The sequence below is a fragment of the Pocillopora damicornis genome, chromosome 6 (assembly GCF_964200805.1).
Source record: "Pocillopora damicornis chromosome 6, jaPocDami1.2, whole genome shotgun sequence".
In the NCBI taxonomy this organism is placed as follows: Eukaryota; Metazoa; Cnidaria; class Anthozoa; order Scleractinia; family Pocilloporidae; genus Pocillopora; species Pocillopora damicornis.
In genome coordinates this window covers 18,653,336-18,723,749 of record NC_142675.1, presented here as the reverse complement: position 1 = coordinate 18,723,749, position 70,414 = coordinate 18,653,336, and the positions used below count along the sequence as shown (strand labels likewise).

The 70,414-nt window shown below is 37.9% G+C and overlaps 6 protein-coding genes and 2 long non-coding RNA genes across 16 annotated transcripts in view; 5 read left to right on the top strand and 3 right to left on the bottom strand.

Moving 5' to 3' along the window:
• Positions 1 to 1,618, top strand: part of LOC149044306 (uncharacterized) — a 12,471-nt gene extending 10,853 nt beyond the window's left edge. Inside the window, exon 2 of the long non-coding RNA XR_016188073.1 lies at positions 915 to 1,618. This is a non-coding gene — a long non-coding RNA (uncharacterized LOC149044306). The remainder of the gene's footprint in view (positions 1 to 914) is intronic.
• On the bottom strand, positions 1,071 to 10,687 carry LOC149044305 (uncharacterized). Its single transcript, XR_016188074.1, has 4 exons — positions 10,622 to 10,687; positions 10,431 to 10,520; positions 7,140 to 7,205; positions 1,071 to 1,208 (listed from the first exon to the last, which is right to left on the bottom strand). It is a non-coding gene; the product is annotated as an uncharacterized LOC149044305 (long non-coding RNA).
• Positions 10,688 to 14,257: 3,570 nt separating this feature from the next.
• LOC113674314 (transcription factor Sox-14) lies at positions 14,258 to 17,992 on the top strand. The gene has a single exon (XM_027190803.2). The coding sequence runs from the start codon at positions 16,745 to 16,747 to the stop codon at positions 17,486 to 17,488; it is 744 nt and encodes a 247-aa protein (XP_027046604.2). The 5' UTR covers positions 14,258 to 16,744; the 3' UTR covers positions 17,489 to 17,992.
• Positions 17,993 to 21,345: 3,353 nt separating this feature from the next.
• LOC113674162 (vacuolar protein sorting-associated protein 37A) lies at positions 21,346 to 31,400 on the top strand. Its single transcript, XM_027190636.2, has 15 exons — positions 21,346 to 21,559; positions 22,972 to 23,046; positions 23,662 to 23,743; positions 24,157 to 24,189; positions 25,542 to 25,642; positions 26,612 to 26,810; positions 27,353 to 27,447; positions 27,528 to 27,597; positions 27,942 to 27,999; positions 28,170 to 28,228; positions 29,207 to 29,275; positions 29,887 to 29,955; positions 30,193 to 30,217; positions 30,336 to 30,385; positions 30,463 to 31,400. The coding sequence occupies exons 1-15, from the start codon at positions 21,393 to 21,395 to the stop codon at positions 30,520 to 30,522; spliced, it is 1,212 nt and encodes a 403-aa protein (XP_027046437.2). The 5' UTR covers positions 21,346 to 21,392; the 3' UTR covers positions 30,523 to 31,400.
• Positions 30,876 to 40,512, bottom strand: LOC113673975 (uncharacterized). 3 transcript variants are annotated; one of them, XM_089211004.1, is made up of 5 exons: positions 40,183 to 40,512; positions 35,711 to 35,931; positions 34,510 to 35,087; positions 32,481 to 33,507; positions 30,876 to 31,882 (listed from the first exon to the last, which is right to left on the bottom strand). In XM_089211004.1, exons 2-5 carry the CDS (start codon positions 35,880 to 35,882, stop codon positions 31,581 to 31,583), a joined length of 2,079 nt encoding a protein of 692 aa, XP_089067130.1. In that variant the 5' UTR covers positions 35,883 to 35,931; positions 40,183 to 40,512; the 3' UTR covers positions 30,876 to 31,580. The 3 variants fall into 3 exon arrangements, with proteins under 3 accessions (XP_089067130.1, XP_027046260.2, XP_089067132.1); XM_027190459.2 differs by lacking the exon at positions 40,183 to 40,512 and adding an exon at positions 36,743 to 38,193; XM_089211006.1 differs by lacking the exon at positions 40,183 to 40,512 and adding an exon at positions 37,918 to 38,084.
• On the top strand, positions 38,159 to 49,688 carry LOC113674024 (uncharacterized). 7 transcript variants are annotated; one of them, XM_027190514.2, is made up of 3 exons: positions 38,159 to 38,331; positions 38,546 to 38,633; positions 46,848 to 49,688. In XM_027190514.2, the coding sequence occupies exon 3, from the start codon at positions 46,883 to 46,885 to the stop codon at positions 49,118 to 49,120; it is 2,238 nt and encodes a 745-aa protein (XP_027046315.2). In that variant the 5' UTR covers positions 38,159 to 38,331; positions 38,546 to 38,633; positions 46,848 to 46,882; the 3' UTR covers positions 49,121 to 49,688. The 7 variants fall into 7 exon arrangements, with proteins under 7 accessions (XP_027046315.2, XP_089067126.1, XP_027046309.2 ...); XM_089211000.1 differs by lacking the exon at positions 38,159 to 38,331 and having other exon boundaries at positions 38,347 to 38,633; XM_027190508.2 differs by lacking the exons at positions 38,159 to 38,331; positions 38,546 to 38,633 and adding an exon at positions 44,111 to 44,520.
• A 2,251-nt stretch (positions 49,689 to 51,939) lies between these two features.
• LOC113674060 (uncharacterized) lies at positions 51,940 to 55,660 on the top strand. Its single transcript, XM_027190534.2, has 6 exons — positions 51,940 to 52,583; positions 53,002 to 53,031; positions 53,124 to 53,447; positions 53,937 to 54,027; positions 54,574 to 54,646; positions 55,148 to 55,660. The coding sequence occupies exons 1-6, from the start codon at positions 52,511 to 52,513 to the stop codon at positions 55,154 to 55,156; spliced, it is 600 nt and encodes a 199-aa protein (XP_027046335.2). The 5' UTR covers positions 51,940 to 52,510; the 3' UTR covers positions 55,157 to 55,660.
• A 7,641-nt stretch (positions 55,661 to 63,301) lies between these two features.
• LOC149044304 (uncharacterized) lies at positions 63,302 to 68,641 on the bottom strand. The gene is made up of 2 exons (XM_089210999.1): positions 68,543 to 68,641; positions 63,302 to 67,995 (listed from the first exon to the last, which is right to left on the bottom strand). The coding sequence occupies exon 2, from the start codon at positions 67,751 to 67,753 to the stop codon at positions 66,725 to 66,727; it is 1,029 nt and encodes a 342-aa protein (XP_089067125.1). The 5' UTR covers positions 67,754 to 67,995; positions 68,543 to 68,641; the 3' UTR covers positions 63,302 to 66,724.
• Positions 68,642 to 70,414: the final 1,773 nt, after the last annotated feature.

Here is a 70,414-nt window from a genome sequence, read left to right as displayed (position 1 = left end):
TACCGTCTGGTGTGCAGGCGGGTTGTAATGGCGGGCATTGTTTTTAGTGCTCCTTTTTTCAAACAATTCTTGAGCTTTTCGGATTGAAGAGATAATTCATATAATAAAAGAATGAAGAAAAGTTTAAAGTCATAAATCGGATATGATTTGATGCAGCTTTTCAGTCAGAACCACTGGGGGGTAAGATTGGAGACAATTGAGTTCTCGCTCGAGTTCCAACTGCGTCATCATACATGTTTTGATATTTGGAAGGGTACAAAAGGGGTAACATGGTCCACAGCCAATCAGAAAGCTGGATCTGGTTTACAGCTAAGGCATGGGTCCAACTTACGGCAGCTTTATGAATGTTCAGTGCATCATTTACATATCATAACCCGCTTCCTAATTGCCTGTTGATAATAGTGCCCCTTATATCTTTGACAATTAACTCTCAAGGTGCTTCCCTCCACCTAGGATAGCAATTCCACTCCCGGTAGAGTATTGGTCCATGGAGACTGCCACCCATCTCTGCCAACTTTGTGTTATCGTCGTCCATGGTTCTTCTCTGGCTGTTCCTGGGACGACCGACCTTAGCTCCTTTTCCCCTGTTGATTTTACCTCAGCGCATGCTTGTAGACCTAGTAATATACATGGATACCGGCAAATTGTCTAGGAAAATAGAATACATGTTTGCATTTGCATCCAATGGACCAGCATCCAATCCATGAGCAGTAGCTGATCCACGGGAAAGGATTCTATGGGTCAACATCAGAGCTGTGGATTTTCTTACTACTTCTCCGACACCATAATACTTACAACGATAGGTTTGCATACTATAACTTAGGACTTAAGTGCTTAAAATCTGTATGACTTACTAGTCTTGAATTTTTATTAACTTATGCAGGCTGTAGTCTAAAAAATATATATATTTCCAGGTTTTCTAAATCAAGGTGGGATCCCCTTGTGGAAAATTCCTGGATACACCCCTGATGAGGAACTTGGGTGGCAGAAAGATCATCCCGGCCACTGAATCTTACAGAAACCAGATGAAGTTCCAGCGGTGTCCTTGCGAGTTGGCCTGTTGCTTTGCATATGAGAGGTCATTACCAGTTATTGCTGTTTGTTCAAGGCCAGCTTGGTGATGGTGCCCCACGTGTGGTTACACACTTTTATCTCTCCATCCACTGTATGACGCCAGGTGATCTTGGGTCTGCTTCTCTTTCTCCTCCCTACAGGAATACAAGTCAGTGGAGCGTCATACCCGTGATGCTATCTGTTTCCCTTCTCAGGACATGTTCGATCCTTCTCCACCGCCCTCAGAGAAGGGTGGTACCCATGTGGTTAAATGATACCTCTGTTTCAAGCTCAACCGCCTTTCGTTACCTCTAATTATCATATAGTTAACAAAACATGTACTCGTCACAGATTGCACGATAGGAAACAAATGCATTGGTGAATTGTACCTTCACAATCTGCTCTCAGTGCCACAGTAACTTGATAATTTAAGAACGTTATTTAATTTGAAAAAGATAAAATTTGTCACAAGGGATTTTCTGGAAGTTTCAAAGCTTCAAACATCCCAGCACGGGCCTATAATTTGCAAAATACACTCCCGCGATGGGTATGATTTCCAGTTTCATTTTATAGTCAAGTAACTTAGCGTTTTCCTCATAATAACGTTGTTACTTCTTAATATTTTGGCCTCCTCCTCCTCCTTCTTGTCCTTAACAAGAGGACGTAAATTGCAGTTTATATTCCCTTGTCCTTTAACTGGTCAATATCAGGCAGCACATATAAGATCAAGATTCCCAGATGACTTAGAGATGTTTTATCATCTGTTTCACAGTGTAGAGTAAGGCTATCAATATGATAAAACATCTATCAAGTTATTCACCACGATGAATAGTAACATATTCTCTAACATTTCCAGATAAGTCTGCAAATTTAAACTGACGGTGTCGAGTCGAGAGGACGATTGTTGAGAATGGTGATAGAGGTTGGAACGTAAGGTTCACGATTTTAAAATGTATGGGGATTTTTAAGTAATATAATTATTCATTCTAATTGCATCATCTATTGCAATTTGTGAGTCCAAAAGAGCTAATACAATTCGCTGCCTTTTCTCACTCCTAGCCTTCATATCGAATTTCGCCGATTAGCTGATGCCTAAACTAATATAAAATATAGTACTTAATCCTTCCTTCCAAACCAGATGCGTTTTTCTTTTATCGTTTTCAACCAATTACAAGTCATGTTTCATCGTCATCACCATCTTCGCCGTCGTCATTTTTGACCTCATCGTTGTCTTCGTCATGTTCGTCGTTGTCGTCGTTGCTGTTATCGTTTTTATCATCGTTATAATTTTTGTTGAGGCTGTCATCACTTATGCTTGCGGTTATGATTGTCGTTATCGTTATCATCGTCATTGTCGTTATCGTTACCATCGTCATTGTCCTCATCGTTACATCGTCATTTTCCTCATCGTTACCATCATCATTGTCGTTGTCGTTACCATCGTCATTGTCCTCATCGTTACCATCATCATTGTCACTGTCGTTACCATCGTCATTGTCGTCATCGTTACCATCGTCATTGTCGTTGCCGTTATCATCGTCTTTGTCGTCATCGTTACCATCGTCATTGTCATCATCGTTACCATCGTCATTGTCGTCATCGTTACCATCGTCATTGTCGCTATTGTTACCATCATCATTGTCGTTGTCGTTACCATCGTCAGTGTTGTTATCGTTTCATCGTCATCGTCGTCATCGTTACCATTGTTATTGTCGTTATCGTTATCATCGTCATGGTCGTCATCGTTACCATCGTCATGGTCGTTATCGTTGCCATAGTCATTGTCGTCATCGTTACCATATTCATTTTCGTCATCGTTACCATGGTCATTGTCGCCCTCGTTACTATGGTCATTGTCGTCATCGTTACCATTGTCATTGTCGTTATCGTCACCATCGTCATTGTCGTCATCGTTATCATTGTCATTGTCGTCATCGTTACCATTGTCACAGTCGTCATCGTTACCATCGTCATTGTCCTCGTCTTTACCACGGTCATTGTCGTTATTGTCACCATCGTCATTGTCGTCATCTTTACCAACATCATTGTCGTTATCGTTACCATCATTGTCGTTATAGTTATCGGTGTTATCTTTGTCATTATTGTTGCTGTTATCATCGTCGTTATCTTTTTAGTTCCGAAAATATGGAACAAAATTCCCCAGTAGTATTGTTATGCTACAGGCAAATCCCTAAAAATCTTGAGTTGCAAATGGAAATATTATCGGCATATAGGCTTGGCCTTGCAAAGTTTCAAGCCATATTTTGGACTGAAAAAAAAATTCTCGCACGAATGAAACTTGTTTTATAAATTCATGGAAGTGTGATAAAAGTTAATTGGAAAGGGCTTCATGGAAGGAGCTTGGATTGGGACAAAACTTTATAACTGGCCCAAAGAATAATAGACTTTCATCTTCTAACATAAATATCATGAGAGCTCGGGGTAGAATCTAATAAATATCAGTGTCACCGACTCAAGGTTCTTGTCCAAATGGAGAAAATCACCACGCACACCCCATTGGATAATTTGTTTACCAGCTAATGTGTGTTGTTGATGTCGGTCGATCATTCGATGGATAAAGTTCTCCAACTAAACTGAAAATGGCCCTTTTTACTCATTTTTGAATCTAAAATTCAACCAGAACGATCTTCATTTTTATCGGATTCCCTTCTCCCATTATGTCTCTTTCATTGGCCAAACATAGGATCAAATTTTATCTTTTTTTTTTTTAATAATTTTGCAAAAATATCGAAGGATGAACAATAAACACTTCAGTGCCTTAACGTGGGGATATCAAACAAAATCGAAGCGAAAATTTACTCGTACAAAAGCTCCTATCTAGATAGATTGCGATAGAATGCTGCATGAAAGGCAAAATGGGTTCATGATTTCTTTCGCTGGGGGAACCTAGTGAAAAATCAGCACATGTGCTGTTGGCGGTTTTTTCATTTTAGTGTCATTAGCTGTAAACCAGAGATGCAAATAAAATGAATTAGAGAGAGAAAAGACGACAATGTTCTCTTTTATTAAATTTCAGGTGAGTGGATGGCGTGTATCAAAACAAAAAGATAAAAAAGGACGATGTCAAAGTGCTTTTATCCAGGAAACAAGTTAAGCTAACACACGATGAAGAGACTTCAAAATTAATTTTGAGTTTTTCGGGTTCGACCCGAAGGTGACGCTGTATTCGTTTGAACTGCACACTGAGAAAAAAAAAAGGTTCATAAGGAAACGAAGTGTTTGCGAAAATACCGCTCTATTAGTTCTAGAGTTATGTGTGTAAATTAGCACTCAGCACAAAGAGACCCGACCAGATCATTTTAAATATCGAAAGTTTTTAATTATGGCTCAATGGAGGGCCAATGTTTGCGAGTCCGTCAGGGAAAACGAATGCTTGCCGTTAGAAACAGTTTCAAATCAATCTGACTAAGAAACAAGTCAAAAAGAATTTTTTTACATTAGCCTTTCAACTGAAACAGATCTTTTTTAGTCTTGAGCTTCAACTAAGACAGCATCAATTAAAAGGAATTCCAATACCAGTTTTCCACCCGAACGTGAGTTGAAAACTAGGTTCAGCGTTGACATAATAAAAATCATGATGAGTCATGATGGCTTCTCCTCAAATCGTCGGCAATTTCCCAAATCTGACAGACGCAATATCGTGAAGAAACAAAGCTTTCTTCACGACACAACTAATATTTGTTGTACAATTTTTTATTTCCTCTTGGATAAATTCGGTCTATTTTATTCATGCTCGTTACGACCTTAGGTTCAATGCAAACAGACCACAGAACTAACAAGAATTATTTAATAAGGATAAATTTTGCCTCCCTTTGTGTTGCATCAGGCGGCATCCTCGGAAAAGTTCCTTACTAATAAGCGTCTTAAACTTTTTAAACATTTCCTTGGTCTTCGTCGCCAAAGCAACATTTGTGCGATATGAAAATTGTGTGATCCAGATCTCAAGTAAGCGATCCCTTTGATGTGCACAAAAAGTCTTATAAAAATTTGATCTTACCGGCTAATTTCAACATTTGTTCGGCCTACGATTATTTGTGCTAAGAATTTAGCAAAATTCATCAAATTCTCTTTATTACTTTCCGAAAGACTTTTTATCCTACACAGTTTAATAAAATATAGTTATTATAAACCTGGTGTGGTCAAAAATTAACTCAAGTTATCATTGATTTGTGCATACAAGATAGAGACCGATTTTCGTTTGACAATCTCGTAGAAAGCTATATTAAGTAGATTTGAATAAAAACTGACCAAGTGGATAAAATTAAACAAGTTATAATGTCTATATAATTCACTTGTTATGCGGTTGCAATGTGATCTCTATTCTCTTTGATATAACAGGGCTGTTAAAAACAAAAGAGTAACTAATGAAAAGAGAAAAAGCCGCTTTTTGTCTTATTTGTAGAGTTGAATTATTTTTTTCAAGAAAGTGGCTTCTTCTATTAAGCTCTTTGTAAATATTTTTTGTTTATATGAATATTTTTTGTTTAAGAGATCTGTGTATTAATCTCTCTTTAGAATGCCTATTTTAAGTTTTCCAAGTTCCTAATGAAAATAATTTTTCAGTCTCTTGGTGATTCTTGTGCAGTGAAGTCCTTCAATTTTCTACCGTTGTAGAAAGCTAAAGTTTCGAGCGTTAGCCCTTCGCCAGAAAAACAATACGAAAAGTACGAGCTAAAAGATCAGTGTAAACGAGAGTTTGTCAAGAAGGAACGAAGGCGAATATGCTTGAATAACATTCTTTCTCAGCACCGAGGAATAAAGCAAATGGAGCCAGAATCGGATTGCATGTTATGTTGTTAGTTTCTCATCACTACTCTCCTTTAAAAAAAAATTTAAAGCTTTCTCTTTCCTTGTTGTTTTTTCCCTGGAAAAGGACTCTGAAGTCAAACTTCTCACTTCTATTTTTCAGAGATCTAGACCTCAAAGTAACGAAATAGCAATCCTCAGAATTCACAGACATTCCTTTCGGCTTTCATCCTTTTAAACTCCAAACAATCATATAAGTCGCTAATTTACCCATGGTCTTCGTCCTTATTCCGTTTTTACGATGAAATTCATCGAATTAAGTGTGTTCTTCATATCAGCTTTACTTCATTTCAAAACTATTTTCTATTAATGTAGGAAAGCTAGACTTTTTTCTTCTTTCTTTCTGCGACTCATGATCAACACAAAGGGGTTCAGAATTCACTGCGGAACACAACTGAAGAGTAAGAGATTCGTTTGGCTTTCCATAGACGGTTAACGACGTGAACTCAAGGCTGCAGCATCTCTACTGCTCTTGAATACACTGTACGACTGTGCAGTAACAAATGTTCATGGTAAGCGTGTTTCAAGTTAAGATGCGACGCGACATGCACCATATTTCATCGCCGAATAATTACTTCAGGGACGTTCCGAAGGTAATAATATTTTGATTCTTCACAAATTGTTTGTTACATCGTTCGCCAAACTGCCAAGCATGCAATTCTCAAAAAATATCGCCTCGTGAATTCAAGTTTAAAACAAAGTCTTCGAGAGAAATCTTCAAATCCCTGAGGTGTTCATGTGACGAATCTTCAGAATAAAAACCGTTTATTCGAGTACAAAGTAAGAAACAGATGCGTCTTAGTCTAAAAGGAGTTGTCTTTGAAAATGTTTGAAATTAAACCAGCGGCCTAATAAAGTGTAGCTTAATTCAATTTTGTTCAATTCTCTTTTCCCTTTTGATTAGAACATTGGAGCGAAAAAACAATAATATTACGACTACACAATTCAATCTTTTGATATTGAAAATCATTCGTTAATTGTCGGTTTTGTTTACGGCAAACGAGATAAGAAATACCGATTTACAATTACTTGCGAGTAAAGGCTTTTTTCTCACACCTATTCGCTGATTCCCTTCTAAGACAATAATTTTGCAAAACGCAATATACAATCTTAGTTGAGCACAAGTGGGTTGTTTTTATTATCGGCTTTTCTTCTTCAATTCTTACGGCTCAGAATCCGTCTGGAATGATTTAAGTGGTGATTAAGCAAAATAGGGATTTATAAGCTGGAAAACCACATCAAAGTTAGCAAAGGCTTACCTTCGGTCGAAGAACCTTCATGAAAACACGCTTGTATTTATCTTCAATTGATTGGGATGACCCACGCTGTGTTTACAAAATAGAAAAAAGCCGTGCTGTACCATGAATGCGAAATATTACCAAGCCATGGGAATTTTTATCACAAAGTGATAAAAAATCTACTGTAAAAAATAATTGATCAAATCACAAAAAGCGTACATAAAGAACGAAAACAAACAAAACAAAAACAAAAACACAGATCTATGGAGCTCCAAAATAAGTGATTCAACCAGGTTTTTCTGACGTTTTCGTGAATGCTATAGATCAGCGGATGCTTGAAATAAAAAAGAAAAAGAAAAAAAAAAAGAAACACAGTAGCTCGAGGCCTCAATCGAAGCATCCATTTTTCCTTTTTTGTGTGTTTAAGCATACGATCTCGTTATCCCAAAGGAGAAATTGAAATATTAGGTAATAATTTTAAAGATCTCTTGGCAATAGTTACTGCTTTAAGTTGAAATATGCTTCACCAAACAACTCTAGAATCAAATTGAAATCAAGAACAATTTGAACTCAACTGTTGCAAAATTTCGTATTGTGGGAAGTTTTCTCCAGATCATACAGACAACTTGAAGAATAGTCGTGAAATAAATACATAAATAACGAAAAGATAATGGGAATTCTGTCCCATACAAACGGATCTTAAAAAGAACTTCAATTCGACAAGAACAAAGAGTGAGTGAAGTTTTCAGATGTTCAAGGTTTCTACCGCCGCCGGAGGCTAAGAAACACTCCATTGCCTCCTAGGCCCCACTTACATCTCTGGACCTCAGCTGTTTTATCATTGTTGACTGAGTTTTGCGAGTGTCTCAAACTTCACTCCTATATTCACGAAAGCGAGAAGGCAGGCTAACACTAAGGGGGGAGGAAAAGGGAGGAATCGCACTTTCGTTGGCCTTACCGCGCATGCGTGATCCCAAAGGGGCTTAAAGAGAAAGTTTCAATAGAGGAACGAAATGCAATAGGCATTAGAATTCTCGTCGGATTTGTTTACTCTGAAGTCGCACTTTTTTCCAACAAGGATTAGGATGACGTGCATACTTCTTCAAGATCCTTCCCCTTCAACTTTAGGAGGAAGAAAATGACTATTTGCAGCTTTGATAATCGCTAAAACTAATTGACAAATAGAGCGCCTCGCCGAGATGAACTGGCTAATGGAACCGCTTTCTTCGCGATAGTGTCTTGCAAAATATATCTTCCTTTTGTACTAAACTCTCCAGGAAGACTCCAGATAGCAAAAATCCTGACTTTCCATGAATTTACAGGTAGAATAGGATTTTAATGGCTATTATTGGTAATATAAAATTTAAAAAGTCTACGAGAACTGATCAGACTCAAAGGCTGGGAAAAGTCACTTCGAATCCCCGTCACCCGCTAGAAACGAAATTCACTGAACTACCTTCTCTTCAGTCAAAAGATCTTTGCCATTTTTTTTCGCTCAGAGTCTCGGTCGGAGTTTCGTCGGATCTAGAATATTGAGTGGAATGTAGCAATGGCCTTTATCCATTTGTTTTTGACATTATTTCAACTTTCTGGGCTAGGCTAAATGTTTCAATTATATTAAGCCGTTCACAGTTCGGAGAAAACAAAAGAACCGCGATTGCTAAACAACGAAAAAGATACTAGCTTTGAAATATATTCAAGTGGAATTTCTGAATAGTAGAGTTCTACTCCACGTATGTCTAACTATGTTTCTGAATTGGGCTGTCAGTCCCATAACTGTTGCAATCGACAGTTCTGTACCTAGGATGACGAATGATGGAAATGTTTCCAAATTATAGATGTTTTCTGAATTTTGAGATATATATAAAAATCTAAACAACCAATTGATTATTTTTAGTGTTCTAAAATCTGCTGAAATCCATTTTATCGAGGGCCGACTTCACTGTACAAACTACTTCTTTTAAGCATCAATGACCGTGATAACAGTATTTGACTGATTTCTAATGGCAGAGGCGTATCTCGGGCTGACGGGAGAAGACCTGGGTGCTCGTTTTAATCAACAACATCCTAACCTTGTAATTCAGGTGGCGAAAAGAAGCGAACGCCATGAATCTGCACGACATACACCAGTTAGTGATCTTCCAACAAAACGCTTCATAATTTTAAACGCAGCGTGCACATCAACATTGCAGGCAGGTTAGTTCACTGTGTGTCACTCGATATGAAGCCCCCCCCCCCCCCCCCCTCCCCTTCCTTTGAACCTTTCTTGACAAAGCTCAGCTGCCTTCAATCGGTGAGATTCACGGAATAGAGAATCACTCAAAACCGTAACATCGACTCATATACAGCTTTATTTCAAATTGTGTTGCTTTACTAATTCTCGGGAGAAAATCTTCTCAGTAAAAACGATTATGAAAACGAAATTAACGACCCACTAAAATATGTTGTTTTTTGGCCTGCAAGCGCGCAATTCGAGTTCCCGTTGTTGATAATCTTTTAGAGCGTGGGATGTTGCACTTAGATGTACCGCGGGGAAAGCCGATAAAACACTGCAAGGGATCGTAAAATTGCGAGCGACAAATTTGACTCACAGATGCGCAAACCATTCCCAAAATGGTTAATAATCCAATGGACAAACGAGGTATACAAGTCTGCGGTGTGCTAAGTGGAAAGAATTACTACTGTGAAGATCTTTTTAACGCCGAGGATTTATCGTGATGAAAGACATTTGCATCTGCAGGGCAAGATAGATTTTGCTGTGTCTAGTGTCACACCACTTAAGGTCTTCTTCCTTAGCTCGCGGCAGGCGATTTTCAGCGTTTTTTCTTTTTCGTTTTTATCATCTTTTTTTAAACCAAACAATTAATTACAATGTTCTTTGTCGTTTCTCCTTCAAGAGCCATCAAACTGAAACATTCGAGATTGTGTCTTTTCCTCGAGGTAGAACAGATAAATAAATAAATCTTGTGCTGTTTCGAATAATCCTTTGTGTCCCCTTTTCCATCATACAGTAAATCCCTAATTTCTTATTTTCCTAGAACCATCTGTCCCGTTAACGACATGAAAAGAAACAAAAAGTTTCTCTTATCGAAATACTCAAGCCCCTGAGGTTATTTTCTAAAGCGGCATTTCTGTTTGATTTTCATGTCGTGTGGTAGAAACTCCGTACAAAGGAGCAGGTTCCCTTGAGATTTGAGTTACCGGGAGAAAACTTGATCGCTTCGATTTACTGACGTGTAACGCAGAACGCAAAACACTGCGCAAAATAACTTATTATACATAAATGAAACTACGTGGGATCCATTAACTCACCATTTCACTTTAATCTCGAAATTACCGTTCTTACGTGTGTATGTGCGTTGCCTGAATAGCTAGCTAATATCTTGAGCTTTAAGCGAAATGCTAGAAAAAAATAAAATGAAACATCATTCTAAATTAGAATGAAATATAACTGCGAAAGTTCTTGCGTTATGCCGCCCAATTTTTAGGAAGGTTCCACAAACCTTTTTACAGCTTATTCTGTTATTTCTTTTTTATCCCTGAATCACTTTGCGTTAATTATTAGAAATATTTAAGGAAAAAAATCATATATGAATTCCAGCTATTATCTAAATGAAAACAAAGCTCTTAGAAATCGACACACGAAAGGCACTCAAACAAAACTAAACGAAATGGGTTTCTTGCTGAGTTACACTTTGTCTCCACCGACACCACCCATACCAATAAAAGCAATTTTCTCAGCAGTGAAAAAAATCTTTTCAAGCCCCTTTACCCCCAACCGATATTTACATAAACAACAAATTTTCGAATGTTATTTCCTTGCCGGCGAACAATAGCCGGAGTATTTGGGTCTAATGAAAAATCGAGCTGGATGAATAGTACAAATTACTTGGAACGTTTACTGCTAGCAGCTGAAACAATGCTCCATTGTCTGGCGAATCACTGTGAAGAGGTTTAACAATAAAGGCGGCATCACATAGGGACGCCACGCGAAAAGAACACTCCTAAATAAATAAATAAAGAGATAGAATAAAAATGCTTTCGCGATCATTCTGTAACTCTTGAAAACGGCGCGGCTAGGCTTCGTTGCTTTACGATTTCTTCACACTTGCGTAAATAATTCTGCAATCGAGAAAATTTCTTACCGGAAATTAACCTGCAAATGGCTTCGGTGACCAATTTTAAGTTAACTTTGTTGAGGTCATTTTCGTTGTCAAATAAAAAAAAAATTGCACTCAAAGTTAACATAAGTAATGCTGATTACAAATCATGACGGTTTACGATCCGTCCCATTTTAATTTACGTTTCTTTCTCCTTTTTTTTTTACCGTTGGTAAATCGTTTAGTGTCGAATTACCTGTTGATTTTGCTTCGAAGATCAAAACGTGAATATTTACCGAACAAGTCGAGATAAATCTACCGTTATGCAAATGAAACGCTGTAAGTAATTGCTAGCTGGCAAGTTTCTGAAATTTGGATTTTTTTATTTGTTTTGCTTTTCATCATATATTACAAGCCGTGAACAGCGAGAGTATTCGCTCCATTTTTCTAAATAATTTACGCTCTGTAGTCATTGAGCAATTTCAATTTTTTTTTATGGGAAAATATTACAAATTTATACGATTTTTCAGCTTTTAAGGAATATAATCGTCCTTATTTACTTTACAACTTATTTAGCTATGTCTATGAGCTGTGTTGACGAAATAATTGTCCACGCGCATTACGCCATCTTTAGGGTATGAATCAAGGCTATTTAAGCTTCTGTCTCTTAAGAGTATGAATTGTAATTTTACTAAAATACAAAACAACTAACAAGACCAAGGTTTGTCGAGAGCTAAAAGCATGGTCTTATTTTTCACTTCCTTTTTTCCGTCCAAACAATCACAATTGCGTCTATGAATGAACCATGCATAAATTTTCCAATCGCGATGACCTTGGATTTATACAAACTTTTAGGAGAATTTTTCACCGAAACATGCCTTTTCAGTTACGTAAATGAGGTGTTGAAGCCAGACAAAAAAAAAACGGTGTGGTTTGGTCATCTAAAGTTTGTCTTTTCGATAACTAGTTAAAAATTAAAGTGCTCAATTTGACTGGCTCGCTCTGGCTTGCAATTTCCAGTTTTAAACAAGGTCCATTTACGCATACATTTAATGATCGCAAGAAGCGCTGATGTACTCTTCAAGTCGACCTTAACTGCACCTTTTAATCCATCGACTTTTGTTTGCAGCCAACAGTTAAAAACTTATTCAACGAAAAATGCCGGCAACCTGTTATAAAATTCTGGTAGATGTAACCGGCGATCTCCTGACAGTATTGCAAAGCGCTTATGCCATCGGATTCTTTAAATTGGTACAATAGACATTATCCTACTGTTTATAAACCACTGTTTACTGTAGTTATATCTCGAATATTACGCTTTGATGGGAGATAACCCGATATAGAGATGTCTGAGGCAAACAAAGAAAGTATACTATTATTGCGGAGAACACTTGTCTAACAATCAACCGTTAGGTGCATGCGCCTCAAAAATTGATTTATCGCAGTCGGACGCGTATTTTTCGAGGGGTAATCTCGGAGGCCAAGTTCAGTTTAAAAAGAAAGAAAATAGCCATACCATTTCTTCGCTTCTAAATGAATTAGTATCTGAGTTAGAAGTGAAATTACCGATCAGCTCGACATCAATAGAATTCTAAATCTGATATTCACATCAAATGCATCAAAAATGTCTTTAACAAAAACTTTCCCCGTCACGAACGTAACCAGATTATTTAAGATCTGCGGATGAAAATTGTTCATTTCTTTACAAAATAATCTTTACGGTAGCGCTTGATACTTCTGTACTTTCGCTTGGACGTAGCTGCAGTGATAATGAAGCAAACAAAAAATGATTTTATTCAGACAGTGGTGCAGAGCATTGATTAAGAAGATGCAATCGAGGTGAAATGTATACCACACTTCGAAATTTACTGTTATGACTAAAAAATCAACATACTCTTGTTTCCAAAAGGTACTGAAGACGTTAGCGATGTATTTATTCTAAGTCCTTGAGAAGCCCTATTTTTACAAAATAAAACTGTTATATACCTTAAAGAAAATAACCATGAAGAAACAAAAAATTTTAAATACATCATACCCTACTGCAGCACCATGCGCGAAAAGTGTAGTTACATTTCTCCGGCAGTTTTATAAGCTGATGATTTGAAAATCTTATTTCACGGCTCAATATCATTTTCAAAAGGGATATGTTTTGGTGATAAAACATACTACCATAATCCTCCGAGTGGAATGTAACAAGACAATAGTTACATCAGGGTAACAAAGTCGGCGGAATAACTAAATACGAATGTTTCACCATTGGAATAACTAAATACCCTATTATCTCTATGGAGGACTTTCAAGCAAGCGTACAGAGTCAGGGTTACTTTTCGACAAAAAAACACTCAATAAAATATTCCGAACGAGATTATATCTATCGAAGGAATTTCCCTTCTTACAGTCGGCTGGAAATATCTTTTTTTTTTTATCAGTGATATTGGCCTTTGCTCTCGCTAATAATAATTATATTGAGAAGATTGAAGGCCCATTACATACGCTTGAGATTCGCCAGCCTGACAAGACAACACAGCAACACCAGTTTTCCTTTCTGTCGACGCTTCTCAAATCCTGATAAGCTTATTTCAACCCGAAGCTATTGCATTTACCGGGAAAACGTATGGTGTGGCTGCCAAAAACGTATTCTATAGGCCCTGTTTCAATTTATGTCCAGCACTACTCGCTGCCAATCTGATAAAAATCGAAAAATTGAGTATAGCTAGTTTCTAAAGTAAAGCTGTACAGAGTTAAAGCTAGCCGCTTACTCGCGGCGCTCGGTAAATATAGCGGAAAGAGTCCACACTTCGTAGCTGACTTTTAACAAACCTATAAACCCATGTTTATTTAGTTGTTTAGCAAGCTTTCTTAAACAAACGGAACGCAATTTCGCACTGACTTACTGAGTCAAAGTTGAAACCGAAAAAATTATCGAACTGAGTCAAAAATAGATGGTTCGCACCGGTGTCGGGTTGTTATGGTGAGAGCAGATATCAGATGGAAGTTCATAAAATCACTTTAAGTAATATCATGTATAGATCCGCAGATGGACGATTAAGCCGTGAAAAACTCATTCCGAACGTGTGCTCTTGTCACAGTCTTTTGAATTTCTTTTCAATAGCAATCTAGTTCACTTGATGAGCGCAGTGAATTTGGTAACACGCACCGAGCTCTTAATTTCCTTCTACTGTTCATCAGTTACAGGAAATGAGGAATGAAGTTTAACAAAACTCTTTACATCCTTCGGCGAAAAGTGTGTGTAAATTTAAATATAGTTGTATTTTCTCTGTGTTACATTTGCGCATCTTAATCTAACCTTGAAACAAAGAACGGGAAAGGTTTTTACAAAAGACGCGATTAAACTAAAGAATGGTTCAAAACGCCCAGTCAGAAAACAATATTTCGTCGACAAAGAAAGCTTTTTGAGGGCAAATAAGCTTTTCGACTCCAATGAATACCTTTCTTGCAAAAACCTCTTCAACCCATTTATTTTTGTTTGCTCCGAGAAATACCGCGCTCTTTTCAATAATTTTTTTTTCAAAGAATAGGTCGAACTGTTATTAAAATTGCGTTCGAATAATTATATTTTGCATCCGCCTGAAACATTTCACTTTTTCTAAAAGAAAACACACACAAAGAATTGTAAAGGCTTAATTAGACAGGCCGTTATCAATGGTTTGTACTGTTAAACGGACCAAAGTTATACAATGATAACAAACCAATTCATTTTACAAGCAAACAAGCGAAGGCAAATAACAGAAAAAAGGAATCTTTCGGTGTGTTCAGAATTTATCGTTTTTATTCTATCACAAAGGTCTTCCTTTCGAAAATTGTTTTTCTCTACATAATTACCAGCGTCAAAGCTTTGATTTTCGTGGCAGGCCTTGTTTAGGTGATCTCTCTTTCAAGTTCCGCTCGTTTGCAGATCTCATTTTCGATAAGATTGCCTAAAATTGAAAATAATTCTTGGCCTCTCAACATTGATAGCGTTGAATGATAGAAAGGTCATTAGAATAATAAGTACCAAAACAACTCTTTTAAACATGTCACATTTGTGACTCTTCTGAACAGCATGTTGTCGAAATGTTTAAACGATCTAGAACACGATTTCCACCTTCTCTACGAATCCATTCCATAAAGAAAGACTTTAATTTCGAAGGGTTTTTTTGCGTGAAAATTTTACTTCACGAAAGGTATAAATTTAATTTGAAATCTACCCCGTACAAACGATCGTATTTAGATGAGTCATTCAGGGCTTTTTTCATGATAATTCTTTCAACGGAACCTCTACAACAACAAGCTTTCAGGAGTTTTCATTCACGAATTACCATGATAACGACTCTTCTATTGTGCACAAACAAAAGGTTATTATACGAAAGGAAGTGGGTTCTTTCATAAAGGGCACTTATGCTTTAGTACTATTCATTGCCCAAAGCGATTAATCAGTTTCCTTATAGCATGGGATTGAAAATGCAAACGAACCTTCATCTTGTGATAAGTAATGAAAAAATAAAACCAAACCTCTCCGGCAAAAACCATAATTGAATAAATTGTGAAAAAGACTTCAATAAACTCTCGACTCCTATTAAAATATCTATACATTAAAAGTGAAACATGATACGGTGCTAGTTACAAGTGCGCGCGAGCAAACGCACGAATTTGCCGTCAGCCTCAGTCTTACATTGAGAGAGAGAGAAAAAAAATTGTTTTGTTGTGTATTTAGTGAAAGATCTCGACATTGTAGTTAGCAATTTCACGGCGAGACAAAAGCTTTCATAAGCGAAGTGTATTCTTATGCTAAACGGACGAATAAAAGCCTTGATAATTGATCATTTGTAAGGCAATTCGGCGGAGAAAAATGACAGCCCCACCGAAAGAATCGGATATTTACTTTGCTTTACTTTCAATATAAATTAATAATTTCCCAGTGCAAGTTGAATATTAACGCGATGTTTGTGGAAACTACTCGCCAGGAGCGATGGAAGTGCGGAATTGAACTTTCAAAGGAAAAACATACTATCCATTGTTCGGAGCGGCTTGCCTCACAAGGACCGCTGAAAGCCTAAAGATCGCTGAATTTTGAGTGCATTGTCTTCAAACAATGGGAAAGCAATTGATGAGTAGAAAACAAAAGTTGGGCCATTGTACTTTCGCCAAACCAAAATAGAAAATTATTTACAAAATCCAAATATCTTTTTGAAACACCAATCAAGGTAATATCGCAAAACATTTCAAAGGCACCACTCGAGGGGAATTTTCGGATTCAACTTCCTCTATTTTAATTGGATAGCCTTTTCGTAAAGTGACGTGGTCTGAATACTTTGTGAAAGCGAGAATGAAACTCAATTATTTCACACGCATGCTCTAAGGTGCGAGCTTTGATCTTTACCGCGTGAAGCAATCAGCGAGTAGTTCACTTTCAACGAGCCAGCGACCAGCACGGACCGATATTTACTCTTGACAACCTAGAAGTCTCTAGGAGCTAAAATTTAGTGAATCGAGCGGAATAATAGTATAGGAAATCCACACACAGACATGGCCAAGCCAGCTGAACATGTCAAGCGCCCCATGAATGCGTTTATGGTTTGGTCCCGAGAAGAGAGGAGAAAAATCGCCCAGGACAACCCCAAGATGCACAACTCCGAGATCAGCAAAAGGCTCGGAGCTGAATGGAAGCAGTTAACAGATGATCAGAAAAAGCCGTTTGTCGAGGAGGCCAAGCATCTACGGGCGCAGCACATGAAAGAACATCCTGACTACAAATATAGGCCCCGAAGAAAACCCAAATCGCTGTTGAAAAAGGTAGACCGCTATCCATTTCCACTACCGTGTTTACCAACCTCTGACGAACTACTCAAGTGTAGTCCTCCCGGTATATCGACATCATCGTTCGTAACGGACCCGTTCTCGTCAGCGGTGAACGGCAAATCACGATCATTTATCCCAGTTTCATCAGGATACACTTTTGACTCGAGTGCCGGGCACTCCATTACCTCATCAAGGTTCGACCGCGGACTAGAGCTTCCAAGCGCTGTACGCCCTGATATGCTCACGGGAGGGCAAATGTACCCTCACTCTGCGCTCTATCCAAGCGCTCCACCGACAAGTTCGGCTCTGCTGAACGCTTCTGGTATGCCTGTTTTACCTGGAGGCCAATTAAGTCCTCACTCGCATCTCCACGCTGTTCAGGGAAGCAATGGACAGTATACGGTTCCTTGCAACTGTTCGTCGTGGCAGGGACAAGATGTAAGGAGACCTGTCGCATATCTACTCCTTTAGTTGAAGTGACTGACTCTTAAATCCATTTATCACGATTGACTATTTATGTATAATACAGCAACTAACTGGTGTAAATTATTCTTATCGAGCAAGCAAGAATTTTATTATATTATTCCGTGCGATTTCATATGATTTTTTTTTTCATGGACAAATTCATTCCAGACGAATACATTTCACTACGTAGAGATGTTGACGAGTTTGACGACCAAATTTCTGACCACGGAAACCGTTGCCTGATCGCAACACGTCAGAATTTGTATATTATAAGGCTATGTGTGTGAATATTTAAATATTGAAAGAATTCTCATTCGACCTCATTTCATGGGTTAGTAGCTCTTTTAGGAGGTACTATTAAATTTCCGCTTTGGTTTGCCAAGCAGAGTGACTCCGCAAGCCCTACTTGTCCGTTATTTACCAGAGCAACTTTCACTCGTAATTTAAATTTGACAAAACTAACCCCAAGTTTTCACCGAACTGTCACATTAAAATTAGCATTGAATGTAATTTGTTGTCAACTTTTGTTGTCTCAGTTGGGTTTATTTGACACTAGCTTTGATGTTAAAGTTTGAAAAAATTCCGTTAGCATAGGAAACGTTCCCCTGTCAGTCAGAAATCTTCCCCATCAAACATACAAAGACAACTGTCTTCGTTTACATCTATTGTGCCAAGGTGTAAACTACGTATTCGTGGTTTAAAACAGCAAATAGTTTTGGTACTCTGTCCGAAGAAACAGTTCAAGGCTGGCACGAGTGCAAGCTTTGAAACTTGAGGTTAGATGGATGAAATTTCACCGGAGAAAGTTTGTCTTGGGTGTCGCTTATATCTTCGATGTTTCATTTGAACACAAAAAAAAGAGATGGATTTGTATAATAATTACAGAAACCCTAAACAGATGGCGTCCCGCAAAGAAAATTATTTCCTTCAAATGCATCTTTGAACGGAAGCATATGTAATCTTCTTGCTGCTTAGAAAGCATCACAAAAAAAAACTCCCCCTTCTATCGATTTAGGTTGGTCTCCCGTCGTCCGAGTGAAAAACACAGCTGTACCAAAGCTCACCGAGAAGCGCTGTGCGTCGTTATTGTAAATCTTACTTTCGCATATTGATAATTATATAAAAGAAACTGAGAGACAAGGGCCGAGAATAACAACATAATAAAAAATACATGAGGTGTTGAATGAAAGAGATGACATAAATAAATAAATGGACGATCAAGAAGAGATAAAATGAATAACAAAGGTGAATGAATTACAATTGCTCTAATACTAATATCTCCATAACAAAAGATTACATCCACAAAAATACAATAACTGAATAGCGGCACAATGGCTCGATCGGTAAATAAGGGAAAGGCAGGAATGAAAGGCACGGCTTTCGGAAAAAGCGAGGCAGTGATGAGATGACTTCGCTACGTATTACTTGTTTGTAAATGCTTAAAAAACGCGGTGCGAAAACAATCGTCTCAAAGGGGGCACCGCTTAGAGGGCATCTTAAACAAACATGAACAGAAAAGGGATTGAATAGCTCATAATCACCACCTTTCGAATCGTTTTTAGGGCATTGAAAAAAGAAATATCCTAGCATGGTTCACGTTGATTTGCTAAAAATTGCGAGCAAGAAGACCACGCGTTCGAATCACGCCGAGCTACATTTGCGCGACGCGGCAGATGTCGAGTCAGCGACGGGCCTTTGTAAACTGCGTGCGACATTTATTGGGCTTTAAGAGGCTATGCAAGTGACAAAAATCAAAGCTTTCAATTATGACCATTGTCTTTGTTTTATAAAACACTGGGATTGTTTGTAAAATGTGTTCGAGATGATCTGTTTGCCGATTTACGATAGCGTTTGGTTTCGACGAGTTTTCGTTTTTTTTTTTCGCTTAATGGTTTGGCGCGCAAAATTTTCCTTCAGTTTTAGGCGGGAAAAAAGCGCTTATAAACGTTAGCTGTCAAGAACGTGTCAGCTGAGGAGAGCGCAGCGTTTTTCGTCAAACAACTTACTTTTATATGCAGTAATAGTTTAGTCATTAGCTGTCAATGTGTCCTTTTCGGCACTTCAATTTAAGAAAACATAATCTTTAATTCCGCGCTTCGAGGTGTGAGTCAGAGAAAGCGATATTTATAATCGATGATCGATGTTTGCATATCTATCACACTTTTTAGGTTAAAACACTCAAGTTTTATCGCTGCTCTTAAGATTATCAAACCGACAAGCGCAATGTCCTCTAGGCAAGGAAATGGAAAATCCAAATTTGTTTTTCGCCGACGTTTGTTAGGAGAATTTCCCCTTTTGCTCCTAATTGTGTGACCCAGGATCATCAACACCTTAGCCTACGGGGTTGCCAGACCTTTTCGTCCTAAAATTACAGCATTATATTCGGTGACCTGTGTTATTTGTATTCAATTTTATCTCCCGCTGTATTCAATGGAAAATGAAAAGTAGTTATGCCAAACAACGTCAAATAACTTTGATTGCCTTTCAATGCCTTGGCAAGTTCGTAGTGTTGCACTGAAGTTTTAGAGTCGAAAAGGTCTGTCATCTTTCCACGGTCATTATCTAGAATGAGGAAAATTGAAGTTTATCAAAGCGGTTTTCGCTTTTTCAAAAGAAGAATGCGTGGAAATAATTATAATAGTTTTCTGAGCAGAGATAAAAAAAACGCACGAAATTGAAAAAAAAAATGATAATAACAAGTAAATAACGTAAAACGAGAGAATAAATGGTGATGTTGACCGTTTAAAGCAGAACGTGTTTTTAATCGTCTAAGAATACCGGTGTAATTTTTGAATAGATCGCATGGTGAAAACTGTACTTCTGCCACAATCGCCTATAGCGTTTGCACTTAATTACAAAGGACATAATGGCGTGAAACACAAGTTTAAGTTCTCCGAGAACTATTACAATTACTCAATTTCATTGAACACGGAAACAATGCCGAGATTTCTGATTCATTACGGGCCGACGTGAAACCAAGCTTAGAAAGTGCCGAAGCCAAATAAGTCATTATGAGGAAATAATGGTTTGATGAGCAAGTGGCTGGCCTGAATATATCCATATTATTTATTAATGCAAATGTTTAAAGTAAAATGAAAACTTTCATTACAAAAGGATGTTTCTGGAATAATGGTCGCCGTTAAGACGAATTTTATCACGATAGATAGACGGTGAAGTGGATCGTTAGGCAACAAACAAGAAAATAAACAAAATATTTTATCAATTTTTTCTCAGTGTATCGATTTCAGGTACGGTTTCAAGTTAAACGCGGGTCAGATTTCAGTTCGCGTTTCCTTGGCCATTAAAATACAAAACTGCGAAATTCAAATCGATAAAAATTACCGACAGGGGGTCGGCGTGGAAACATATTAATTTCTAAAAGCAGGTAGATTTCTGTTTTCAAAAACTGAAGGAAAAGTTAATAAAAATAAAAGAACTCGATCGTAAGTTGAAAATAAATAACATTTTTTGGCGGTCAATTTCGACTTTCCGGCCCGTAAGCGTCAAATGTAACTTTTCATTTCTTTTTATTAGCTCTCATTCGACACAAAGTTATCAACGTTTCATTTACAAAGGATTACAATGAAAATTACTTGCAAAGTGTCGTGTATGCTAATACTAATGATAAAAATCCCAATTTTTATCAACCGATGCCATCAGGAGACAGACATCAATTGCTGCGCCATTCCACCAGAAGAAATATTTTTTCTTTGAGAAAGAAATAGTTTTCTTCTTTTTATCATGCTGTTACAGATTTAAAAAATAAAATAAAATAAAAAATTTAAAATAAAAGGGAAACATTCTTAGAAGAGACGATGGAACTCTGGGATGTTGCAAGACCGCAAAAGTCAGCGGCTGTGCCCATTACGTCATGCTTATATTTAGTTAAATATGGCGGCCGAACTTGGTCATGGTGTTGTGTCATTTGTCTAAAATTTCTCCCTTAAACTATCGCAGTCGCCAAAATATGAGCTGGTTATTTGGATCATCGAAACCTCCGAAGTCTCAACTACCACCTACGACAGCTTTACAGCAACAGAGACTAAAACAGATCGAATCGTTGCGTACGCTTCACAAGTGAGTTTCAAGTCCACTTTTCACTTATCTTTTTTTTATTTCCGGTTCCCATTTCTGCGGCTTTGATTTATACAACGAACCTAAGCTGAGCCGCCTTGGTTTCAAAGAATCTCCCGTATAATTTAAGCATTTCTTTTATGAACCCAAAGAAAGCCCTCCAAAGTTCTTTTCAAAAGCTAAAAGTGACTAGCTCGCTAAACACCACAGCAGGCACATCTTTCACAATTCTTTAATTTACGATAAAAAAAATCGTGCTCTGATACCTAAGCGTTAATATGCTAAAATAATTTCTCAGTTGAAAACGTACTAGCATGGTGCATAATCATTGGTTCTGTCGAAGTCTTATGACTTGTATGCTGAACAAATTGCTCAATCTATGAAACGACTAATTTGAAACCTGCCTGTACACAGTCCGTACTTCGCCACTATCAATGTCTATATTCATTTTAACGAGATTAATATCCGCGTTAAATCCCAAGTTCGTAGACGTCACAGTACATACTTTTTGCTACACGTACACTTATAAGATCTCCACACAATTCTTTCATGTATAGTAAATTATGCCGTGTTTTACATTCCTGTACATTGGAAGATTTATCTTCTATTATAACTATGATTAAATTTGTGTCAGCAAACAGAGAACAGGGCATGAAATTGTGCCCAATACAGGCGCCAACGTGCCTAAATTTTTCACTTTAGTGACCAAATCCTGAAAGTTAGTCGCCAAATTGGCGACTAGAACGTTTCATCATAACCTTACCAAGAGATATAGTGAATTAAAAAGATTTGTAAAGATAAATCCGCAGCAAACTTCCTCATTAAGTTTGTTTCCAAAACAGCACATGCATCTCGATCGATAACTAGATGCCATCTTGGATTTAGATGAGCCTGAACATTGTATATCATCCATCCTAGTGTCCACTTTGTAGCACGTTAAAGATCTTTTCCCTAACTTAATTTTGGAGGGTCTATCTAGAACGCTGACAGCGTAAAGAAAGATTTTCTTTGTCTTTGAAAATGGCGACCAATTTTTTTTTTTAATTGGCTACCACTTTGAAGAATTTAAGAGCCAAGTGGCTATCAGAAAAAAAAGTTAATTTCATGTCCTGCTATGATTAAATTTGTGTCAGCAAACAGAGAAGCCTAGTTACATAGGCAAGCCAAGCTAAAACAACCAGCCCCTTAGTAGTTAAAGGATAATCAGATAATAAGTGTGCTTACCTTCTGTCTTTCAATGTAACAGCTGATTGGTAAATAAAGACACTGGCAAACTTCTAAACACTGTAAGGGTTTCCTGGAAAGATGAAATGTACGTTTAAAATCTATGTAGTAGTAGGACAGTAGTTATCTTTTAATTTTGGTGGCTGATGAATTTTTTTTTGTCATGACCAATTGTTTCATTATATTTGCAGTATCACAGAAGTTCAGAGAGATGTGGAATACAGAGTTACCTTCAATGTGGGAACCTCAACTGTTTTTCTGAACATGTATGACACCAACTTATTTCAATAGGAATTAAGATGCTCTCAGAATGTTGAAGTAGAGTACCTACAGTTCTAACAACCATTTTTTTAACCAAGTATATATACCTATGTGAAGTATATATATGCCTTTGTAACATAACTGAGATGCCACAAGCCCCCCTGAGTGACCAAAAACCTATAATTTATTGCTCTGTTAAACCCATTATTATTTTATAATAGTAATAGATCGCATTTTCTATATTTTTCAATAATCTACATGGGATGTTGGGAGAACACAAAAAAGTTTGTAAATCATGAGCCAGAGGTGGGTTTTAAAACTTTTCAATCATTCTCCAAACATCCCACATGGATTTTTATGCTTTTAAAACATTAAAAAGTGCGGTCTACTGCTTAAAAAGGTATCCACATAAATTTTTAAGCCACTGCTTACTTTACCCTGGAACATTTAGCTGTTGAACTGATAAAGCTTGAAGAGGTGTTACCTCAAAAGAAAAATTAAACTTTGTTTGTAGGTTGGTAAATTGTGCATTGGATCTATAGGGAGTGTGAACTTTTGAGCTGATCTGCATGTTGTCTTATTGTTGTAGAATGAATTTGTTGAACTGTTTTTTCCTCTAGAACCCTACCCCCTCAGTTTCCTAATGAAAGGCCAGTTGTTAAAGTATCTCCACCTTTGCATCATCCATGGGTTAATGATCAGGTGAGGAACAACTTCAAGGGCGCTATGTATCATAAAAGATCTAGGGTAAAAATTTCAAGTTTGGGTCCTGCAATTCATGTCAATGTCAGGGACTTAAATACAAGCAAAATGCAACTTTGAAACTCACTAGTGAGACTTAAAAGATTGTGATAAAATAATCATTAACCCCCCTTTACATTAGTATGTATATTCTCCATACTTTTTGCTGTACATCTCTGAAGGTACTGACAAGGAGAATTTGTTCAACAATCAAGAACTTCCTTCATTGGTGATTATTTCCTTTAATTTACTGACCTTTATGTTGGATTCAAGGGTGATATTGTTAGGAGAAAATAGATGCTAGTCACTATTAGGGGTGAAAGGGTTTAATCATATTGTAAAAGTTAACTTTTCTCTCTCTCTTTTTCTCTTAGATGATGGTGGTGGGATGTCCTGGAATAAATAGTGTAAGAATGTTTCTTAATTTTTTTGGTTACATTTTTTTATTAAGTTTTTGTTTATGAAGGTAGGGCAGTCTGTAAACATCACAGTCTTTCTGTAAAATGCACTTTAACCCTTTCACTCCCAGATCAAATTTGTAACTCTCCTTACTGTCAACCATATAATTCTTATAATTTTAGTTCAGAGAATTTAGTATTGAATCAGCTTATTATCCCCAAATTGATATTTTTCTCTATTCTCATCACTTATCTGGTTGATATCATATTGATATTGAAAGGGGAAACTCTGTTTTGGTTACTCGTGGAAGTTAAAGGGGCAATGCTAAACGAAACCAATCATTTTAAGACATGGGTGGCTTTTCAAAAAATCAGGATTTCTGTTAATAGCTTGAGACTAGTTATTTTTATAGTCTCCTGTTGTAAAAGGTTGCCAACTATTTCACAAACATATTTGGCAAAATAATTATCTAATAAACACTGGTAGGGAAATGGGAGTCCACTGCGGTTCACCAGCTATGAAGCAGTGCCCAGTTGTTCGAAGGCCAATCAGCACTAACCTAGGGTTAAATTTATATCCAGGTTTATTTATTTCTTTATTCAAAAGTCTTTTAGGGTAGAGTTTTCCCATTTCTTTCTGGACCATTCAATGATCAAGTTGCAAGCAAATATATTTAAATTGAATTTTTTTTGAAAGCCTTCAGAACTGCTATCAATTTTCACATTTAATTTAACTCTGAGTTATCTTTATCCAGCTTTGAACAACCCAGGCCAGACTGTTAATGATATGGAGTTTTAAGGAGGCTAACTCAGTGATTCTAACTTCTGCCATGTTATTCTATTTTCCATCTGCTGTATATTTACTTGTCTAGGAATTACAGTTTGATGTTACGTCAAGATAACACCCTCTACTATCCAAGTTCATCTCTTCTTGTTACATCTTTGCTATCTAATGTATTTATTTAAGATATTTTAACCCTTGCACTCCCAAGATCTAATTGGCAATTCTCCTAACAGTCTGCCATACAGTTCTTCAGATGCTAGTGTGAAGAATTTGGAATTGGATCAACTTATAATTCCCAATTGATATTTTTCTTTATTCTCATCACTTGTCTGCTTGATATTGTATATATATTGTAAGGAGAAATTCTGTCTTGGTCACCCATGGGAGTTAAAGGGTTAATAATTCTCTCTACTGCTTGCCAGACAATTCTTATTGGGTTAGCTAATAATCTTTAATCTCATCACTTGTCTGCTTGATGTTTTATTGACAGTGGAAGGAAAAATTCTGTCTTGGTCACTCATAGGAGTTAAATGGTTAAATGATGGAAACCAAAAGTTTTTGTTTCTTTTGTTTTCAGTTTTATATGCACTCCAACCTGGGGAGAGTCATCGCAGAGGTTTTAAAGGAATTCTCTGACCACCCCCCTCAGTTTCGTGGTCCTCTCACATCTCAGCCACAGTAAGTGCAGCTGCAAACATTTACCTGTTTCATGTGGCATTTAACCCTTTCACTCCCAAGAACTGATGGTTTATTCTCCCATCTAGCTGTTATACATTTCCTTACAAATGAGCTATCGGAATTTGGTGTTAGATCAAGGTAATTTATGTGATCAGTGTAAATATTTTCCTTACCTGTTGGTGGATAAAGTATGGTTGTTGAAGGGAGAAATTACATGTTTTAATCACTTCTGGGATTTTAAGGGTCAAGGAAACCCCAACTGTGTGACAGTTTTTGGGATTCACATATTTTGTGTAACATCATCTTTAAGCACAGATTTATATCATTATCTGTGATTTTGGTTTCAATAGTGTCAAAAGTGTATTGATTTGGGATATAGATCACTCAGCTACTAAAAACATGAAGTGTTTTTGGTAACTATTAAATGTACCTGGAATTTTTCATTGAGTGGTGTAGTGACATGTTATGAGATGGTAAATATCCAAGAAGGCTGGCTATAATCAATCTAGTATCCAACAAGTGTGAATGAAATAATTGTTTCACTAAATTTTATTAAATTTTGAACATTTGGATATTTGTGATATTCAGGTAATCAAATTTTAATGAATTTTAGCAAAATGACAGATCATTTTCCATATAAGGTCAGAGTATGTTATGTGAGCTGATAACTGAGACTTAGTGAGCCAATCAGAAGGCTAGTAAGGTAATGATAGAGGTTAAAACTTAATAATTTCTATTAGTTTCCTTTTAATTCTATGTGATAGTCACCTTTTTTCTGACTGGGCACCTGGTAGTTATTCTTGTTTTGCTTCCAGGACGTTTGATTTTCTTGAAAGATGCTGTGCGGTCTTCTACCATGAAAAATATAAAATTTTGGGAACAACTTTAGCTTATAACTTGAACATATGAACATTATGAATATTTACTAATGAAAATAATAACAAGTGAAATGATTTTGTTGTTTCATAGATTCCCTGCAAGTTCAAGTGGTTATCAGCCTCTAACTCAATACAGCTTTCCCAGTTTTCCTGGTTTCCAGTATACTCCACAATCTACTGCTCCTTCCAGTACACCCTCTTTATCTTCACTGAATTCACCTGTAAGCCAGTACTCTGCTCTCTCTGTTACCAGTGCAGGGGCTATGCCACACCTAGGAAGTAACTCACAGGTACATTCTGGCATGGTTGAGTGTTAAACATAAATTTAAATTCATAATTGTTTTTGCAAATGGGTGGCAAATGAAATTTCAACATTTCAACATTACAAGGCCTCTGGGCATTATGATCAAGTTGCAGTAAATGGGTTTCCCCTTCTTAATCTACATTATGTCCACAACAGATTAACTATTAACACCTAAACCTCACCAGCATCTAATCTCTTCTTACAGTACCACCCTTAAATCAAACATTTAGGTCATGAGAATAAACAAAGTGATTGCTGGTTAGAGGGGCTTTTAACAGTTAATAAAGAATTCTCCTTGTCAGTACTAACATGACAGGAAGTCTATACAGAACAGTACAGAAATGTTTTTTTGTTTTGTTTTTGTGAGGACAAAAAGGCATAACTAAAATGTTTACTTCTATTTATCCATTACATGCAACCATAACAGTGAAATGGTAGTTTAAAGAGAAGGAATGCATGTATAAATACTGGTATACACTAGGAGTATTCATCATCTTTATTTCCATTATTTTCTGTTATATTTTTCAGATCACTCAGACTACTCCATCAAGGCCACCAGTACCCCCCAGGCCAACTCAACCAGCAAAAGTGCCAAACTCATTCCCAGAGCTTGATGGTTTAAGGTAAGGCTTAAAATGACAAAACACGAACAACATCTTCCTGTATTTGATACTGAAGGTTGTATTTACATTTTCATTCCCAGTCTTGAGGAGCTCAAAGATCTTATTGATAAGCCTGAAGTAATGGACACATTTTTAGTCAAACTAGAATCAGTAAGTTTACAGTCAGTTTTTAGTCTATGTGTTTCTCCACTTCAACATTAGGATGAGTATTTGTATTAAGGTGGTATTTTCATGAAAATTCATGACTTCCAGTTAGAGGGAAATTGGAATGAAACAAGAATGGATAAATTGTCAAATTTAGGGGAGTGGGGTAAGGCACTTGATCCAAAAGAGCTGACCTGTGGTCTCAGATTTTTAAAGGTGGTGATTAAAGGGTGGTGGGGAGTGTGGGGAAAGAAAAACACCCCACCCAGGAGGGGAGTATTCTTTCCCCATCTGGTTGACTTAAACAAAGTGGCATTAAGGTAATCATAGTTACTAATTTGAAATTTCAGATGAAAAAGCTAGAGGCTGATAAAGAAGAATTGATGAGGAAAAATGAAGAAATAGCGAGTATGTTCCTTTTGAACTGTCTTAACCTTTGTTTTACTTCTTTGTTAAATATTTCCTGTACACTTTTGTGCAAATTTTGTTAGAAAATGTCAGGCTTCTCTCAATTTTCCCTGTTGCAATTATTTCTTTGAATGTTGTCCTGCAACTATCTGTGTTTGATCTCTCTTTAGGGTTTAATTTGTCCCTTCAATCAACTTTGGAGGGTAGTAAAGATGAACTGTTGAAAAAGGTAACATTAGCTGATAATGTTCATTCATTAACCCTTGAACTCCCATGAATGACTAAGACTTAATTTCTCCCTACAATATCAGTACAGTATCAAGCAGACATGTGATGAGAATGAAGAAAGATCAATTAGCTAAGGGATTATTAGTAGATCCAAAAGAAAATTCTCTAAACTAACATAATAAGAATTGAATAGCAGACAATAGGGAGAATTACTAATGAGATCTTGGGAGTAAAAAGGTTAACTTTGTGCAAAGGGAGGGCTACCTATATATATATATATTTTTTTTTTTTTTAAATTTTTTTTTTCTCTGAATCAAACTCAAATTTAGTTAAGATCATGACAAAAGTACAGGAAACTGAAATTTCTTTTAAAATATTGTAATCATGCCATCTTAGCCACACCTTCAATCCTTTCAAACGAGTTTTTCCTCTTTACAATATCAAATCAATATCAGGCATTCAGATGATGAGAATATAGGAAGGAATCAACTAAGAGGAAATACTTGATTTAACACAGATTATCTGAACTTACCAAGAAGTGTGTGGCAGGCAGCAAGAAGTACTAATTTCTAGAGCTTGGGAGTAAGGGTGTAACCCTTTACATCCTAACATCAGTATGCATATTCTCCATTCTGTTCCCTGCACATTTCCTGAGGTGCTGACAAGGAGAATTTGTTGCGTAATTTAAGGGTGATATCGTATGAGGGAATTAGATGTTAGTCACTCCTAGGGGTCAGAGGGTGCATGCATGTTTTGAAATGTTAAAAGAAAATTAAAGGTAAATTTATTAATTGTTATCAGTAAAAGCTTGTTACATTTAGACCAAAGATTCGTTTGCTTACCTCTGACAAATTGGTTATTCGTTTGTTCAACTTATTAGATTTGGTCATTCAATTCGTGTAAGCTGCTAATTTAGACATGTAGTATAGCTTACAAGGACTCGCTGCTTTCTTTACCTTTTTCTTCGATTTCTCTGCAGTGTGAACGCGTATCCGAGCTGAAAGGAGAGTTTGCAAACAAAAGTCAGAAACAGAAGGAGCTTAGTGAGGTAACGTTTTGTTAGAAATACCGATAGGACATTGTACCCTTTTAATTTATCTTGAACGAACTTTCTCCATCAAGGTGGTAGGAATCTGAAAGCTGTTACTTGACATAAATATTCTCCTCCTCCATGGAGTGGTCGTGGTAAACGTAATCTTCCGGTTTGCGTTTATTTGTGGCGACGTGAAAGAGTGCTTTGAGTGTCGTAAAACCAAAACTAAAGTCGCAACAGCCAATCAGAACAAAGAAAAATACCTGTAAGAGCCAATGGGAACTCAAGGTCAAACCGACCAAAATGCCTAAAGCGCGGTAAAACGCGGGCGACCAAGTCATAATTTGTTTCAGTTTTGCACCTGATTGGTTGAGAAAATGGAGCGAGTCTTCAGGACCAATTGCAGGTTGAAGTAAAGCAAAAACAAATTAATCCCTGAGTATTTTCGATACACGATTAACAATTGCTCAGAAAACTACCGCATTATAGCATAGAACATCCAAGAGCTGGTGCGTTCTCTGTCCTTTGATTCACGATATAGTCGCTTCGGTGTAGATCGTGTCGTTTCAAGCGGGAACTATTCATCGAAGTCAAATGTCAAAACTATTTTCTGGACATTTTGATAGGTATTGTCTCTGGTCCAAATAAGAACGCGCTTGGAAATAGCAGCAGCGCAGGCAGAAGAAGAATCGGATGTAAGTACCCTAGATACAGCCTTTCATTTTTCTTTTGTGAAATTTGGTGAGATGAAAACAAACAGACGGGGAAATCAAGCAGACAAAACAAATAAAAACAAATCTTGGATTGCAGCTTAAATATTCCTTCGGTTTGTCGCTATATGCTTCGTGCTATATGAAAATGAGTGCATTATAAAAATTTGCTTAGTTTTCATTCGCAGTGGAACTAACTGGATCTTCTTTTAATTTCTCAAGGCCATCGCTGATGAGTTTCTTTCGAGTAAGTACGTGTGTTTTACTTCTTGGAAAGTCACATCGCCAAGAAATCTTGCTTTTTGTTTGCTTAAAACTAGCTAAGTGATGAAATACTAATTGAACCACTGTTGTATTCCTAACAGAGAGTATGACGCCTGAAGAATTTATACAGAAATTTTTAGAGAAGCGAAAGGTAGGAGCCTTTTTTTCGTTTGCTTGGCTTTTTTCAATGGCATGGAGGTCAGTTCGCTTTTCCTCTTTATTTTTCAGCTGTGTCATAGTCGAAGAGCGAAAGAAGAAAAGATACGGCATATGCACACAAGATATTAATTAAGCTTATTATTTGTTTGACTAATCATCCAAGGAGTCATCTGACACAAGTTGATGTTGGCCGTCGAATGCCCAATGATGTTCGACCTTTTCATGTAGGAATATCACGTGACTCCATAAGCCAGAGCGAGCCACGAATTTATAATGCAACGTTGATACAAACGTTTAGACTTTGCAGAAATTGTACATAATGCAGCAGTTAAGCACGAAATATTAGGCCACGATTTGCTTTATTTTCCGAAATTCAATTGGAATGACACAGTTGTCTTATCTTTATTTTGAACGGTTTTGTCCATCTGTTTTCTCAGAGGGCAATCGAAGCCATAATACCATACAACCCAGACCAAATGATTAGAATTATTATCAATATAATTGCAATAAGAGGAAAGTGGAGATTTAAACTTATTTAAAAAGAACATTACACTCAAAGAGAACTCGAACATGAATAGAATTGTAAAATTTGATAGAGGAAACAGAATAGAAACTATGAATGGAAGATGGATGTTTTAAGACTTGGCTATGATGCTTTCTCGTCTTGATGATGCTGTGGTCTCACGATTAGCGCTCTAGACGCATGAGGGTTTGGTTCCAGCCCTTGTAAACAGAATAGGTCTTTAAGATAACACGATGGCCTGGATCGACAACTTTGAAAAAGTACCAAAATTTATATCTTCATAATCATCAGAGGAGCATATTGGAGGTTATCTAACAAGCCTGCATAACCATGAGGACACAGAACTTCTTGCATAATGCTTGAATTTGAACGGTGATAACACCATTTTCAGCGCTTAAGACTCAACCGAGTGGTCGGCGAAAACGACATACTCGAGTTATGTCATGGAGCAAATTTTATATCTAATAAATAAAACAGCCTACACCAGTAATGTTTGATGCGTCGAACATCCAGCACAGTTCACAACTAGCGCAACAACAACGTATTAATGCATTAAATCCAACCAACTTAGCAGGGATGTGACGTGTTGTTCTGTGACATGTCACGTCCGTCACGCACACCTCAGAAAGAACGAAGGGGTTCAAACAAAATGAACGAGAATTATTTACTTTCTCGGGAGAGGTGTTGAACCCAGCTTTTCTAACAGTCCCTCTTGTTTACGCAGGAGGTCGCTGATTTTGCTTTGTCGTAACTCAATGTTCCTCTGAAGTGTGTCATCATCGTATACCCTATATGCTCTTGGATCGCTTACAATCGTTGACTGAGAGAGGGGACGGGACAACAGGCGGGGATTGCCTACATTACCATTTCTGTTTACAATCCCTAGAAATGGTGTAGGATCGACGTTTTCTCCTTTGCACGAAACTTCTGTCTTGAGTGGGATGTTTAGTTGTTCTTCGTCTTTATCTACCGAGGAAAAGAGTGCCATTAAAAGGGCTCTGTCTGCCACTTTATAGATGAGGGTTTTGGACACCATTAAAGAGATGCTAATGTTATAAATCAACGAGAAGGTGCACACAAATACACAGGAACGATGGAACAACAAAGGCTGATTAGTGACTTTGATAAATTCTGATCACATAGCAACCATAGCAATATCTCCTGTAGATTGGGGCATCATCACCTCAACTACCAGCCCAAAAGACTCGTGAGAGAGCTTGTTCACTGAACATTGTTTACTGATGTTACAACGTAGCCAAATATGTGGAGGCTGTTATCTATAGTTATATAACTAAATTGTGCTTATCCGTGTCAAAAAATGGTTTTATAAATTACGAGCTCTGAAATATCCAAACACTACATTAAAGCAGGAGATACTAGACAGATAGAGCGACACAAGTGCTTTCTAGTATTTGACGCAACCAAAGTATCTGATGATTCTCTCGCCATTGATGGTTGTCTTTGCAAGACGTGCCTTGTACCCGCTAAATTTCTAACTTTTATATTTGAACAGCTAAAGTATACCTTGTATTACATGTCCATTGTATGTGTTCTTACTCCTCACCTACACTCTCTTGGATTTGCGATGGTTCTTCTTCCAAACTGTTATTGGCTTTCCAATCTACTTTCCTCGGCAAAGAATTACAGCGCCTCTTGATAAATTCACCACTCACTTCTCCACCATACTTTCGCTTTGACAAATAAAAACTGTTCTTGCTGTCCAGATTTTCGTAAATGTAAGCAGACGACCAATTGTTTGGGATGGTTCTTGCGGTTGTAGTGTCTGTCAGACTCGTTCTATCCGACATAACCAAAATGTCGATCTTTTCATTTGACTCCCCGTCGTTTCCCAAGGCTGCCGACCGTTTAGAATTAGATCGAAAAGTATGGAGCTCGTCTTCCCTTTCGATGATTGTATCTTTACTTCTTTCGTGGGTTATTTTAACCTTGACTTTGTCAGAACTTTGCGAATCGCTATCGTGTAGCGAAGAGCTCCTCGAAGTTGAATCTTCACACCTCCTTTTCTCACTCAACAGAGCCAATTTCTCGAACACATTCATCCTAAAATCATCTCTTGGCAAGTCTTCTTTTAGTTTTTTGGAGCTGAGGGTTTCTCCCAAAGACTTTTGTCCTTTAATCTCTGCATTTAACTTTGAACGCTTCTCATCTGACAATAAGTCGGTCATGCTTTCTTCTCTTTCTGCTTTTTCCTTAATTGGTGCTTGACGAGACTTTTTGACAGGCGGGGAATTTAAAGGGTTTTCAGAACCTTTCATGGAGCCGCTTGCGAATATTTTAATTCCTTTTCGTCCCATTTCATTCTCCTTACTAAAGCAAGTTTCCTGGCGTTCTGATAATTCGCGTTTCAGGCGTTTCTGAACTTTGTTGATTTCCCGAAGGCGATGCAAATTCAGTGTATTTTGCTTGATCCTCGACGAGGTTATGCGCAAAGGGCCTTTCTGTAGAGTTGGTTCGCTAGGGATCTCTAGAGCTTTTACCTCTTCAAGTGTGAAATTACTACTTTGCCTCTGAAGAGCTGGGTTTGAAAATCCTTCGACGAAATTTGGGCTGCTGATTTCACCTTCCGTTATCTGTAGAAATTATGTGCAGGTTATTAGTGGTTATCGTTGGCTTAGTCCGTGGTTAAGGACTTTGGCGTATACGTTAACTTGCATCTCTCACAAGGTAACGTCAAGGTCGTAAGAGGGTCTTACATTAATCAAAGAGAGAACGCACACGGACCTTGGTAAGAAGCTTGGTTGGGAGTTCCCTCGATTTCTTTAAAATCATAACTATTATCACTATTCTTACTATTATATTATTATTATTATTATTATTATTGTTATTATTAATATTATTATCATTATTTGTGTGCATCGGTAATGCGCACAATATAGTCACTCCAAATTCCGCGCGTCGACGGATGGATGCCTTTATTTAAAAACAAAAGTAAACCTCAGGGTAGCCCCGTCAGAAGCCCTAAAGAGCCACCTGCTATCAATGGGAGCCCTGAGTATAAACTAAATAAAATACATTACAATTTCATGCGGAATACAAACATGAAGATATAAAACACATTTATAAGGCTTTAGATTTCTAAATTTAAAATTATGTATATAAAAATTACTCTACTTTGATGAATTATAAACTATGGATCCATAGTAATAAAACGATCGTTTTGCAATTTCTGTCCGTACCGGAGATAGATGGATTAAATTTTTTGGCGAGTATCACGGCTATATAAATGCTTATTGAAAGTCAAATAGTTCTTAAAAAACTGAAGACACTGCCTATTTATACATTTTATACATTTTCACGTCTTTTATACATTTACACGTCTTTTCTCAAAGGCTTCTACGAAGATCAACTTGGAGAGGGAGAGTCGCAGGCATAACAAAGAGGTCATATCGTTCACTCTTCTCTGTGACCTGAGCACAGGCATTTAAGTAAGGAGAGATTAATGGTGCAAATTCAAACTCATTATCCAAGTTTCCCCTTACCGCAAGAGCCTAAGGCTCTTTGAGACGAACGCAATCTTTTAAGGTTGTTTATATTGTGGTAGAACGAGCTTAAAGAGCAGAACCTCTGCTTACCTTGATCTCTTCATCCTTAGCTATACTGTATCTTACTTCTGTTCCTTGATTGTATTCGTCAGATGGAAGGCTCACTTTCGTTTCGTTCTTAGGACAGTCATATTCAGCAGGGGAACCAATAAGGCCATCATTGTGAACAGGAAAAGAGGAGCAATTCCTTGCAGAAGGCAGGTCAAGAATTGTCGATATGGAATGATCAGTTATCTTTCGAGAACTTGCTGCATCGTTGTTACAGCTTGCCGGAATTGCAAGAGAAGATTTAGAAAAATGGTTATTTGGTGTGTCACCACCTTCTCCTCCACAGAGAAGCGTAGTTTTTTGCAGGGTATTGTAACTCTCTTCCCCCATAGAGTGCACTGAAACGATCTTTGGAAATGCGCTATGGTCGTATGCTACTCCGCTTGGTAAACCTTGGGCATTTTCAGTGACTTTGGAGTAATAGTTTGTAAATTGACACCCGATAGCGTGACGTTCCGAGGCGTGACATCCCGTAGTGTGACATCCCGTAGAACGGCGATGGGTGAAATGATATGCTGAAGATGATTGATGAAAAGAAGCTTGTTCAGTCACTTGTGAACCTAGGCAGATAAATAAAGGCAACAGAAAAACGAAAATTGAGAAACAGCAGATTATGATGCAGTGGTTCAGATTGTGATGCACTCGTTCTACCACAATATAAATAACCTCTCTCTCTCCCTCCTTCCCCCCTTCCCCCCACCCTTCTAAATTCCTTTCAGGCCAGGTACTTGAGCCTGTTTGTGCTTGTTAAAAAAAATTATAATAATAAGCGAGCGATTTCTTTTGAGTTATTAGCTTCATATTATGGCAACACCTCAAGTGAATTGAAACTAACTCAGTCTCACAGTTATTCAAAAGTGAAAAAGGAATAAAAAATTGACGCAGCAGTTAATTCAAGCAAATTTTTTTAAAAAAGCAAAAACAGGAAAAGAAAAAAAAAACACTCAATAAAAAGAATTAGGGAGAGATTTTATAAAAAGTATATTAAGGAAATTTTTGCCGCATTCGAATTTGAAGGGAAAAAAAAATTGGTTACACGAAATGACCGGTGCTTTTTTGTTTGTTTGTTTCTTTTTTCAAATCTTCCTGGGCGTATTGTCAAATATGGTAATAGTGTAGGGTGTACAATATAAACTCTTTTTCTTCTTAATATATTCAACTTCGTGCGCAATATAAAACGTACCGCTTGTGACATATTGCCACCCGATATAATGCGGCCGGTACCAGTAAGGCTGCTCGTGCCCATTCCTCGGTGCCAGAGGAGCACTTGTGGGAATGTTCGCTTGAACAGATTGTGATGTTGTCCACGAAGAAAAGCAAGGCAGTTGAAAATCAGGTGGAGGATTTTCTTCCATTTCTTGTAAAGTGCTTAAAGAGCAAATGTCACGATAACACAACGTCGTCCTGGAAGCAAAGCAAATGGAATAAAGTAATTTATTAGCAAACGACTCCGTACGAGTTTCCATCTTGGTTGGTTCATAACATAAAAACCATTTATATTTATTTCTCCATTTTGGGGGTTGCTCATCCAGTTTAAGAGACCCTAAAAATAAATTTGGAGCAACTTCAGAATACCCCGCAACTCATTTACATGTCATTGAATAAGAATAGCGTCTATTGTGTTATGCCTCGATCTTCAAAGCCTCCCGACACATAAAAGTGAGGCGGACCAAAGTTGCGGGGTATTCTGAAGTTTAGCCATTTTGTTGTCCTAACTCTGTTGTGTGTTGCCTTGCGGCTCGGCAAACATCAACCACTAGCCAACTCTATTTTTGTGATATCACGCAGCGCCATCTTGGCTCGTGCGCCACATCAAACCGTCAAGGGGCCCGTTTCTCGAAGGTCCCAGTGAGTAAACGGTCCCGGAGCCGTGTTTTAAAATCAAAATTTTAATTCTCTTTTCTTATACGACTATTCTAATACGGCTTTGGGCCCGTTTAGTCACCGGGACTTTCGAGAAACGAGCTCCAGGCTCGATGTGGTGTGCCACACCATCCAAGATGGCGCTGTGTGATATCGGTCCATCTTCTACTTCTACTAAACAAAGTTATGTTTTGACGTACTCCACTATAGAAAGTTACTTTACACTAAGTTATGTTAGTTTTCCTGAGCGTAAAGCGTTAGTAGATGTAACAACGTACAATCGTCTTTTGGAAGAAGAAGTTTATCTAACATCTTCGAAAGTGTTAGATACACAATTCGGCGCACTTCTTACCTTAAAAACCCATGTTGCACGACTGTAGAACATGAAGATACGAGATTTAATGTAACGTCAGAGCTTTCACCCGTCACATTGTGCAGGTTTGACGAGACTAACGACATCAATTCTGATATGTACGCGTTCTATTTGGGGTGTAAATTCACCTGGAAATCTAAATTAACGGATTGGAACATTATCTTGGAGAGGCGTATTGCGCAGGATATATCAAACGTGCAGTAATCGTTTTCTTTCACACATGCTGTAAGAAGGTATTGCTCGAAGGAATTCACACTTCCATCTCTGCGGGTAGCGCCTTCTTCACGACCCAATCAGAAGGTGTGATGATCATTGCCGCAATATTTCCCAAGTGTTAGAACTAATTGATCAATCCAATTTGTATACTATTAGATGGCGAAACCTTTGGTGGTTTCGCAATTGTGTTACTCAGGATATGTGTAACAGTGATGAAATCTTCCGATTTACGTCCTTGAGTTACCGCAATGATTTGATTGTGCTCGGGGCACTTATTTACTTTTGGTGCCTAGAGGGAGAGCTCTTATTTGAAAGAGGGCGCTTATGAACAGGGTGCTTCACTCTGTTTTGAGAACCAGCAGAATGTACGAAACAAAGCGTCGTTGTTTGCTTGGAAATGAGTCAAGAAGACTGCAAAACAAAGTAAAAAACAACTTGTTAATTTTCCGCCATGGGTCTTTTCAATGACCATAACGACCAGCGAGGTCATTCGTTTGAAGGAATTTTGCACTCACATTAGCATTATAGTCGAGAGACTGTGACGTAGACCAGTGTTTTTCCAGGAACTAAAAAGGAGATAAACCAAGGTTGATATTTTAAATGAACTTGTACTCGTACGGTGCTATCGCTGAAAATCGCAGTTATTGACGCTTGATGAAAATGAAAATATTTGCAAAGGAATTTTGTACCTTCCTCTAATTACGACGTTTTCAATGCTTTTCAAATCGCTCCTTTTATTTTGCAAGACCGGAAGTGTCTCCACGGGTAGACCATGACATTTAGATGCGTAAGTATGAAGAAATCCATGCCACGGTGATCATAGGATTACGAGCAAACCACTCATAGGTAATTTGGTAGTATCAACTAAGTTGGTGATTAAGAGTTTCAAAGCTGTCGTTTCGAGCGTTAGCCCTTCGGCATAGCTCTGACCAAATTACCTTGTTGTACTCTCCCATCGACACAACACCAAAGCTTTTGAGAAACTAACCCCGTGTCCAACTCATTCACATAGCGCGCTTATTCTTTTACTGTTGTCGTAATGAGAAGCGACGAGAGGTAAGAATGCTCGTTAAAAAGCGAGTGTAAGAGCTAGCGATGTTAGTGTGAGATGAAAATACTTTTCGGACCTTTAAAGCACCAGGACAGTACGTGACCCCTGAAGTGTCTTACCGCTGATGCTTCCTGCGTGACTAATCACTCAGTCGGTAATCATCAGACCGTTGTATGAAGCCATTGTATATAAAGCCGTTACAAATCATTGCCGGAAACCGAATCTGCCCAATAGCTTTCATCCAAGGTGAAAAGATTTCCTGAAGCTTCAGGAACTTATTATTGCGTGCAATTTCCAACTGGTGAGTCGACACGTTTTCTCGTATGTTCGTGAAACCTTACGAGTAGATTTGATTCTCAAGATATCCTATATTTAGTCTATACAATTGCGCTTTTGTGCTGTAGAAAGCGAAATCACGAGCAGTCAAATGGAGTTATTGTTGACCCAGGAATAGAAAGATGGCGAACAGAAATGGTAATTCTTCTGAAAATAGCTTCAATATCCCCATTCCACAGAGCGAACTCTACCAGAGAAGTACCCCAAACGAAAGTACCGTCAATGTGAGTGGTGTTACGCGCAGCAAGAAATTTAGCTACGTACTCGGTAAGTTGAATTTTAAGCACGTGCGATTGGATATAATTATTACCATCTCCGGTTCGGTGGCGATAAAGAAAGACTGGAGTTAAAATAACGACGCTTTTGACTTTCAGCTCTTAAAATACCATAATAGCTATCAATCTGATCAGCGCACGTAGTCACAGAGCTTGGCAACTTCATCTATATTCAACGCCAACATTTTAGGGCTATTTTCATCAATCGTTCACTTGTGTGTCGCAATTTTTTTCCTGGTCGAGTTAAACATGAACAAAATGATAACTGAAGTCATATCACAAAGCCAGGATTTGAAGGCGATTTTGAGCAATCGTTCTCTTGTGCGTTGCAATTGTAACCCGGATGGGTTGCACATATTTCACGGAAGCGAAGCAGATCACAAAATGAGCTTTATACGCTACCCTTTATTAGTCTCCTAATACATGCGGTAGTCAAGACTTTTTTTAGCCTTATATCATTTTATACATGATATTGATCTTAGATTAAGGGTTTGTACGTGGTCCCTTGAATCTTAACAGCGTCGCGATATGAGGTGAGGATCTCATTTGGCCTAATACGAATTGAAAACAAATATCAGAGTATATTTTTTGTGTGTGTATGTGCGAACTTAGAACTAACTAAAACGAATTAAAGATAATTCCAATTCAGAAGAGGTGTATTACGGCCTATTTCAGCCCCAGGGTGAGAGATACTCGTATGTCGCAATTTTTTTCTTGGTCGAGTTAAACATGAACAAAATGATAGCTGAAGTCATATCTCAAAGCCTGAAGGCGATTTTGAGTAATCGTTCGCTTGTGTGTTGCAATTTTTACCCCGGACGGGTTGAACATATTTCTCGGAAGCGAAGCAGGACATAAAATGAGCTATATACGCCACCCCTTATTAATCTCTCAATACGTGCAGTAGTCAAGTTAAACCAAAACATACCGTTTTCCACTCGCGTTTTCAGAAATGGTTTTGGAAAGCTCTTCTTGTCTTAGCGGTATATGTTTACTCAGTCACGCCAAAATTGAACGCAAAGAATTCGTTCTAAATAACGAAATTTCAACGACTTCAAAGCTAATAATAATACTAATAAAAAATATTAAATTCAAAAACTCAGTTCCAAATAACTTAAACCCGACACAACCTCTCTCGCTACGTTACTATGTGCCGTGGTTCGACGGTGCGTCAATTGGGGATGATCTTGATCACATGGCTTTGTTGAATTTAATGAAGTGCTCATAACCCTCTCCTTATTTTATAATATTATAACTTCAAAATAACTTGTCTTCATGTACATGTGCCTCCTTGATTTGGGTATTTTCATTCGCTCTGACGAAGGGCTGGGGGTGAAAAGTCAGCTTTAGAAACTCTTTGGGGTGGCCAATATAAAGTATCGATTCTGTTGATATAAACAACTGAAATTATCGCGTATTTGCAGTTGACTCAGAAAAGTGAATCAGGATTTCATATCTCGGGTTTACCTTTTCTCAGAGATATCACTTCAGCTTAGATTACGGGAATATGGGGAGGCTGGAGTAAAATATGATCAACTCACTTGATTCACGTTGGGGAAGCAGCTTGTTTGCAGCTCCCAGATCTGTAGATCTATAGCAAATATTGTACTGTGGCTGTTGTGGTAGAGATCGTTGTATTCTCCTCGTGAATCCAAATCAAAATTTAACGTGAAATTGAAGTTGGTCATGATTCATGATTAGGAACCAATAACGAGATTTTGACGTGGATCGGGTATTTGGGTTTCTACAAGCACGTGCACACTCAGCATAAAGTTGTAAAAGTAGCGACCGTCGTGGAAAATTTCCTAAAAACTGAAAGTTTAGCAGCCTTTGCTTTTGTTTTCGCTTTTGGGGTATTGTCATCATTCAGTAGCAAAGCCTTGCCTATTTTAAGGTCATTCTAATGTATGCAGATATCGTCTAGGAGTGCTAACGAAAATGCTGGAAATTCACACAAGATACTCCAAAAATAGACACGACACAACTCAAGAGAATATCAACACAACATTCATCGGACTGCGGTTAAATATGGAAACATACCCATATTTTTATCAAGTGAAAACAGGTTACCTTCAAACACGTTAGGTTTTATTCATGCACTAGTTTTTATTGTTATGTTTATGTAGGTTTATCATAAATCAAATTATTGCCTCGTCGCTCTGACTCTGGTCGTAACGGCAGTGAAATACGTTTTTTGGTAAATTTGCTCGCTTCAACAGTATGATAACATTCTATTTTGATTTGTTATCAATCAAACAATTGTTGCGTGACATTAACTCCATTGTGACTAAGAACAGTCATTTTATTTATTTCGTCGAAAAAGAAATGTTATTTTGGTTAAATACACTATTATTTGCGTCCATCTTTGCAGCATGACAAATTCACCTCAAAGTTTCACTTTCAAGCGTTGAACAAACAGCAAGTGATGTTCACATGGTGCTTGAAGAGTTATGAATTGCTTGACAAAGCCGTCAACTTTTGATAGCAAACGATAACATAACCCAAAATATCCTCTACGTTTTGAGTTTTGATACGTCACGATAGGTTCGTCACACTTCATGCACGCAAATATGGAAGTAAAATCGAGAACCAACTGCTGTTTGTGAAATAAGATCGACTCCCACGTCGCTAAACTCTGGGAGTGAGGTTCAAGAAACGTAACCTCCGCATAGCGCGTTAAAATCTCTTGTCTCTTTTACTTTTTTTTCACTCGCGCAACGGACTTCCCCGAAAAAAGGGACTGCCAGTAGTTTACAAGTCATCGAAAGTTGAGAGCAACTGACTAGTTAATAAGATTAAAATTTTTGGTAGGTGTGATTTTTTAAGATAAGACTACATTTTTTGGAGGTGTGAATTTTTTTAGCTGATAACTTAACGCAAATTCTATCATGAACGTAACCAGATGCAAATTTACCTACATGAAATATCAGTCATTAACCAGACGCATGACAACTGTAATAACCTCTTGATCACACATTTTCGATAGATAAATTAGTTGAAGGAAATTCCATTTCATACAGTTGACTCCCGTTAATTGGAACATGCATGGGAAAGATTCGAGTCGTCTAGACTACGAGCAGTATCTCCTTGTCGGAGAAGTCAGTCGTGCGAGTAAATACAACAGGAAAAAATACAATTTGATGTTAGTGCCGAACTCTGGGAGTGAGGTTTAAGAAACGTAGCCCCGCGCAGCGCCCTAAAATCACTGAACCCCTTAAATTTTTTTTTTCGACTCACGCGACGGACTTCGCCGAAAAAAAGGACTGCTATTAGTTTACAAGTCATCGAAAGTTCAGAGCAACCTACTAGTGATAAGATTATGTCGGTGTTTCCTGTATGTATTTCTATTAGTGCGGTCTACAGTTGATGATAGAGATTAGAGAAGTCTAGCGGAAATGTAAATTTTTAAGAAAGAGTTTTGCAGCTGAAAGCTTTAAAAATACACAGTGCATTGAAGCTAATACTTCAAAACAAAAAACCAACGAACCTGATTTGAATCGAAAGTCTGCTTTTTTTTTTAAGCAAAACCAAAATACTAAAGACTAAAAAATGAAAAAAAGGCAGAAGAGACGGGAGACAAGGACGTTGAGGAGAAATTCATTGTTCTAGACAACAGTACAGTCACGACTTGTCGTAATTCGACGTGTAAAGAGTAAAATTGTGCGGAAACTGACCTCGAAAATACGAAAATTACTTTGGGGAAGCCTAAGGTTCACAAGTTATTCAGGGTAAAGTTACTATAAATTAGCTGGGATTTCCATCGAAAAATATTTTGGGTGTTCGCAGTTGACCACGCCTGTAATAATTTGATCCTAATTAATCAAGTTCTGTGGTGGCACGGATCAATCGAATTTTTGAACTTTGCTCAAATCTTTCATATAAATTGAAACGATTGCCCCAAAGCTAACCCTGATTGGTACTTGAACCAAAAAAAACATTGGTATCGTTTTCGTTGCTTTTCCAGCATAACGTACACTATTCCTTCATGGTCTTCTTAACGTTTTGCTCATGTTTTTTTCTCCTTTCAAGCCCATTTTTTTGGTCGATAAAACAAATGCAGGTCAGCCTTGGAGCAAACAATTCACTAGGGGCAAGCCGGGTTTGTTTGAAGTGTAGCTACATGATAAATATGTCTCGCGAATGAACACTCTCTCCACGTAAAGATCAGCAGATGGAAAAATGGTGATATAAAATGGCTCACAGGACAAACCACTCGCGCTGGACGGGGTTCGTGTAATGTTTATAAACAGATAGAATTGTCTCGTGAGAGTACATTGCCTTCCGACGCGTGACGATCAAACGGAAATGTGGTGACACCAAATAGCTCAATGAACAAAATACATGATGTATTGAAAGCTGGCAACACGGGTTTGAGTGAACAGTGTATCTTAAGCACTTCTGGTAGAGATTCAAAGCGGCTAATGATAACAATGACAATGACAATAATAATAATATCAATAATAACAATTATAAGTAATGGTAAAAGGACTGAGTGGAGTCCAATTCGGTCTGTAATCATACTCGTGATAAACAATAGGAACTTCCGCTGCGGTCGTCCGATTTTGTTGTCACTCGTATGATTACAGACCGAATTGGTCGACACAAAGTCTTATTATCAATCAATCATAACAATTATAATTTCCGAGAAAAGAAGAATAACCCAGTTACGCACGATCAAAGGGACAATTTACAAGGGAGGCGTAAATTTTTTTGTGGTTGTTATTAGTTAATTCAAACGACAACTTTGAATGTGATTGGCATTTTGAACTTTCCGATAACGAACTTTCCGATAACGAACTTTCCGATGACGAACTTTCCGATAACAACTTGGCATGTGAATTAGTGGAGAATAGGAGTTTTTTTAAACCAGTCGCAATTGAGGAAATTGTAATTTTAAAACTGTAATAATAAGAATAATAATAAACAGGTGTAGCTCATTTAGAGGAGCCTATCCGTTCTCCTATGTCAAAAAAAAAGGATTCCAAAAATTGCTTTATAGTTATGCTAAACAAATTATTGGAATTGACCAGGACTCAGAAAACACGTAGTTGAAGTTGGAGGTAGAAGCCAAAAAGAATCGTCGCAATTGGCACGCTGTGTAACCATACAAAATTCAACCCTTACACCGATCTGAGACAAGCGGAGAGGAAATCACGTTATTTTTTCTTGTGGTTATCCCATCAGAGGTATAACCCCCTCACGCGTCGATCAGAGAGAAAAATGTAGAAGATGCAAAACAGCTGAATTGAATTACAGCAAAGATGCTTTTTTATCGAAGAGAAATTTTAATTAAAATGCTGTTTACGTCGTTGCAGGCGGATGCCATGTATTGATTAAAAAACAGAAAAGACGGCAAAAAAACTTTCCCTTATCAATTTGAAAAAACAAAGCTCAGTAATTTCAAGAAAATTAAAGGAGTGCCCCTCCCTCATGACATTTCAAAGATGTATCTCGTGGCGAACATAGGGCAAAATATGAGATCATAAGATCATCTAATAAAGAGAAATTCTACACAGTAAATAACTTTGCACGCGCTTGTCACGTTAAAGCAGGAAAATTTGAATAGTTTTGATTTAAATTCTATATCAGTAATGGTGTTCAATGGCACATCGTTTACAAATTTTGTTCATTTGGTCGAAACTTCTCCTTTCCGTTCCGGATGCCTGTGGATCATCTGCTGCTCGATTTTCTTTCTACAACCTCGGTTTTGGTAACGCCTTAATTGTTCGGAACATCAGGTACTTGTTAGCAGGACTTCCAGCGAGAGGAAAAGAAACAATTTCACTCCTTTGCAACTGTGTGAAGTCACTGGTTTCATTTTTAGAGCTGGTCAGTGTGCTGTAAGAAAGTCCTTGTGTCAATGCAAGAATATGTAGTAGGTCAGTTTGTGCCTGAAAATATTGTTTCATTTTTAACATAGGATCTTTTGCAAGCTACTTCTCTAAACTGGTCAGAACTTTCTTGTTCGTTTTGTTTAAAATTCTAAGCTTTCTGGACTAAACATGGTCGACGGGAAAAATGAGTAAATGCCGCGCCCCCTCCCTTTCCCCGTATATTTTCACTCTATGGCTTGGATGGTTTTTAGAGGAAAAAGGCCTGCGACTAAAAATATTTAACGGCTTTCGGCCGGTAAAGGTTCATTTAAAATGAAACGAATTATGGAGTTTATTTGGGAAAGAACTTTTTAATAAAAGTCACATATTCCCCTCCACATCCAGTCCAATTTTATCAGACCAGAAAAAGTTATTCGTTGAAGCCTTAAAATTGATTACGTTTGCTTTCCTAAAAATTATCATGAAATGAAATAACAGTTTCTCGGCCTTACAATATCGATATGCTGTCAAGAAGAATAGTAAAGAGGAGAAAGGAAATTATCAATCTGGGGCGAGATATTTCTTGATTTAACACCAAATGTCTCGGAGCCAAAATCATACGGAATACCACGTTACTGTAGACATACTTATGTTTGGAAAAACATCACGGGACTGCGCGTTACAAGATATCCGCTTAAAACAGGTTATCTTTCCCAGAAATGGCCTGTAGCCAGCCCCTCTTCATATCATGCCCCCGCCTATTATCATTTATTTGTGGTTTAACCTTTTACACCTTAATATCAGATTGCATGTTCTCCATACTTTTCTGTATACATTCCCTTTGGTCGTGACAATGAGAATTTGGTTAACAATCCAAACTGTGTTAGGTTAGTCATCAATTCCGTTATTCTCGTGATTTTGATAAATGATTCAGCAGTATTACTATTGGGAGAAATTAGACACTGGTCCCTCGTGGTTTTTAAAGGGTTTAAGTACAAAGGTCTGACGTTCGGTTACTCATGAGGAATCGGAATTTTCTTTGTCTCACGCTCGTCACAAGACGGAAAAAATCTTCCTTTGCAGCATCACACGACTCTCATATGATGGCAATTATATTTCGCTCTCTCTCTCTTCGCCTTGGAAAAAAATCGGAAAGTTAAGCATAATATTTCCGGGGAAAAACGATAAAACTGAGCTCTTGCCGAATATCTGCTCTCAGCCGATTTTATACGGAGAGGAAATATTTGCGTTAGACGTGAGAAAGAGATACTAGTTGCTACTTTCCTCTAGGCTTGATCAAAGAATTACACGAAAAGTGAGTGAAATAAGACCTCATTTTCGCCTTTGTCTTAGACGCAATTTTTAAACGCAGTGTTTTGTGCCGGAGCATGTTATGTATCAAGGAACACAAAGCATGTTTAAACATCCAAAGTTATACACGTGCAACCTTTGTTGGATCACAAAGAAAGAACAGATACTCAGTTAATAATTGAAAAACATCGCTTTCGTCTTTGTTCCACCTCCACCGACGCCGCCAAGTTAAAAGAAAAAACTCAGCTGTCCGTTGCTGCAATTCATACTTCCAACGGTCTCCGAAAAAAAGTCTTCGGTACGTACAAAGATCATCGTCTCTTCCTTAAACGTTCAGAGTAAAGGAAAGCGGATTAAACGTTCGACGTGGACGAAATTTTTGGCTCTTCTCGCTTTTTCTTAGTGCTTAAATTAGATTTGACATTTTTCATGCAAACACGTTACAGTCGAGGGGAAGAGGTTTGTATGCCAAAAATGTACCTTTCTATACTGAATTTGATGATGGCTGGTGGACTCAGAAATGTCCGTTTTATCTCTGTAAGAGTACAGGATTGGTTTGGCTTTGATAGAAAGGAATTTTGCTCAACATTGCAGATCGCCTGGCTGTCGACGATTCTACATATTTCGAGAGAACTTTAATCCGTCTGTAGCATCTTTGGGTAAATTTTAATGTAGAAACTTAAACAGCACTTACTTAGAGGAAAAATTTGGAAACAATGGCTTAGTTCCCTACGATAACTTTGGAATCGCGCATTTTCTTGGGTTTCAGGACACTGTTCTTTAATTACAGTAAAGCTGTAAGCCGTAATTGGTAATTAGCATATTAAATAACTTGTGTAAACTGTGTACTAGTCACTTTAGGATACTTTTGTTAGAGCTCTTGTATGAATCACGACTCCACTTCATTGCCTTAAATCACCTACACACAGCGTTACAATAGTATTTCTCTCCTAGAGTTATATTATATTGGGCTGGAACCTTAGCAGCCTTTTTGAAGGTTTTTCTTTAGGGAGTCTCCTATTCACTTGAACCCCAAATCATGCTGATGAAAGAGTCTAATAAATGTGCGCCTTTGTTTTCAGAGCCTAAACAAAGTTTGGCGCGGACAGCTGGACACATGGATTTAAGTCACCTTCCTCTTGTGGGCCAGTCATTCTCAGTTCCTCGAGATGTTTTCGAAGAGGCTCTGGCATCTCAAATTTCCGCTTCAATATCGACGTCTTCTGCGCCTGAAATCACGCGTTCGTTTCTGGATAATTCAGATGCTACTGCCGCTCGTGACATGTATCATTGTATTCCACGGCGTCGTCGATCGTCCGGTGAATCCTCCATCAGCGAGCTCAGTGAATGTGAAGCTAAGCGGCCTCGCCTATCAGCAGCTAACTCCGTCTCCGCGCAAATATACGCTCAGGAAATTGAAAGCCAAAATCATAAACGCGAAATTATGAAGCAATTGGTTTTTGAAAGAATTGATCGCACGAAAGAAAACATAGCGTGGATGCTGAAAATGCAGCGTATGCGGGAACTCCTTCAGTACTATGAGATGTCCGAGAATGGTTCAACCCTCAGTCAAAAAAGCAACAGTCAAGGAAATGAACTTCACCATCGCTCTCCTTCGACGCTAACTAATGAAGAACACCATGAAATTGCTATTTCATCCCGTGAAGAGAATTACCCCAGATCAGTCACACTGAAAAGAATTTGTCATGCTTCAGATACAATCCAAAGAGCCACCAGCCATGGAAACCGTCTAAAGCATTTGCCACCGTCTGCACAGAGAATGCGCCGGGTACCTGGCATCAACGTGGTATTGGATCCGACCCTGCAAGGCGAACAAAACGTTGGTTACTTTTGCAAGTCTTACGATGGACTTGCATGGGACCACCAAACCCTTCCTAGAATTGTTGCTGTCCATTCTGTAACAAAACACACATCGGTAAACGCTAGGAATATCGAACGTGCCCCTCCTTCCAAGCCAGCTGCTGCTACGCAGATCCCATCAACGTCCAACACTGTTGGAATGTCAGATTATTCAGCAAAGTCTCAGGAAACCCACATGCATCCCCTAGTCACGAGCCTGCAGTGTGACACCAGAAGAGGAACTTCTGTTTCTTCTGACTCACAAGATCACGATGAAGTTGAAGTCAAAATTGTAAAAGTTTGTCCTCGTGAGACTCACCGTTCAAGAAGCGTACAAAAGAGATGCCGGGAAACAAGCATTACAAATCGCACCGAATATGCAAATAGAGGAATGGAGCGTCCATTCAAAGGAGGATGTGTAAATGGTCCGTTCATCGCAAAGCCTACTGTCGCTGCAGGCTATGGTAACCACTCAGGACATTCTTATGGATGCAATAGCCGAATAGAAAGAACACGTGCTGATTCAGAGATTTACCTAAGTGGTCCTCCCTCGTACCTGCCAGTTCTTGACAATTCAGAGATAGACCAACTGAAGAAACAGAAAGCACCGCCACCCGTGTCGGCAGGGGAACGTCGAAACCGCAGTCCCGATTCACCAAAGCTTACAAAAACTATACCAGAGATCAGTGCAAAAATCATCGAGACTCGAGAGAGGATTAAAACTGAAACCATCAAGTGGAAGAAGATGTTACTGTATAAGGTGGAGAAGCGATTGATTCGGAAGTTAAGACGGGTTGAGAAAGAAACGGGTGAAAAGACAGAGGTGGAGGAGTTGCGAGAGGAGGAGGCTCCAGCGCGAGTTCCAAAGAAGGAGAGGAGGCGAAAGGGCCAAAGCTTGCAAAAACGAAGCACCACTATGGATAGCGCGACAGATAGCGTGACGGATGAGGATGAGGCCAAAAAATCCCCTGGGAGTGACGCTTTAGGACATTTTTCTGAAGCAGAAGAAAGAAAAGAGTCGGTTGATGTGCGAGTGGAAGCTGCACGAGACCAAGAACACGAGCAAGAGGGCATTTTTCCATCGACTGAAAGTAAAAAAGAAGAAAAACCCGCCATGGCCAGCTACTACCATAATGCTAAAGACCCCAGTACGAAAAACGGAGACTGCGTGACAAACGAACCATGTCAAGAAACAAATCCCTCTATCAACCTAGAGAGATTGTGTACAAAGAAAGGCTTGAATATTGGAGGCGCTGAACACGTCCAAACTTGCACAGCGGAAAGGAACACGGACTCTCGATTATCAGAATTCAGACATGACAAACAAAAGTCGCCACAAGATTTCCAAACTGAAAAGTATTGCGTGACAAAGAATTTGAACTCATTACACAGTGGACTTCAAAATTGTACAAAAGAAGTACATAAAACGAAAGCAGCGGCTGTAAGTTGCGAGAGAAATATATGGGCAATACTTAGAGGGGACGGAAATTTCTGATATTATATTGTAATTGAACGCTTTCGAGAACTTTTTCAAATAATTTCGTGCAGAAGTAACAGGATTACGTTAGGTTATGGTGCAAATTTTTGACTGAAAATAAGACACACAAAGGAGACGATGATATCAACATATATTTATTTCAATCTTAAAATTTTCAATTTCCCTGATTGTGATTGGTTTAAAAATTCTCATTTCCGGCACCAATTCACTTGCCAAGTTGTTATCGGGCAGTTTATCATCGAACAATTTAGTAAGCCAATAACATTCAAAGTTGTAGTTTAAATCAACCAATCGCATTTAAAGTCGTAGCTTATATCAACCAATCACAACACTAAACAATTTAAGCCTCCTTTGTCAGTCTTTTAATGCAAATTGTAAAAAAATGAGGGAAAAAATGAGAGAGGTTTGCAAGTGATCGGTCGAGACCCTAGCGGCTGAAAAATGATGCCCAATTTATTGAGATTGATCCATCGACATTGTTCATCTTAAATCCTACAGGTTTTTCTACGAATGTGAGTTTTACAACTTCAAATATTTATGATCAATAAATCATGTTTAATTTCAACTTTCGCATCGTCATCGCTGTGACAACCTTGAACTCGGGTGTATTTTAAGTTTGGTTTGAGAAAACAGGATGCTTGGGACGACATAGTTATCAAACTGTAGAAATCATCAAGTTAAAACTGCTGAGCCCGCATTCTTTATTGTTGTGACAACTGAAATTTTTCGAAATACAATCGATGTGCTGTATAACCCCCCTGGCAAGCAGGAGCAAAATTGCGGTTTGTCATAATATTCCTTAATTAAAAAATATTAGTTGCTAAAAAACAAAAGTTTTTGGTACAAAAAAAGTTTCTTGAGTCCATAAAAATGACAAGGTGGATGAAGATTCTACAGACCCCCATTGGTATCAGTATTTTAGCGATACAGAGCTCATGGCCTCATTACAGACCGTTGTACAAAGCCAATGAACCTTATAAAAGTACTTTACTTAAAAGTACTTAAGATTCCATATCGGATTTAATCATGACAAACTGTCAGTGCTAAATCAATAGGTTTTATTAAAATAGTTTGTCATTTCCTGATTGAATAGATACCTTCTCTCGTTTAAATGTTACAAATCAATTCCTACAATTCAAACCAAGGGCATAAATTTCATTCCTCCATAGAGAATTTGATATTCTATTTAAAAAATTCTTCTCTCTCCTGAGTGTTAGGAATCCCTCTCAGTTGGGAGAACCGCTGGCATTCAAACCAAGGCCTTGTATTTCATTCCCCGTAAAATTATTTCTTTTTCTGTGTGCTCCACTTTTTCTTTCGTAGCAGAGGACTTCTTGGATTTTTCTTCACACTGCTCAATTGAACAGCACACGAATCGCAGAAATACAATAAATGCAATCAAGGCTACAAGGCAGGCTAGAAGAATAAGGCCATCTATGTTAGGATTGACTTGTTTTTTACCAGAGTCGTTTTCATCTTTCCTCGTATCGCTTCCCTTGGTATCTTGTATCTCCATGTTCGTACCGTCCACCGCACCGATTTCTCCCTGGTCTTTTCCAAGCGAAGTAACTCGTTTTCTACTCTTCACCGCGGGTACATTGTCTTCATCAATATTGCCATCTTCACTCCAAGCTGCATTTGGAGCTGTTAACAACAAAAACATTGTGGCAAGAAATAATTTAAAATACGCCATCAGTCTTGTGCATGTACTTACACGATACCAAGGAATTACATACGTTGGCAGAGTAATCATTGGTTTGATTTGTCCGTGCAAAGCGTGTGAAGCTGCCACAGATTCGTCAATATTTTATTCAATGGCTTGCGGGTAATTTTTTTCTTGAAAAAAAAAAAAGAGAAAATAAATGTAAAAGTGTGTTGAATTTACGACCTCAGGGAAAATCAATTAATGGAAGTTATAATCCTGATATAATGCAAAGTTAATTTTCCTGTGCCCCAGGGTTGTTCTGAGCAACAAACAAAGAAAGCTAGCACTTCCAATGTTACCATCAAATTAAACTTCAGATAAAATCAAATATCGAAAGCTCTCTACATATTACAAATGCACTTGAAATTACATAAATTGCGGCAGTTTTTGACGCCTGCAAGGCTGTAAGCAGCTGGCCCCTGAACTAATACATTACTATGCTCTTACTGTAAGAATGACTCTACTGTTTTTCTCGTCCTTGTGGCTCTTTAGGTCGCTCAGCACTCGCATTAATTCCTGCAGCTATGTGAGTTCGACTAATGAAGCCCTAGCTAAATGATCAAATATTTTTGCCCAACATCATATTGAACTGTTTAGCCGCCTATCTCGACATTGCACTTAGATAGTTTACCATTTTTGATCTACAGATCAAACCTTTTCACTAAATTTCTGCTTCACGAAAGAATGTTTGAGCGCCTAGCCACCCCCATATTGTGGGCGACAAACTCGCTGTTGACCGAAAACTTTTGCTCTTCAGCCGGATCTTAACAAAAATCCTTTGTGAGGACATGGAAAATGAAAGAAAGAAGAAAAAAAGGCAGTTTTCACAAATTGGAATACTTGCTCAGCCGACTTAAAACAATTATAGCAGCAAAGATTTTTTACATGCAAAAAGATCAATTTCGCATAGACTCTAAGGTTTTTTTTGTCCCGCCAGCAATCGATGTTCAGTGTACAATGATATTTTCCGATCTAGGCAAGCCACTCAAAAAAGAAACCCTTTCGTATCGGTTTGCATCGGAGACGAAGATTTCTCGAGGGCAATTTCAACCAAACCGTCGGACAATCGTCTAATGTTCGGGCTATTGCCTTCGATTGTTGACTTTAGGCAGGTCACCCGTTGTTTTTAAGACTGGTTTAACGTCACGGTACGATTGCTTTCATGCAAATTCTCATACATTCAAATTAAAAGAACTAGAATTCACGCTTAAACTTGACAACAACTCAAGACTTTGGTGAAGAGTCTCCTGTGAGAGTGATGGAGTTCTAGATTGAACTTTGTAGCTCGTTTTTCTAGGGTGGTTGACAACGAATGGATTGTATTATCAAAATGGAATTTGGTGGTTCATCCATTTAACCTACGTCATTGGTATTGTTTGGCTTCTAATCAATTTTAATGTATTGTTTACCAAGAGAAAAGGGGGAAAACTTGTGAGAAAAATTGGAAAAGATTATTATACCTCTGAAACTATCAAGAGCTTGGTTCTTTCTTGGGAGAGTAAATAGACGAAAGTGACTTGGCAACTGTTGGGAATACAAAGAAGTTAGGAAGAAGATGGCGATCTCTCGAATGAGACAGTGAAGTCTAAACCATTGTGGTGTTATACTTCGTCAAGATTTTGTGATCGTAGATTATCGTTTGGATTGGATCGGCGTAACACAGACAAACCAAATAGGAAAATATGGACAATCTTTCATTTTTCGTGACCATCATAGTTTTAGCGCTAGCCTTCTTAGTAACGACACCAGCAAGAGGTAAGCCATGGAGACGTACTTAGATTTTTAACCTTATAATCTATATGGCGATCGTTATGTTCTTATAAAATGGTTTTTACCCCCGCCGCTAAATATAGAGGGTGATGGTTTTCGTCCCAAATCGCGGGAATTCGACGAATATATCTTTAAACACTTTCATTCAAGCAAATGTAACATTATTTACTGATTTCCAGTGTTGGTCTGACAGGTTTAAAGTCTGGTACATTTAACAGCAGTGCAATTAATTGCACACAAGTCCGATAAATTTTCGCTGCAGGTCGCCATTTCGGGGCATATATCTCTCTATACGTTAGGCCTCGGAAATTTATGTTACTGAAGTTGTACTTAAGTGAAATGTGTTGGTGTGAAAGTTTAATGACCTTGAAACTTAAGATTTGTCTTTTGCTTTCATCAACAGGAAATGACTCATTCTTTGGTCTTTATAGAAGTAAGTGAATGAGATTATATAAAGTGTTTAACATAAAAGACGATAATTGTCAATTCGATAAGTAAAACTGGTTCATTTCCTTTTCATGTAAGCTACACGTTCTGGTCCTCCTCTCGCCATAAATCAAAACCCCGTATGTAGAAAAGCCCAGCTTCTGCACAGCGACGTGGTACAAAATGCTACCCTGGAAGGTCAGCTGCACGCTGGGAATTTCACGTTTCTCGGTGCAGTCAAAGACATGGAAGAATGTATGTCGTTATGTTGCGCCAGTAAACGTTGTCAACTGGCGTATATGGATAATGCCAAATGTTATGGCGTCAAGTGCTACAGCGAAGAATTGTGCAAGATAACAACTGGTATCTCAACAAATGACGTCAAGATATCTCTTATGGTCAGAAACGATATAAATAGAAAAGGTAAGAGTTTCATTTGTCGTGATTATTACAAAAGAAAAATGAAAATAAATAAAAATTAAATAAAAATACAATTTGTACGTTCAAGAAGTGACTAGCATCTAATTTGTCTTTTCAATATCAGTACTGAATCAAATATTCAGGTTATAAGAGTTAAGGAAATGAATAAATTCTCCTGTATCGATTTTCTAGGAAATGAATAGATTAGAGTATAGAGAATATGCATTCTGATGTGAGTTGTGAAGGCTTCAACGTTGACATACTGTGCAGCAAACAAATGACATTGAGAAAAAAACTTTCATCTAAAGAATATTGTTTCATTTGACACCAAACTCTCGTTAGCAACATTAGGCAAATGAACTATAACCAGAACGGAGAATTGAGTCTTTGATATTTGGGGGTAGAAAAATGCTATATGTACCACTAAAGGATATCCTTTCTGTTACATACTGAGTCCTCACTGATTCCTATCAACTTTGTTTTGATCTACAGCTTACGTTACAGCATACATTGTCGTGGTAGTTGTAGCGTTTGGAGCCGCCGTTTCTGGTACAGTTTGGGCCGTCTTTATTTTTGTCAGAAGGTAATTTCGGCTAATATGTAATATTTTTTTCTTTTTTTTGTACTTTAGAAGTCACCTAATAGAGTTTCGCTTCACCTTTGCAATTCTTAAAAGTTTGTTAGAAATAAACTTTGAAGCAACAGGAAATATATGTCCATGCTGGTATTAAGGGGCAAGGAGAAATAAGGATGTAAATTCATGTCAAATACTCTGATGTCTCCCCCACAAGATGTAAAGTTCCTCGTTAACTATACAACTGTGCGCCAATATTTTTTAGGGACTGGTCATCATTTATCACCGCGGGTGGGGTAGGTTGAAGGATTTTAACTACCCACAATAAAATTTATGCGATCCCCTTTTAGGCTCTTTAATATTCTTATGTTCCCCCTTGTTTCAGTCAATTTTCTAGTCCCTCTTTGTACACCGTAAGCGACAATTTAATCCCCAGCTGTTCCCCCTGAAAACCGTGTAATCCTCGTAAAATTCTCCAACAACCCCTCCCAACTCCCTCCCCTCCCCAGGCGAAGAATGCTAACCGGTCTTTACTTCATTACGGTCTGACATCAGATATCGAGAGACTGGTGGAACAAAATCAAAAGAGGATGAGGGCGAAGAAGGAGACATGAATGCCGAGCCTAAAGTGAGTGTTCTTAAATTTATTTGTTTTAATTTGTCAGTTTGTTAGTTTTTTTGACGAATCAAGTGTTCCGTAGAGAGTACATGCTTAAATCATGGTGAAGGCTGGAATATGAAGGTTTCGACGAAGTTTTCTTCAATTTTAGTCATACTCACTCTCTTTCTATGAATACAATTTCTGCTCTTTGTTAAAGCTTTCTTCATTGGCAAAATATATCCCCACGCTATTTGCCATTATATGACTTTTAAACATCAGATCTAGAGTACCCAAACAGACGAAGCGGGAAAACAGACCATTGGAGACTATTCTTTTAATAACCTTACCTAGGTATCCTTCTGCTGGAAAAGCGCAAACGAAACAATAAAAAAAGATAAAATGCAAGCTACTAAAGTTTATAAACGTTAAGAGGTTGACAGCGAAACAAGTCGCGTGATCATTCTAGTATCTTTTAGGGTCAGGATTGGCCATTATGTGACAAGTTTTTCTCGTGTTCTTTTTCCATAGGTTTACTGACTTATAGATAGAGGACACTGAAGAAAAACTTCAAATCCAGAGGAACAATTAGACGTTATTTAGTAAAAGAGTCGAGGCTTCCTAAAGAGCCGACACTGTCATGTTGTTGTGATTCATGACGGCAACAATATTATCAAGAAAATTAGAAATAATATACTGACGAGGTCTGATATTTCGATATGATACGAGAAGATCTCTTGACCAAGGAAATGAAGGGTGGTTCAGCTACCTGTTAAACAAGTTTCGAAAACTTAATTTGAAATTAAGAAACACTTTCAGATATATGAGACGCGATCAATTCTTTAGTGAAGGATTGAGAAAAAATGGTGCTTGAATATCTTCCAAATTTGACAGTTTTGATACCGGTTTTATTGCAAAGAGCGAGGAAACATGAGCCATAGACCTTTGCTGCCAACTGAGTTTGTTTCTTCCTATCGACGAATCAATTAAGGCTATATTAGTCGTCAACTAAATGTAATAAAGCAAACCAATATTTCAAACATATATAAATGTCTGTAGAGATGGTCATTACCTTCGATTGAAATCTTTATAAGAGGTGACCAGTCTTTATAGGTCAAGCTGAAAGTTGACAATCTCTCCACACGCAGAATGTTTTCAACATTGCTGATCGTAGCAGGTATCTTATCTGATGAGTCACTTGATGGAATGCCAGTCGTTCAGTCAATCAGACACTTAGTAGAAAATCAGACAGGACAGGTAGAAAATTATGGTGCAATAATGTCATTTAATTGAGATTAAAAAAAAAAAAGTTAAGGAGAAAAAAAAACCCGATAGAATAGGCTATTTGGATTAAATTTATTTACAGGACTGATTTGTACAGAACAATATTTCTCTGACGAATTGCTTAACCAATGACTGTCTCAAATTACGCTTCACTAATACAGTCATTCAGTCGTACATCACTTGTAACAAGTATATCAGATGAAATTATTTCACCTGTTTTATATGTTATGATCATGATAGTCACCATCACCCAGATGTTCGGGTCGTCGTTCGGTTTCTGTTCGGATGACTTTCGGTTTCCATATTGTTGCTTGGATCGTCCCACTGTCTACGTGAAGCTACAATACACAGCGGAGCTAACAATTGAGTGTTGTAAAACCAGAACCACCGTAAAATCTATAGCCAATCAAATCAAAGATAAATTTCTTTGAGAATCAATGGGTGTTCGATTTAAAAACGTGAAATTTGCCATAAGCGCGGGAAATCGCCTCAGTGTGTCCAGGGCAAAATTTTTTTCAGTTTTGCATCGGAAAGGATTGTACGAGGTTTCTGGACTAATCAGAGAACAAGGTAAGGCCATACCGAAAATATCCTGGATTACTTTTGACACTCAATATTGAACAGTGTCCTTACAGTAATTTAAAATCAATCTGAACTACTATTGATGCGTCTGCGAAATATCTCGATTTCTGAAGAACACCTGACCATACCCTTTGAAACCAATATTCGCTCAGGCACTTAAATTAATTCAATTAAACTAAGACAGAAGTAAAGCAATTTCCAATTGAGTATCGAGAGAAAATCCGAAATTATTTTGGCTTTGCTTTACATTCGTTACGTGATTGGCTCAGAAAAATAGCGCAACTTTCTTACTCGATCAGATTCAAAATTAAAACAATCGTAAAAGTCTTTTCTCGCGCTTCAAGCAGCTCGCTTCTTTTCAGTTTCAGTTCTCATTGGCTAATGATAATGTAAAACTTTGTTCTGATCGACCTTTGGAATTTCTTTAGTTTCGGTTTTTTAACTCTGAATTTAAAACTGCTCTAATAGAAGTAATTGCGACCAACTTACTTAATATATCATATCTTCTGCAAAGTCTTAATTACGTTACTTTTGATGTATCTTCGCTATATACTGATATTCTATGTACGTATATATAATCAACTACATTTTGGTTTGATATAAGAAATTTGGTAAACCTAGATTGGGAAAAATGCATAGAATGAATAGTCACTGTTTATTTACACTGTTGACAGACAGTTTACTGTCCGTGAACAGTAAAAAAAAATATAAGTTTACCATTAAATGTGTTTCTTTTGATTGATAATATGTGAAAAAGGCAAACATTGTTGGCTACAGTTAGCCTCGATGAAGACATCTACCAGGGGCGAGAATCTCTTGCTATGGCTCCTTCCTTTCAACTAAATCACGGCCTTAGAATCATAATCTACTTATTTCAAATACAATTCAGCATTTTTAGCCACTCTATGAGTTTCACACGCGGTACGTGTAACGTCTAATTATAGTGAACCATTTTTCCCAGTTAACCAATATAATTTTGTTCCCTAAGCTTAGAATCTCGCCCCGATGTTACCTTTGCGGTGCCTTTCCTTTAACTAAATTGTGGCATTAAAGCTCGGTTAAATTCAATTCTACCTACATTACTGTGGTACTTAACCGCACAATTTTCCTGAGAGTGCTGGGTTGTATCAATGTTGTTATGTAATACTTTGCGCATTACATAATGACATTTTTCCATAGTTGTTGTGAATCCACAAAACTTTGAATTTCTCATGCTCATAAAACTGAAAGTAATTTTTTTTCTTACTTGCCAGCCCATGAAAAGACCTAAAAGAATCGGCTCAAAATAAAAGTTGTTGCGAGCCAGTTTTGTTTCATAGGGTCATGTATATATACACAGTTTATGGCCCTCATTTACAAGGAGAAGCGAAAATTTTGGCACTAGAGTTGAACAGCTGTTGAGATTTCATTTGTCGTAAAGGAATTCTTTCGTCTACAATTTCGAATTATGGAAAATTTTTGAAAGTGCAAACTTCTTGTAGATTTGTTTAGCATGTGCCTCCAAGTCAGCCTGTTTACAAAACAAAGTAAATCGCATCGCATTATTTGATTCATAAACTTTTGCCTTGGAGTTTTTGTTCAACATTGACGCGCACTGAAATGAATTAGTCTTTTTCAATTACGTTGAATTATGATTACTGACCAAAGCAGTCAAGACGTAATAGCAGAGAAAGAAATGCGACAAAAAAATCTTGTCGCGCTCATTATTAACTTTGTAAAAAATAAATAACGAATGATCCTGACGGATGAACTGAAATGGAGAAAGTTGTAGGTATTGAGGCTTGAAGAGAATTGGGAGTCGACAGAGTTCGAACCCATGCGTCTCAGATACTAGTTAGGCGCGACTACCAACTGAGCTACGAACTCTACTGAAACCGGTGGTGGAATAAAAAGTCTCCTATGTAAAGAAATCTGACCCATTCATTTCTCAAAATCCGACCTTGTGAGAAGAGTAACTGAAAGTCGACTTTTTCATTTATAGCATACACAAATTTTGATCTGCGTAATTTCAGATTGGCCGGACGGTTTTTCTTCACAGCTGTTTTGCTTTTCTACGTTCCTACAGGGTGTGCGACTGCAATTGTTTTCAGAGTTCCAGATCGATCCCGAAGGTCATAGTCTTTGGAACCAACGATAAAGAGATGACCACTGTCTAGTCCAAGTAAGGAGAAGGTTCTTCAATCATGCTGCTCAGCTACCGTTCCAACTGGATTACCTCGACGGGCAATTCTCGCAGCAACGGGCGGGTGGATGGGTTAAGGTTTCCTGAGTCGTAGTATCTCTAGAACAGCATTCCTAAAACGGCGGTCTCGATACCAGTAAATTAAGGGAGTCAGCAAGGAATTCAATTGCACTAGCGTCTCTGTCAGACGGAAAGCTGAGTTCGACTGTAGTGGGGCCGGGAATATTTCAGAAAAAATGGAGATCAACAGTTTTGGAAGGAAGGATGAAAAGATAACAAGCGTGAGCAGTCCACATATCTTGGCCGTCTTCGATTCCATTTTCTGATTTGCAGTGAGTGGTACAATCTGGTTTTTCTTATGCTTTCGTACTCCAAGATACACCAAGATGTTATAGTAGGTAATGATTATCACACGAATTACCATCAAAGTACATTCGATGGCCATCCACATGTCGATGATCTCCATATCTTCCACCGTTACTGTCAGAATAGTAGCGGGAAGGTCAGTAAACGCGGCTACCAGCCAAGCAAATATCGAGAGTTTTATGAGAAGGCTCTTTGAAACGAGTACCTGATATTGAAGACCTTTCCGTATCGCTACGTTTCTCTCCCATGCAATGGCAGTCAAATGATACAGAGACAACACGGAAAGGAAATAAAGAACAGTGATATTAGCCAGGTCTAAATCACAAGTATGTTCAACGGGCATCTGGCGGAGAATTAGCACGTCTACCGTCGCAGATAACGGCATCGATACAGCGCCGACGAGAAGATCTACAAGGGCGAGGCTCCTGAGCAGAATATTGGACAATTTTTGCAGGTCTCTCCGTTTTACAACCGTTACGATCACTAACAGATTCATAAGAATTGTAACGGAGAGAGAAGTATTATGCTTCCCACAATGATCCAAGGGAAGGTAGTATTTTCTAAGTCCCAAGAAAAAAATTCATATTGCGAGCAAAAGAACACTGACCTATCAGTGGAGAAATTGTTGTTTGCTGTTTCTCCAGTGTCTGGTTCCATTTTGAGGCTTGTTTGGTGACTTTTACGCTTATCAGGTCTTCGATGATCGATCAGTGATAAGTTCCCGAGAAATCACAGCAAGCCAAGGGAAGATCGTCATAAATACGGCAATCTTTTGGTCACCTACGCTTGTTTCTTAAGCCGCTTGTTATCGCCCCATCTGTGTAGAATAATATTTCTCACACGGAAGATAAATATATGAGTGCCATGATTACAAGTAATAAACACCATCGTTCTTGAGTTGGGTGCTGTCAATCAATAGAAACAGCCGGATAGTGGACTAATAAAAAAAATTCAGTGATGAATAAAAGGGGTAAGTTTTACCGTTGATACTTAACAACTATTTACTGTAAATGAGGTGGCTAGTGGTGAATAATAAAGGAATTGAGAGTTTTAGTAGCCAACCAGAGTGCACCTTCACCGCTGTCCACTGTTTTATTATACACTTAATTTTTTTTGGCTTCCTTCTCCGCCCCAATAACTCTTTCTGCCAGTTTTTTTAGCATTTTAATCTCAAATATAAGATGAAATTGATGAACTTATTGCATTATACAGAAAACACTATAGATATAAACAGATGGAAGATATTTTTGCGAACTACAAAAGAAGAACAATAAATGCATTATTTTACGTTGCGAGGATATGCACAGAATTCAACTGAAATGGGATTTTGGCGATGGGTTCTCTGTCGTTTTCACCAATTTAGGCGCGTGCTAGTTTAATTTCACGCTTGTAGGGTCTTTACATGATGATCGATTAGTTACAAGCCCCTGAAGATATTAGAGCAAGCCTCGTAAGGATTCTATTAAATACTGCAATCTTGGGTCACCTGTACAGGTTTCTTTAACCGCCTGTGTTGGCCCATCTGTGGGGGCGACTTTTTTCACACGAAAGATACGTATGTGCAGTGCAAAGATTTCAAAACCGCTAATGATCCCGTTAAACTCAACATTCATTAAAGCTATCAACTGACAAACTTTACGAAAGAACAATACATGTATCATTTTATGTCGCGAGAAATGTTTTATGTCAACGGAAATTAGATCTTGGCGATGGGTTCTCTGTCGTTTTCAATAATTTAGGAGCACGCTGGTTTGATTTTACGCTAGTAGTGTCTTTGCGTGATGATCGATTAGTGAAAAAGCCATGAAGGTATCAGAGCAAGCCTCGTAAAGATTCTCTATAATGCGGCAACCTTGGGTTACCTGTACGACATTTTTCAAACGAAAGATACGTATATGCAGTACAAAGATTTTTAAAACCGCTAATGATCCCGTTAAACTCAATACTCATTAAAGCTTTCAATTGACAAACTTTACGAAAGAACAATGCAAGCATTATTTATGTCGCGCGGGTTTGCCCAGAATACTGAAATTAGATTTTAGCGATGGGTTCTCTGTCGTTTTCGCCAATTAAGGCTCGTGCTAGTTTAATTTTACGCTTGTAGTGTCTTTGCGTGATGATTGATTAGTTACAAAACCCTAAAGATATTAGAGTTAGCTTCGTAAAGATTCTCTTAAATACGGCAATTTGGGTTACCTGTGCAGGTTTCCTTAACCGCCTGTGTTGGCCAGACTTTTTTCACACGAAAGATACGTATATGCAGTGCAAAGATTTTAAAACCGCTAATGATCCCGTTAAACTCAATACTCATTAAAGCTTTCAATTGACAAACTTTACGAAAGAACAATGCAAGCATTATTTATGTCGCGCGGGTTTGCCCAGAATACTGAAATTAGATTTTAGCGATGGGTTCTCTGTCGTTTTCGCCAATTAAGGCTCGTGCTAGTTTAATTTTACGCTTGTAGGGTCTTTGCGTGATGATTGATTAGTTACAAAACCCTAAAGATATTAGAGTTAGCTTCGTAAAGATTCTCTTAAATACGGCAATTTGGGTTACCTGTGCAGGTTTCCTTAACCGCTTGTGTTGGCCAGACTTTTTTCACACGAAAGATACGTATATGCAGTGCAAAGATTTTAAAACCGCTAATGATCCCGTCAAGCTCAACACTCGTTAAAGCTATCAACTGACAAACTTTACGAAAGAACAATACATGTACTATTTTATATCGTGAGGGTCTGTACGGAATTCTAAGAATATTAGATTTTGGCAATGAGTTCTCTGTCGCTTTCATTAATTTAGGCGCACGCTTATATAATTTTACGCTTGTAGTGTCTTTGCGTTATGATCGAGTAGTGAAAAAGCCCTGAAGATATCAGAGCAAGCCTCGTAAAGATTCTCTAAAATGCAGTAATCTTGGGTTACCTGTGCAGGTTCCTGTACTGGCCCATCTGTGGGGACGACTTTTTTTACACGAAAGATACGTATGTGCAGTACGAAGATTTTAAAACCACTAATGATCCCGTTAAACTGAACACTCATTAGAGCTATAAATTGACAAACTTTATGAAAGAACAAAAAATGCATTAATTTATGTCGCGAGGGTTTGCACGGAATTCAGCGGAAATCAGATTTTGGCGATAGGTACTGTCGTTTTCACCAATTAAGGCGCACGCTAGTTTAATTTTACGCTTGTAGTGTCCTTGCGTGATGATCGATTAGTGAAAAAGCCTTGAAGATATCAGAGTAAGCCTCGTAAGGATCCTATTAATGCGGCAATCTTGAGTCACCTGTACAGGTTTCGGCTTTCAGTTGATCCTTTCCTTACGTACGTTTACTAGTTTTATCCAAAGTGCCACTATGTCACAACATACACGTTTAATTTTAGTAAAATTTTTACTCTTATCGTCCGTGCCAACAAATTTTTGCCAACAAATTTTTGTAAAAACGTTTCCTCCGGGGAAAAAAACGGTTTTTGGGCCTTGGCCCAATGAAGAGTAACCAGGTCCTGATGCCAATAAATTTTTTTTGAATACGTCCTTGAAAAAGTCTCCTCCCGGGGAAAAAAAAAAAGTTTTTTGGCCTTGGCCCGCGGAAATTGGGCCGAGGGGGCGAAGACCTGACACGTCAATGGACAGTTACCAGGGCTAACTCCTGCTGCCAATGAATTATTTTAAAAACATCGCTTAAGGGGTGCCCCTCTCGTGGAAAAAACTAAGCCGAGGGGGACTAGATCCTAAATTATTAATCAACGATGACAATATGCAACTACTGGTGCAGAAATTTTTTTTTCTAGAAACGTCGTTTAAGGGGTCTTCTATCGGTGAAAAAAACGGTTTTTGGGTCTTGGCCGCGCGGAAATCGTGCCGGGGAGGCAAAGACCCTGATATGTCAATGAAAGGTGACCAGACCTTACTTGTCATGCCAATGCTATTTGTTAACACGCATTTCTTTCGCTCTTGGTGCTGTAACTTTTTAAATGTTACTACACTTCATTTTCCAAATCAAAAACGTCAACAGATACCTTGCTCTAAATCTTGTACAACCAAGAAATTAATACGAATTTAAAATATCTACAACATAAGCTAACATGATGCAAGTGGTTGGTTCTCTTCATGAGAAAAAGTTACATGATTCAATTAAAAATGGTTCATTTTTCACTTCATATAAGCTGCACGTTCTGGTCCTCCTCTCGCCATAAATCAAAACCCCGTATGCAGAAAAGCCTGACAAAATGCTTTCCTGGAAGGTCAGCTGCACGCTGGGAATTTCACGTTTCTCGGTGCAGTCATAGACATGCAGGAATGCATGTCGCTATGTTGCGCCAGTAAACGTTGTCAACTGGCATATATGGATAATGCCAAGTGTAATGGCGTCAAGTGCTACAGCGAAGAAATAAGATAACAACTGGTATCTTAACGAATGAAGCTAAGATATCTCTTATGGTCAGAAACGATATAAATATAAAAGGTAAGAATTTCATTGGTTATTGAAAAAGTAAAATAAAAATAAAAAAATTAAATAAAATTAGGTACCGGTCATTGTTTATCGCGGAAAGAGGGGCAGGGCTGGGTTAAGGGTGGAGGGTGGTTGTCAGATACCTTTGGAGTTGAAAGTTGACAATCTCTCCACGCGCGCGGAATGTTTTCAAAATTGCTGATCGTAGTGGGTTTCTTGTCTGATAAGTCACCTGATCCAGCTGATGGATTACCAATCGTTCAGAAAATTAGACATGCAGTACTAGTAGAATATTGTGGTGCAATGATGTCATTTAATTGAGATTAAAAAAAAGATAAAGGAGAAAAAAAAAACACGATAAACTAGGCTATTTGGATTAAATTTATTTACAGGATTGATTTTTACAGAACAATATTTCTCTGACGAACTGTTCAACAAATGACTGTCTCAAATTACGCTTCGCTAATACAATCATTCGCACATCAATTATAACAAGTAAATCAGGTGAAATTATTTCACCTGTGCTATATGTTACGACCATGTTTGTCACCATCACCCAGATGTTCGCATCGACGTTCGGTTTCTGCTCGGACGACTTTCGGTTTCCCGATTGTTGCTTGGATCGTCCCACTGTCTACGTGAAACTACAGTACACAGCGGAGCTAACAATTGAGTGTTATAAAACCAAAACCACGATTAACTCTATAGCCAATCAAATCGAAGGTAAATTTCTTTAAGAATCAATGGGTGTTCAATGTAAAAGACATGAAAATTGCCATAAGCGCGGGAAATCGCCTTAGCGTGTCGAGGGCAAATTTTTTTCGGTTTTGCAACGGACAGGATTGTACGAGGTTTCTGGACCAGTCAGAGAACTAGGCCATACCGAAAAAGTTCCGAATTACTTTTGACACTCAATATTAAACAATGTTCTCCCAACAATTTAAAATCAATCTGAACTACTGTTGATGCGTCTGTGAAATATCTCTATTTCTGAAGAACACCTGTCCATGCCCTTTTAAACCAATATTAACTCGGGCACTTGAGTTAATTCAATTAAACTAAGACAGAAGTAAAGCAATTTCCAATTGAGTATCGAGAGAACTCCAAAAGTATTTTGGCTTTGCTTTACTTTCGTTATGTGATTGGCTCAAAAAAAAAAAAAAATAGTACAACTTTCTCAACTAATAAGATGCAAAACTAAAACAATCGCAACAATTTTTTCTCGTGCTTCAAGCGGTTTGATTCTTTTCACTTTCAGTTCTCATGAATATTGGCTAATGATAATGTAAAACTTCGCACGTTCTGATAGGCCATTGAATTTCCTTGGACTCGGTTTTTTAACACTGAATTTTAAATTGCTCCAATAACAGTAATTGCAGTCAATTTACTCAATAAATCATGTCTTCTACAAAGTCTTAATTACTTTACTTCCGATTTATCTTCCTTACATACTTATATTCCATGTAGGTATGTACAATCAACAATATTTTGGCTTAATATAAGAAATTTGGCAAATCTAGATTGGGAAAAACGCATAGAATAGTCACTGACCAAACAGTTTACAGTTCGTCAACAGTGAAAAAAAATTAATTTACCATTCAATGTGTTCCTTTGACTGATATATGAAAAAAGGGAAACATATTTGGCTACAGTTAGCCTCGATGACGGCATCTTCCAGGGTGAGAATCCTAATAGTTTCTTCTTTTCAGCTAAATCACGGCTTTAGAATCATTCAACTAAATTGTGGCATTAAAGTTCGGTAAAATTCAATTCTATTTACATAACTGTGGTAGTCTGCCGCACAATTTTCCTGTGAAAGCCGGCTTGAATCAATGTTGTTATGTAATACTTTGGGTATTACGTAATGGTTTTTTTCCATAGTTTTTGTGAATCCACAAAACTTTCAATTTCTCACTCTCATAAAACTGAAAGAAAATTAAAAGAAGTGGCTCGAAATAAAAGTTGTTGCGAGCCAGTTTTGTTACATAATGTTATATATATACACAGTCATCGTGCTCATTTACAAGGAGAAGCGAAAATTTTGGCACTAGAGTTGAACAGCTGTTAAGATTTCCTTTTTCGTCAAGGAATTCTTTCGTCTACAATTTTGATTTATGAATAATTTTTGAAAGTGCAAGCCTCTTGTTGACGCGCACTGAAACGAATTAACTAAATTGTGGCATTAAAGTTCGGTTAAATTCAATTCTACCTACATTACTGTGGTACTTTGCCGAATCATATTCCTGTGAGAGCCGGCTTGAATCAATGTTGTTATGCAATGCTTTGCGCATTACATAATGACATTTGTCCATAGTTGTTGTGAATCCACAAAACTTTGAATTTCTCATGTTCATAAGACTGAAAGAAATTTTTTTTCTTACTTGCCAGCCCATGAAAAGACCTAAAAGAATCGGCTCAAAATAAAAGTTATTGCGTGCCAGTTTTGTTTCATAGGGTCATGTATATATACACAGTTTATGGCCCTCATTTACAAGGAGAAGCGAAAATTTTGGCACTAGAGTTGAACAGCTGTTGAGATTTCATTTGTCGTAAAGGAATTCTTTCGTCTACAATTTTGAATTATGAGAAATTTTTGAAAGTGCAAACTTCTTTTAGATTTGTTTAGCATGTGCCTCCACGTCAGCATTTTTTTACAAAACAAAGTAAATCGCATCGCATTATTTGATTCGTGAACTTTTGCCTTGGAGTTTTTGTTCAACATTGACGCGCACTGAAATGAATGTCTTTTTCAACTACATTGAATTATGATTACTGACCAAAACAGTAAACACGTAATATGCAGAGAAAGAAATGCGACAATAAATATCTTGTCGCGCTCATTATTAATTTTGTAACGAATAAATAACGAACGATTCTGACAGATAAACTGAAATGGAGAAAGTTGTAGGTATTGAGGCTTGAAAAGAATTGTGATTCGACAGAGTTCGAACCCATGCCTCTCAGATACCAGTTAGACGCGACTACCAACTGAGCTACGAACTCTACTGAAACCGATAGTGGAATAAAAAGTCTCTTATGTAAAGAGATCTGACCCATTCATTTCTCAAAATCCGACCTTGAGAGAAAAGCAGCTGAAAGTCGACTTTTTTCATTTATAGCATACACAAATTTTCATCTGCGTAATTTCAGATTGGCCGAACGGTTTTTCTTCACGAGAAGAAGAAGCCTCAACGATAAAGAGATGACCACTGTCTAATCCAAGTAAGGAGAAGGTTCTTTAATCGTGCTGCTCAGCTACCATTCCAACTGGATTACCTCGACAGGCAATTCTCGCAGCAATGGGCGGGTGGATGGGTTGAGGTTTCCTGAGTCGTAGTATCTCTAGAACAGCATTCCTAAAACGGCGGTCTCGATACCAGTAAATTAAGGGAGTCAGCAAGGAATTCAATTGCATTAGCGTCTCTGTCAGACGGAAAGCTGAGTTCGACTGTAGTGGGGCCGGGAATATTTCTGAAAAAATGGAGATCAACAGCTTTGGAAGGAAGGATGAAAAGATAACAAGCGTGAGCAGTCCACATATCTTGGCCGTCTTCGATTCCATTTTCTGATTTGCAGTGAGTGGTGAAATCTGGTTTTTCTTACGCTTTCGTACTCCAAGATACACCAAAATGTTATAGCAGGCAATGATTATCACACAAATTACCATCAAAGTACATTCGATGGTCATCCATATGTCGATGACCTCCATATCTTCCTCCGTTACTGTCAGAATAGTAGCGGGAAGGTCTGAAAACACGGCTACCAGCCAAGCAAATATCGAGAGTTTTACGAGAAGGCTCTTTGAAACGAGTACCTGATATTGAAGACCTTTCCGTATCGCTACGTTTCTCTCCCATGCAATGACGGTCAAATGATACAGAGACAATATGGAAAGGAAATAAAGAACAGTGATATTAGCCAAGTCTAAATCACAAATATGTTCAACGGGCATCTGGCGGAGAATTAGCACGTCTACCGTCGCAGATAACGGCATCGATACAGCGCCGACGAGAAGATCTACAAGGGCGAGGCTCCTGAGCAGAATATTGGACAATTTTTGCAGGTCTCTCCGTTTTACAACCGTTACGATCACTAACAGATTCATAAGAATTGTAACGGGAGAGAGAAGTATTATGCTTCCCACAATGATCCAAGGGAAGGTAGTATTTTCTAAGTCCCAAGAAAAAAATTCATATTGCGAGCAAAAGAACACTGACCTATCAGTGGAGAAATTGTTGTTTGCTGTTTCTCCAGTGTCTGGTTCCATTTTGAGGCTTGTTTGGTGACTTTTACGCTTATCAGGTCTTCGATGATCGATCAGTGATAAGTTCCCGAGAAATCACAGCAAGCCAAGGGAAGATCATCATAAATACGGCAATCTTTTGGTCACCTACGCTTGTTTCTTAAGCCACATGAAGATAGATATGTGAAGTGCCATGATTACAAGTAATAAACACCATCGTTCTTGAGTTGGGTGCTGTCAGTTTATAGAAACAGCCGGATAGTGGACTGATAAAAAAAATTCACTGATGAATAAAAGGGGTAAGTTTACCGTTGATACTTAACAACTATTTACTGTAAAGGAGGTGACTAGTGGTTAATAATAAAGGATATTGAGAGTTTGAGTAGCCAATCAGAGCGCGCGTTCACCGCTGTCCATTGTTTTATTTTATACCAAATTTTTTTTGGCTTCTCTTGTCCACCCTAATAACTCTTTCTGCCGGTTTTTTCGCATTTTAATTTCAAATATAAGATGAAAGTGATGAACTTATTGCATTATACAGAAAACACTTTAGATACAAAACAGATGGAAGATATTTTTGCGCACTACAAAACAACAATACATGCATTATTTTATGTCGCGAGGATTTGCACGGAATTCAACAGAAATGGGATTTTGGCGATGGGTTCTCTGTCGTTTTCACCATTTTAGGCGCTTCCTATTTTAATTTTACGCTTGCAATGTCTTTAAATGATGATCGATTAGTTACAAACCCCTGAAGATATTAGATCAAGCCTCATAAGAATTCTATTAAATACGGCAATCTTGGCTCACCTGTACAGGTTTCTTTTACCGCCTGTGTCGGCCCATCTGTGGGGACGACTTTTTTCACACGAAAGATACGTATGTGCAGTGCAAAGATCTCAAAACCGTTAATGATCCCGTTAAACTCATCATTCATTAAAGCTATCAACTGACAAACTTTAAGAAAGAACAATACATGTATTATTTTATGTCGCGAGGGTTTGCACGGAATTCAACGGAAATTAGATTTTGGCGATAGGTTCTCTGCCGTTTTCACTAATTTAGGCGTATACTTGTTAAATTTTACTCTTGTAGTGTCTTTGCGTGATGATCGAGTAGTGAAAAAGCCCTGAATATATCAGAGCAAGCCTCGTAAAGATTCTCTAAAATGCGGCAATCTTGGGTTACCTGTGCAGGTTCCTGTATTGCCCCATCTGTGGGGACGACTTTTTTCATACGAAAAACTGCTAATGATCCCGTTGAACTCAACAGTAATTAAAGCTACCAATTGACAAACTTTACGAAAGAACAAAAAACGAATTATTTTATGTCGCGAGGGTTTGCACGGAATTCAACGGAAATCAGATTTTGGCGATGGGTTCTCTGTCGTTTTCACCAATTAAGGCGTGCGCTAGTTTAATTTTACGCTTGTAGTGTCTAGTGTCTTTGGGTGATGATCGATTAGTGAAAAAGCCTTGAAGATATCAGAGCAAGCCTCTTAAGGATTCTCTAAAATACGGCAATCTTGAGTCAACTATGCAGGTTTCGGTTTTTAGTTGATCCTTTCCTTACGCGCGTCTACTAGTCTCCTCCAAGGTGCTACGATATCATAACATGCATGTTTAATTTCAGTAAAATTTTACTCTTTTTTTTTCTGGTTCTTTATTCTTTAATTTAGCATTCAACGTAAGCTGTATTAAAAATGAGCTGTTTGAATGTATATCTTAGCCATTCCACTCTTTTTTTAAACGGGATCATTTGCAGTCCTCTGTTGGGATCATTTACGGTCAGAAAAAAAAAAAAAAAAAAAAAAAAAAAACTCTAGGCACTCTCTTGATAGCATGTTGTTTTGAATGCGAGTCGAACACAGAATGAGGCTCTTTGTAATTGAAATTCTCTTCACATCCGAACCTCTATTCAAATAAAAGAAAAATGTATGCATGAATGCAGTTATTCACCGAATATACAGAAAACGCTAGAATCAAAATGTCTAGAAATGACTAATCATGAAACCAAAGAAGGAAAATATATGCTTTTCACAGCGAGTTTTCCACAGAGTTTAACATCAGATTTTGTTGATGGTTTGTCCATCTTTTAGTTCCATAAGAATGCTTGTATGTATCTATGGTGACTGATTAGGGATAATCCCGCGAAAGCTTCGGGTAATTTTTGGTCATATTCTCATCAACGCAGCAATCTTTATTTGCTTAATGTCTGTTATTGGAACATCTGTTGAGATGACTTTCTCTCACTAAAGAAGAAACATACGTGTGTGATTTATTTCAGTTTGGTAGATTATTATTTACCGGAACAAACGAAAGAACACTAAGCTAAAAACACCTAGAATTGACTATTTCGGCCAAACACCTATGAAGAAGCTGCTCTTTTTTCCCTTTCATGATACGCAAAATCTGCCAAAAAATGAGAATGTTGAAAAAGAGGAAACATGGAATAATTCAGTTCAAATAAATGTGGGCAAACGATAATTAAAGCTAAGCGGCGTAGAAAATTCAAGTCAATTGGGGCGTAGAATAGATCAAATTAATAAAAAAACGCTTTGAATATGATCGATTAAATATTTTGAAAAGGACAAACGGTAATTTCAAGAGGATAATTAAAGCGGCATTAGTAAAATAGTCAATTTTGGAATATCGAGGAGCCAAGAAAGTAAATTAGTTGGGA

Coding starts and splice junctions, on each gene's coding strand:
- LOC113674314 (XM_027190803.2), top strand. CDS start 16,745: ATGGCCAAGCCAGCTGAACATGTCAAGCGCCCCATGAATGCGTTTATG.
- LOC113674162 (XM_027190636.2), top strand. CDS start 21,393: ATGGTGTTGTGTCATTTGTCTAAAATTTCTCCCTTAAACTATCGCAGT. Junction 21,560..22,971: donor TCGTTGCGTACGCTTCACAA/GTGAGTTTCAAG, acceptor TTATATTTGCAG/TATCACAGAAGTTCAGAGAG. Junction 29,276..29,886: donor AACAGAAGGAGCTTAGTGAG/GTAACGTTTTGT, acceptor ACATTTTGATAG/GTATTGTCTCTGGTCCAAAT.
- LOC113673975 (XM_027190459.2), bottom strand. CDS start 36,849: ATGTCGTTAGTCTCGTCAAACCTGCACAATGTGACGGGTGAAAGCTCT. Junction 35,088..35,710: donor GTGGCAATATGTCACAAGCG/GTACGTTTTATA, acceptor TTATCTGCCTAG/GTTCACAAGTGACTGAACAA. Junction 31,883..32,480: donor GCAAATCCAAGAGAGTGTAG/GTGAGGAGTAAG, acceptor TTTCCTCGGTAG/ATAAAGACGAAGAACAACTA.
- LOC113674024 (XM_089211000.1), top strand. CDS start 38,489: ATGGCGAACAGAAATGGTAATTCTTCTGAAAATAGCTTCAATATCCCC. Junction 38,634..46,847: donor GAAATTTAGCTACGTACTCG/GTAAGTTGAATT, acceptor CTTTGTTTTCAG/AGCCTAAACAAAGTTTGGCG.
- LOC113674060 (XM_027190534.2), top strand. CDS start 52,511: ATGGACAATCTTTCATTTTTCGTGACCATCATAGTTTTAGCGCTAGCC. Junction 53,032..53,123: donor ATTCTTTGGTCTTTATAGAA/GTAAGTGAATGA, acceptor TTTTCATGTAAG/CTACACGTTCTGGTCCTCCT. Junction 53,448..53,936: donor AAACGATATAAATAGAAAAG/GTAAGAGTTTCA, acceptor TTTGATCTACAG/CTTACGTTACAGCATACATT.
- LOC149044304 (XM_089210999.1), bottom strand. CDS start 67,753: ATGGAACCAGACACTGGAGAAACAGCAAACAACAATTTCTCCACTGAT.